At 34.8% G+C, this 69,464-nt stretch overlaps 7 protein-coding genes across 10 annotated transcripts; 3 read left to right on the top strand and 4 right to left on the bottom strand.

The window, feature by feature from the left end:
• LOC109707566 lies at positions 11,446 to 14,094 on the bottom strand. Its single transcript, XM_020228929.1, has 2 exons — positions 13,886 to 14,094; positions 11,446 to 13,554 (listed from the first exon to the last, which is right to left on the bottom strand). Exon 2 carries the CDS (start codon positions 13,435 to 13,437, stop codon positions 11,656 to 11,658), a length of 1,782 nt encoding a protein of 593 aa, XP_020084518.1. The 5' UTR covers positions 13,438 to 13,554; positions 13,886 to 14,094; the 3' UTR covers positions 11,446 to 11,655.
• On the top strand, positions 17,954 to 22,586 carry LOC109707294 (uncharacterized protein At4g13200, chloroplastic). Its single transcript, XM_020228458.1, has 3 exons — positions 17,954 to 18,184; positions 19,553 to 19,707; positions 21,647 to 22,586. The coding sequence occupies exons 1-3, from the start codon at positions 17,986 to 17,988 to the stop codon at positions 21,824 to 21,826; spliced, it is 534 nt and encodes a 177-aa protein (XP_020084047.1). The 5' UTR covers positions 17,954 to 17,985; the 3' UTR covers positions 21,827 to 22,586.
• On the top strand, positions 23,241 to 27,575 carry LOC109707293. The gene is made up of 6 exons (XM_020228457.1): positions 23,241 to 23,546; positions 23,682 to 23,784; positions 23,881 to 24,121; positions 24,657 to 24,779; positions 24,894 to 24,998; positions 27,391 to 27,575. Exons 1-6 carry the CDS (start codon positions 23,470 to 23,472, stop codon positions 27,456 to 27,458), a joined length of 717 nt encoding a protein of 238 aa, XP_020084046.1. The 5' UTR covers positions 23,241 to 23,469; the 3' UTR covers positions 27,459 to 27,575.
• LOC109707291 (subtilisin-like protease SBT1.6) lies at positions 29,485 to 32,110 on the top strand. The gene has a single exon (XM_020228456.1). It carries the CDS (start codon positions 29,558 to 29,560, stop codon positions 31,841 to 31,843), a length of 2,286 nt encoding a protein of 761 aa, XP_020084045.1. The 5' UTR covers positions 29,485 to 29,557; the 3' UTR covers positions 31,844 to 32,110.
• LOC109707290 (probable inactive beta-glucosidase 14) lies at positions 34,750 to 39,566 on the bottom strand. Its single transcript, XM_020228455.1, has 12 exons — positions 39,123 to 39,566; positions 38,278 to 38,344; positions 37,982 to 38,040; positions 37,772 to 37,847; positions 37,613 to 37,687; positions 37,422 to 37,509; positions 37,062 to 37,314; positions 36,825 to 36,940; positions 36,300 to 36,549; positions 36,057 to 36,159; positions 35,745 to 35,853; positions 34,750 to 35,158 (listed from the first exon to the last, which is right to left on the bottom strand). The coding sequence occupies exons 1-12, from the start codon at positions 39,243 to 39,245 to the stop codon at positions 34,939 to 34,941; spliced, it is 1,539 nt and encodes a 512-aa protein (XP_020084044.1). The 5' UTR covers positions 39,246 to 39,566; the 3' UTR covers positions 34,750 to 34,938.
• On the bottom strand, positions 42,879 to 49,319 carry LOC109708003 (beta-glucosidase 16-like). 4 transcript variants are annotated; one of them, XM_020229555.1, is made up of 12 exons: positions 49,066 to 49,319; positions 47,754 to 47,820; positions 45,971 to 46,029; positions 45,522 to 45,597; positions 45,353 to 45,427; positions 45,005 to 45,092; positions 44,660 to 44,912; positions 44,456 to 44,571; positions 44,118 to 44,367; positions 43,628 to 43,730; positions 43,418 to 43,526; positions 42,879 to 43,247 (listed from the first exon to the last, which is right to left on the bottom strand). In XM_020229555.1, the coding sequence occupies exons 1-12, from the start codon at positions 49,210 to 49,212 to the stop codon at positions 43,028 to 43,030; spliced, it is 1,563 nt and encodes a 520-aa protein (XP_020085144.1). In that variant the 5' UTR covers positions 49,213 to 49,319; the 3' UTR covers positions 42,879 to 43,027. The 4 variants fall into 4 exon arrangements, with proteins under 4 accessions (XP_020085144.1, XP_020085145.1, XP_020085148.1 ...); XM_020229556.1 differs by lacking the exon at positions 47,754 to 47,820 and adding an exon at positions 48,657 to 48,913 and having other exon boundaries at positions 49,066 to 49,206; XM_020229559.1 differs by lacking the exon at positions 47,754 to 47,820 and adding an exon at positions 48,657 to 48,913 and having other exon boundaries at positions 45,522 to 45,553; positions 49,066 to 49,206.
• On the bottom strand, positions 53,949 to 59,416 carry LOC109707003 (beta-glucosidase 18-like). Its single transcript, XM_020228033.1, has 12 exons — positions 59,219 to 59,416; positions 57,236 to 57,302; positions 56,197 to 56,255; positions 56,012 to 56,087; positions 55,845 to 55,919; positions 55,654 to 55,741; positions 55,323 to 55,575; positions 55,133 to 55,248; positions 54,801 to 55,050; positions 54,621 to 54,723; positions 54,422 to 54,530; positions 53,949 to 54,343 (listed from the first exon to the last, which is right to left on the bottom strand). The coding sequence occupies exons 1-12, from the start codon at positions 59,342 to 59,344 to the stop codon at positions 54,121 to 54,123; spliced, it is 1,545 nt and encodes a 514-aa protein (XP_020083622.1). The 5' UTR covers positions 59,345 to 59,416; the 3' UTR covers positions 53,949 to 54,120.

Here is a 69,464-nt window from a genome sequence, read left to right as displayed (position 1 = left end):
AAAAAAAAAAAAAGGAACAAAAAGAAGAAAAAAACAAGGAGATGAACACCATCTTCCTCTCAGACGACAAATTGGACAGCAAAATTTTGCCTCCTTTGTCACCGTGGGACCGTATGATCCCCAATCGTCGTCTTGTTGATTTTGGCCCATCAATGAATCTGACGGTTACAATGGAATAGGGCTTTTTTTGCATTTAGATCCCTGACAAATTTTTATTTTAAAAATAGCCCTGTCAAAATTTAATTTGCAAAAATGGCCCTGCACTTGCCACGCAGCGCCACACGGGCAGGGCTTGGCCCGTGTGTTAAGTTGAACACGGTGAACCATTCACCATGTTCAAACACGGTGAATGGTTCACCATGTTTAATACGTATTTTTTGTTGCGTATTTTTTGTATATTGAAAAGTGGAATAAGAAGTAGGGATGTCAATAGGTATGGATATTCGAAATATTATCTGAATTTAAACCCGAATAAATTTTATATATANTCTATACCGTTGGATGAAGATCTAAGGAATATAAATTATTAAATATTTTATATATTGTATAAATAAACAAAAATAAATTACGTATATATATAATTTATTCGGGTTTGGATTCGGATAATATTTCGAATATCCATACCTATTGACATCCCTACTCCTTATTCCACTTTTCAATATACAAAAAATACGTAAGAAACACGGTGAACCATTCACCGTGTTTAGACACCGCGAATTATTCACTGTGTTCAACTTAATACCCTGCCCCAGCGGGCTTAATACCCTGGCCCTAGCTTTGCCCGCGTGGCGCTGACGTAGCGCCTGCGTAGCAGAAACAGGGTCATTTTTGTAATTTTAATTTTGATAGGGCTATATTGAAAATAAAAATTGATCAGGGAGCTATTTGCAAAAAAAACCCTGGTTTTGAGCATGCTTAACTAAGTTTTTATTTTCTTGTTCTGTTTTTTTGAATAAACTTCAAATACCACCCCTATCGTTTCTCACTTTCTCACTTTAATACCATATAATTTAAAGTGTATCAATTTAATACCCTCTGATTTTATTTTATACAAAAACCTTTTGAAACCCTACCTAGGTTTATCAAATATTCACTTTTGTACTTTTTAGTTTAACTTTATTATTAACTCAACAAAAAAAAAGTGAAAAAAATAATAAAAATAGAAAAATAAAATTATAGGGTACTAAATTGATACACTTTAAATGATGGTATTTGAAGCTTTATCTTTTTTTCTTGGTNAAAAAAAAAAGCCCAAATCTCTTGTTCCGGCTTGTTCTCCCTTTTAGGGAGAACAAGCTTACCGGGTTGTTCCCGGCTTAACGGGTTGTTCCGGGAACAACCCGGTTGTTCCAAATTGCATTGTGTTTGGAGGGATATCCCTCATTGTTCTGGGATATCCCTCCAACCAAACGCAGCCTATATATATATATATAGAGAGAGAGAGAGAGAGAGAGAGAGAGAGAGCTAGTCTCCTATACTATCTACAGTACCGGGTCTCCAGTACTATAGTCTCATTTTCGATTTTAGGGTGTTCAAATCAACGATCCGCACTGTTAAAACTGATCTAGGATATTTAAAGTTTTTAGAAATAAGTAGGGAAAACTTCAAAAACCCTCCGTAGTTTCGCACTTTTTTATTTTAGTACCATGTTGTTTCAAGTGTATCAAGTTAGTACCCTGTAGTTTCGCACTTTCTCACTTTAGTACCCTGTGGTTTAAAATGTACCAAGTTAGTACTCTATGGTTTATTTTTGTATCAAATTAGTACCCTATGGTTTTATTTTTGCATCAAGTTAGTATCCTGTGGTTTTATTTTTCTCTTAATAAAATATTAAACCACAGGATACTAAAGTGAGAAAGTGCGAAACAACAAGGTACTAACTTGATACACTTTAAACCACAGGGTACTAAAATAAGAAAATACGAAATCACAGGGTACGAGCTTGATACACTTTAAACCACAGGATACTAAAGTGAGAAAGAGTGAAACCACAAAAGGATATTTGAAATTTTCCCAAATAAGTATGAAATTTTATAATTTCAATGTTTTATTTTTGAACACGTTAAAAAATACTATAAATCAAATATGTCCTATGATTAACCTGTTAGCTATTCAATATTACAATGGCCACAAAAGGGGAAAAAAAAAAATCTTGTAGAGATGAGAGGTGTGTGGTCAAATAAATAAATGCCACATATATAAAGTCACACTTTTGTGGCACCCGCAAACGTGTGGGCTATAGCTAAATAAAGGGAGGCAAGAGGACAGACATGCATTAACTTTGCCTTGAGAGATCCACAGTTACTAAGGCAACTGATAAAAATTTTAATAGTTGATATTTAAAATTTGGCTAAATTATAAAAAAATTTTATGTCAAAATTTAATTTTTTAATTTTTTGTTATTTAAAAATCTATATTTTGTCCCTTTGTAAAATAAAAAATATTCGCAGGAAAGTACGGTGTGAACTGTGATGACAAAATGATTATTTTGCCTCTCACTATTTTGCCTCTTATCATGTTCACAGAAGAGAAGACTGAGGATATTTTTGACATAAAAAAATATATAATAATATTTTATAAACGGAACCTTAACTGTTTACTAACGGCATGAAGTGAAGTGAACATTTTTTATTTTACAANACTCATTATCTAATTCTGTTTGGTTCGTTATCTAAATATCATTCCTATTGTCGATGTTTGGTTCAGATAGAAATAAAAAACGTAATCAAATTAATATATATTTTTTATTAAAATAAAATTTTAATTTAAATTGATATTATAATTCAAAATATAAAAATATATTTCAACTTATTCGAATTCAAACTTAAAATTACAATTTAATTGAATCCATAAATTTAATTTAAATTTTTAATAAAATTTGAATAAAACTTTATATAAATTAAAATTTAATTTAAATTTAAATTTATAAGTTAGATTCAAAATACTTGATTAAATTTTAATTTTTAATTCAAATTCAAATTAAAATTATAAATTATAAATTTAAACTCATATTTTAATTAAAAAAGTTGAAAAAGTAAATTTAATCCGAATAAATATCTATTCCGTCCGGATTCAACTTCCAATCCGGCCTCCTAGACCGGATTGGAAAAAAAGGTGATTAAAAAATTTCCATTCAACTCGAAGATCGAAATCGAAATTAGACTACCGCATACCAAACACCTACAAACGGATTCAACCATTCTGATTCCGATTTTTTAGTGAAAGAAAAGCGAACCTAACACGCCCTAAAGGAAAGTTGGGGAACCTTAGAGTAAGGCATGTTCTTCCAACTCTCTACTTATATGGCATGTATATAATTACACAAGAATACTCTTAATAATTTTCTTAAGATTATATATAAAAGTGCCTCTTCTATTTCACCCAATTAAAATGGTACATACGAAGTGATCCAAGAAATAACAGACAATGAATTGAATGTGAGAATTTTCAATAAATAAGAGGTAGAACAGTAACAGAAAGAATTTTCTTGAAAGAAATGTAACACACTACCCACTTCATTCATATAGAAAATGAATTCAGCTACAGAAGTTGAGGCAACTCAACCTCGAATAAGATACAGGCCACCATACTGAAAAATAAAAATAAATGATAAAAAAAAAACTTAGAAAAATAAAATAAAATAAAATAAGTAAATAAAATTAAAAGACTAAAAAAGAGTTCACTTACTACTGCAAGACTCAGTCCACTCCCTTTCCAAGTCTCGAGCTCGTCTAACCATGATTAGGGGATCAGAAGAATGGTTTCTAAAAATCACGTTATTTCTTTCCCACCAGATTTTCCACCAACAAATTGCGACCTTGGTCAAATCTTTCGCTGACGCCCTTTGTGAGCGGCAGAAGAGACTTGGAAAGGGAGTGGACTGAGTCTTGCAGCTCAAAAGAAAGAAAACTAGTAGCCAACGAAGAGAAAGAATAGCAACACAAAAGAGTAGCAGAAGAGCAAGAAAACTAGTAGCCAACGAAGAAGAAACAGCGGCTGCCGTAGTAACAATAGCAGTAATAAAAGTGGCAGCAGATAAAGGTAGGTCATAAATAACAGCACCATAGAAAAATCAGGAGGAAAAAGTATAAGAAAATTAAGGAGGAAATCCCCTACCAACTTAGTAGTAGGTCTTCTGCAAAAGAAAAGTAGAAGAGTGAAAACCAAAGAAAGAACTAAAGAAAACGCCGAACAAAAGGGCGAGAACAAATAGCAATAATCGAACACAAAGGTAAGAAAACCGAAAAGAAAAGAAAGAGAGTGCAAACTTTAGCACAAATAGAATACCAAGTAGCCAACCAAATTGGAAAAAATGTGAGTCGGACACAAGCAAGCAAGCATCCATCGCAGCTGTGCAGGAAAATTAACAAACTCCACACGTCGCTCGTTCTTTAGAACATTTTCTTCATATAATTTAGAAAATAAAGTATTCGTAAACATTATTTATTGCATAAATTATGCTCAAATTCTGGCCAACAATCATTTGCGCGTAATAACAACGTGAAGAAAAGCGCAGTGTGAACATCTCGCGCCGCAATATAAGTATTCAGCTACAAATCAAAGTCTTTCCTTGCTTTTCACCAACAGCACCAAAAGCAGAAAAATAATAGGAGAAAGTGAAGAAGAACTATAGGAACTAACAGCAGAAATAGCAGACGCAACAAACTACGAAGTGGACTACAAAATCACAAGTTAGGTAGGCAGTTTTGGTTTTCACTACTGTCATTTGCCCAAACTGTAATATTCTTGGTCTCTTTCCCTCCCTTCTAATCCTCCTCCTTCCGTTGCCTTGTTTTAATTCATCATCACATTTTTTTTTTTCATAAAAGCTAGCAGCACTTTCATTTCTTCCCTATCCTAAATTTCCACTTCCGCTGCTGACATCTGCTGCTATTGCTGGTGTTGCCATATGCAACTCTCTTATAAACTGAATATCAAAACGATTTTTTTAAAGTAAATGATAAGTAGAATGATCAGAAGTTTTCAATGATATAACACTATATGCAGTCCCTACGTCATTTATTTAAATCGCATGATAATCATAGAAAATCACAGAACCTTATATAACCTAAAACCATAACTCCTATATTACAATGACACAAGAAAGTTTTCATAATACAAAGTTATTATTATTAGACAACTTATTCAGACATCCAAATATGCCCAATTTGTTTGGAACTTGTTTTCCTGCATAATAAAACAATATAATCTTGTTCTCCGACCCTCTCTGTAAATTGCAGCAACATAACATATGTAAGGAACAGTGGAACTAAATGCAGTCATCACCACTTTTGGAATAAATTAGCGAGAAGTATTGTTAATTTCTAAGAATGAAAGTGACATCGAATAGAAATGAAGCTAATTTGATAAAAAACCAACTACTTACATGAACTGCCATCAGAAATTTTAGAAATTCAACCTTGGAAAAACAAAGTTAGTTGTCACATTTATTGCACTCCTTTCCACCAAAAAAAAGGAAGACACACCTTCAAAAGTTCAAATGCTGAGCTGATAAAAGCATTGAAGCACATGGGTGGAAAATGTCAAAAGTTTAGATCACATATGGTCTAATCTAAATTATATAAAAAATGTAAAATATAAATAAAAAATTATTTTTAAAATATTTTTACATTTGCAGTATAGGACGGATTGTCCACTAGCGCCCATGATTTAGCAGCTAGTGTATTCAGATTGCTGCAGTAAATGATGAGGACCAAAGAGAGTTGTTTCTTTATCATAAATTATGAAGATTTGAATCCTACCATGCGAAACAAGAGTTTACTCGTCTCTGAAGGCTTAAACAGTTAGAGAACAATATTTAAGTATTTTATATTTCGTGCTGTGTGAAAAAAATGGTTTATAGCCAAAAGCCTAAACCAGCAAAAAACAATGTTTTGATATTTCTATTCAAATGTCCACCAGTCTAGATTCAAGATTGTTTGATAGATTCAAGGCATGTGACGCACCACTTCCCAGAAGATCACCCATCCTAGGACTACTCTAACTCTAGCACGCTTAACTCTTTTAACCTTATGAGCCTAACACCACCACCCAAAATGCTATAGCTAGGATTAAGAGGTTTTTAACCCTATTATATCTCATATATAGTATTATTCCAAATTCTAGGGATGTCACAAGATATGGACTTGAATTAAATAGAAATGGTAGTGAGAAAAAACTAGGGAGGCAGATGGAATTCAAACATAGGACCTCCTACTCCATATGAAATAGTTGTTTGTCTCAGAATGCTTGAGCTGTTGTATCATAATGTTTTAACATTTCTTTTAACAGCAGAAATATTGATTAGAGTTGCTGTTGAGGAACCATTGCCATGTGCTTAGTTCAAAATGTCTATAGTTTATCAACACATGGTCACTTTCTGATGATTTTGGAATTTTAGAACAACAGGTTCATACAAATTCAAACATGTTCAAGAGTTGATGAAAAGACTCCGTTGAATAAGATTTGTCGAACTTAGAAAAACGAAATCATTGCTACAATTCATTTCATGCCATTGAAAAGTCCCCCCNAATTCTAGACAAAACTAAAATGCAGAAAAAATATTGTTTAAATTTTTAATACAGAAAAATATTTAAAGCACGGAGTTATAATTAAACCTAAAAATTTACTTAACTATTCAATCTTCATGCCCCGTAGATAAATTAGAAGCGTGTAGTTTAAATTTAGTTTGTAAGATAAAAAGAAATAAATGATTTATCATTTATTGCTTTAATGCTAAAAAATTGGTGAATAAATAGTAGCTGCATTTAAAGTGCATTTACCTTACCCGTGAGATTTACTTCATCATGCCAAATGCGACCCCAGCATTGTTGATTTTAAACATGGTTAAATCTCAAGAAAAATAAAAAAACTAGAGAAAATTACTTTAAAAAGAGGGTAAAAAGGCGTGGAACTTATATTTCAGTTTGTTTGAGTAACTTAGCGACACTTTGATTGCAAAATTTAAAAGCGTTATGTATCTTTACATATTTAGTTGATATACTTCATACAATATTTATAACTATAAATTTATTGAATAAACAGTTAACTTAAATTTTAAAGTCAAAGTGCTGTTAACCAGCTCATATCAAACAAATTGAAAGATTAGATTGGATCGCCAACTTAAAGTAATTCGTAATTCAGATAAGTTCTGTATATATATATATATATTTTTAACCNTATAGCGACACTCTTTAACTGTCACTATATACCTAGCGACCCCACATATAGCAACACTTTTTAAAAGTGTCGGTAATTTTAGCGAGCAGCACTTTTTTAACATGTACCTATATTTAAAAGTGTCGCTATAGACCGTTTTCGTTGTAGTGACAAGAGGGGTTTTTGAAGTTTTCCCTAAATCTAAAGGTACAGTGGACCAATTCTGTTTTTTCTACAAAAGGAAAGTTTTTGGCTGACCTTATAGTGACACATGTTCTTCCAACTTTCCCCTTATATACAAGTGTATAGTTCGACTAAAATACTCTTAATAGGTCACATTTGATTCGGGGTATAAGCGGGAATAACAAAAAGTTATCCCCGCTATTCCGCCAAATAGAATGATTTTTAGGCAAGATATTTTATTCCGATCAAACCTTGTTATTTACGACTATTCCGAAATAGCTTGGAATTTACTATTCTACCATTTTGATAGAATAGTGTTATTCCAATATTTAATTTCAAACTTTATTAAAATTATAAATTGAATTAAAACTAAATTATATAAATATAATATGTTATATNTCAACCTTGGAAAAACAAAGTTAGTTGTCACATTTATTGCACTCCTTTCCACCAAAAAAAAGGAAGACACACCTTCAAAAGTTCAAATGCTGAGCTGATAAAAGCATTGAAGCACATGGGTGGAAAATGTCAAAAGTTTAGATCACATATGGTCTAATCTAAATTATATAAAAAATGTAAAATATAAATAAAAAATTATTTTTAAAATATTTTTACATTTGCAGTATAGGACGGATTGTCCACTAGCGCCCATGATTTAGCAGCTAGTGTATTCAGATTGCTGCAGTAAATGATGAGGACCAAAGAGAGTTGTTTCTTTATCATAAATTATGAAGATTTGAATCCTACCATGCGAAACAAGAGTTTACTCGTCTCTGAAGGCTTAAACAGTTAGAGAACAATATTTAAGTATTTTATATTTCGTGCTGTGTGAAAAAAATGGTTTATAGCCAAAAGCCTAAACCAGCAAAAAACAATGTTTTGATATTTCTATTCAAATGTCCACCAGTCTAGATTCAAGATTGTTTGATAGATTCAAGGCATGTGACGCACCACTTCCCAGAAGATCACCCATCCTAGGACTACTCTAACTCTAGCACGCTTAACTCTTTTAACCTTATGAGCCTAACACCACCACCCAAAATGCTATAGCTAGGATTAAGAGGTTTTTAACCCTATTATATCTCATATATAGAATTATTCCAAATTCTAGGGATGTCACAAGATATGGACTTGAATTAAATAGAAATGGTAGTGAGAAAAAACTAGGGAGGTAGATGGAATTCAAACATAGGACCTCCTACTCCATATGAAATAGTTGTTTGTCTCAGAATGCTTGAGCTGTTGTATCATAATGTTTTAACATTTCTTTTAACAGCAGAAATATTGATTAGAGTTGCTGTTGAGGAACCATTGCCATGTGCTTAGTTCAAAATGTCTATAGTTTATCAACACATGGTCACTTTCTGATGATTTTGGAATTTTAGAACAACAGGTTCATACAAATTCAAACATGTTCAAGAGTTGATGAAAAGACTCCGTTGAATAAGATTTGTCGAACTTAGAAAAACGAAATCATTGCTACAATTCATTTCATGCCATTGAAAAGTCCCCCCCCCCTCTATGTTCCAAATCAGAACTTGATACAAAGAATTTAAGGAAACACTGCCCTCAGATATAGACTCTTAGATTGAAGGCCCTCACCTCGACTATTCTATAGATGAAAAAACCAAAATTGGTATGTATAAAGTTGTAAATGAACAATTCAAGAAAAATAAAGCATACCTCCATATGGAAACTTCTGACGTGGCTGAGATTGAGAGCTAGAAGGTTGGAGACCGAGTCCTCCCTAGTTTGTGAAATCTGATACACGAGGTAACAACATGCTATATTGTAGATGTACAATTTAATTCATGATCGACTTACAGTTAATAATGTCTTATAATATTATAGTGGAAACACTAAACAAGAATAATAGTTTTTCTTTTTTTCAAAAGAAGAACAATTATAGCTGAAAGAAACAATGTCAGAGCATTTCGAGAGCAATGGTATACCATTAGGCAAGATTCTGAATAGATAATTGGAAACATAAAGTCAAAAAGATGATAGGAGAAATTGAGAACAGGATCAGAACAACAGCAATAGGAACAGCGGCGGAAATAACATTTGTTTCCCAAGAGGATATGGTCATAAACGTATGAACATAGAGAATTACGAAGATACCGAGGCAAGTCTCGTCATAACATAAATATGGAGAAAGAAGATGAAGGATAAACGTTACAAAAATCTGATGAAAAGATGAAACTCTACCTCATCCAATAACAAACTAGACTATCCTCCTATATAACACACTCACTAGCATTCATAAATTGATTAGCAAGTGATTACAGGGAATTAACATTTGAATAAGAAATGTACACATCATGTATTGAGGCTTATTTGGTAAACACTCAACTGCACATTAAACAGTCAAATGATATACTAGCTACCTTTTTATAAACAAAAAGGCCATTTTAAATAAGTACTTAATTTTCCAAGCTACCCTGAAACTTCTGAGCGCATAACCAAGACTAATTGAAACTTTTAAAGGCTACATAATCAGATTAATATGGACTACAGTTCAGGAAAGTTCCACAGAATTTTACCAATATTAAGTGGAAGCCACACTATTGATCTAATTTTAACTTCAGTTGCCATAGTCAAAGACAACGCCAAAGAAATAAATAAAGGAAATTACTATTACTTAACACAAATAAGATAGTTAAAGAAACGTGTCTCAATTATGTGAGATGCATTAGCCAAGTAACAACTAAAAGCCTTTGCTCCATCGCTAATGTTTTTCTTCTTTTCTCCAAGCAATAACTAGTGAGAGATTGCGGCCCAAAAGGTTATTAAATGGTGACAAAGAAGTTGCTTCCACAAGAATATGCTAGTAAAATCACTTATCATATTCGTGCTGTATGCTGCCACTTCATGTCAACTTGTCCCATGATGTTCCACATCTACAAGCTATATCAGAAATACGGTTTGAGGTGGAACGCATACCTAAACCAGCAAGTATTAGAGAAAATAACGTATCATATTTTCCCAACTTTTCTGTTCCGAAGACCAACATCAAATCATCACATGGACCCAAGATCTTCCAAAAAGAACTACTTAAAGATTTGGAAAAGCACTGACCAATCAATGGAACACCTCACTAATTCATATGCCCCCTGCATGTCAACATCTCCATCCACTGAATGCTGCTTGTGAAAAGTTCCTGAATTCCAGCAACACCTTGCAGCACCTTCAAGATTCCTAAAATGTATAACTTCGTCACCTCCTAGCTTCTTCCTGAAGATCTAACCACCATATCCATGGATAATTAGAAGCTAGCTGCCATAAACACCTTTACTCTCTGACTGCCCGGCAAAGGCCGCTTCTCCTAACTGAAAGCAGACCAAGTGCCAAACAGATATTTCTTCTGCCATGTTCAGAAATTTTCAGACTTTTCCAGATAAATCATTTTCTTCATACTATGAAATTTCCTAGTTAGCAACTAATCCACTATTTCAGAAACTTAAAAATTGAGACTGAAGTGCTGTTTAACATAAATAGCTCTCTTATTGAAAATTTTAAAATGAGAAAAATAAGCTTTCTAACAACTCCTCAGCACCACTTTTATGTTCCTTACAAAGACCGAATTGATTTTCATATTCATGAAACCACCTAAAAGCATAGAAACTTGTGCACTGAGGCACCATTAAAGCAGTAAATCTTTTCCGAGACTAGACCTACCAGTCATACTCAAAAATATTTATAATTCTCACCAGTGAATCTCTTGATCTGTCTCTGGCCCTAAATGCTGAACCTCTATCAGATGCAAACTCTGCCCACAAGAAATTCTTTGTAACTTGGTCGGGAAGTTATTATTGTAATACAAACACCGTTGAAAGTGACTTAAATACAATACAGAGTTATTTCAAAGACTGAAATTACACAAGAGTAATATCATTACTTCTATGCAAATAAAAAAGCCAAAACAGTAGGTACAGGAGAATATCCTAACCTCCATGAAGCTTGGGAAATCTCAGGTTACACCTTCAAGAGAACATAAGATCCGCTTCATTCAGATGCTCGATTTCCCTACTTCAGTTCTTTCTTCCTCATGTTCTTTCTTCCTGAAGGCTAAATTACACTGTCACACGGCACAGAAAATAGAAGTGCAATAAAACAGAAGCATGTAAGGAATTAGGTTAGTGGTCCATTTCTTCCAAGTGAAAATGCTGCTACAGTACATGTGCATACATAAAATGGACATGTATACAGTCTCAACCAAATGGAGAAGAGAATGTAGAAACACTTTTACAACATGCTTGAACTTTTTTAGCACACACAGAAAGAGATTTAGTAATGAACATGATTAAAAAAGTTTCAGATCCGTAATGTGCATTTCTTTTGAGAATGTCCTAACAGATGACAGCGGCCACATTGGACAACTTTCTTTGGCCGTTTTAAACTCTCTAACCGAAGAACCTTCTTTTTGGGGCGGCCAGGTGGCCTTCGAGTCTTAGGCGGGCGTATGATTATATCCGCTTTGCCACCTCCACCTTCCATTCCAGCTGTTGAATCCTTCCAAAGACTTCTATCAGGAATCGGATATATCACTTGTGAATAGGCCTCCCTATACTTCCTAATGCTAAAACACTCTTGGGCATATAGACGGACGTCCTCACCGCAAGACAGGAGTGCAGCAGCAGCATGCGCACATGGAATACCATATATTTGCCACCGGCGACACGAGCAACACCGCGTTTGTATATCAACAATATTTGTCCGCTCAGATGATACAATCTCAAACTCCACCTTATTTGCCCGAAGAACTTGATAGCAACGTGAATCAGCAATAGCCTCGGAAATGAGCTTCTCAGCAGAAGGGACAAGAATCGAGGTCCATGACATCCCCATATTATGACGATCAGTGAACCAACATGTTAGCTGGTACCTTATATGTTCCATCATCTGCATTATAGGGAGCTCATGGCATTCAAGGGCCCAGTTATACAATAACTCCGTGATACCCAGACTGAAATGGCCATACCGCACCCCCTCAAAATATGCGATTGCCCAAAGGTTTGGGGGAAAGAGATGAAACCATGGCATGACATCTTGAACTTCCATCATCTCACTTACCTTTGCATCAAATTCAGCCGGCGTCAGAGCATAAACAGCGTTCCAAAAGAGGTTGACTAGCTTAGAATTTTTAAACTCGTCACGGAAGCTCTCACTCACGTATCGCAAGCAGAACCCATGATAAGCAGTAGGAAAATGCGTCTCAACTGCTTCGACAACCCCTTTATGCCTCTCCGACAAGATTGTCAATATGGGCATCTTGTCCGTATTAACTCCAAGAAGCTTCCGCAATTCCGACAGAAACCACATCCAATTCTCGTCACTCTCCACATCAACGATGGCAAATGCTAGTGGGAACAGGGTGTGATCGGCATCGACAGCCGAGGCACAAAGCAAAGTGCCAAGATACTTCCCCTTAAGCTGTGCCCTATCAAGTTCCAGCAGCGGCCTACAAGCATGCAAAAAACCATAGATCGACGCATAATAGGAAATAAACAGGCGGTGGAAGCAGTTCTCAGGACCCGTGGGGTAAACTAAAGCAATACTTCCGATATTTGTTTTCCTGATTTGCTCGCAATAAGCAGGAAGTAGGCGGTACCCATCTTCAAGAGTGCCGTGTACCACCGCCATACTCCGCTCCTTCCCGCGCCACGCTTGCATATACGAAACGGCGACCCCGTGCTCCTCACGGATATCTTGCAGTATCTCCTTCGGCTTGTACTGGGGATTGTCTCGTAGCCGCGCCTCCACGGACCGGGCGACCCATCCCACGGTGGCCTGCTGGTGATGGAGATTGTGGACCCCCTCGCAGGTGTGCTCGCCGTGCAACGTCCGGATAGAGAAGGTGGGGACGCCGGGGCACTTCGCCACGTGGATCCGCCATGGGCAGCCTTCCTTGGAGCACCTGGCAATGAACCGGCTGCGGTCGGACTTCACAATTCGAAGTTCAAAATGTAAGGCAATCGCCATGTCCTTAAGGGCCCGCCGGCACGTCTCCACATCAGGGAACTCTTGGCCGATAACTAGGGAGTGGTCCGAGATAGCAAGGCCCTGTTCTTGCGGGACTAATGCGTGGGTAGCCATGTCGAAATCTCTCTCATAAGGCGAATTAAAATATTCATACACCCACTGCTCCTGAACAACAAATTTGAGTACTAATTTGCAACAATAGAAGCTACTTTTCACCTCCAAGTATATTATCTGCGCGTAAATCACATCCAAAACATAAAAAGTTAGCTAAAACGAAGAACACTTGGATAATCTACTACTGCTTAAACCCTAAGATTTCAATATGTTTGAGTTTGCACCAGAAATTTAATCAGAAAAATATTAAAAATATGAGAACATAAAAATCTGACTAAAAGATTCAAATTTTGGCTTAAAAATCAGCTAAAATCGCCATAAAAAGACAATTTTAAACTGAAGTAGAAAAATATGAGAATGAGCCCTAAATTACAACCATAAAACTTAAGTTAAAAAAAGAATATAAAGATTATAGTTTCTTAGTAAAAGGAAAAAATAATGAGAAAACCTAGAAGGGATACGCGCCGATCGAAGGGGAGAGCAATCGAATACGGCGAAGTCGACGGCGAAATCGGGTTCTAGGGTTAATTCGACGCGGGATCGTTCGATTTGGGCGCGTTGAGACGAGGGTTTTGTTCGCGCTCGCGCGCGATCGCGGAGAGAGAGAGAGAGAGAGAGAGAGAGGAGCGAAAAAGAGGGGCAGCGTAGAGAGAGAAAGAGAGAAAGGGGAAAAGGGGTTGAGAAGGGGATGGGTTTCGTCCGAAATTACGCGAATACCCTCGCGTCGAGAATTTTATTTAGTTTATATTTGAGGGGTATTTACGTTAATATATTCGGATCCGGGTTGGCATCGAAAATGAGGATCGGATCCGACCCGACCCGACCCGACCCTTCAACGGTCGAAAATTACAAAATAATAATAATAATAACAATAATAATAATAATAATAATAATATTGATATTTTGGTTCGTTATAAATGCAAAACTAAATAGCAAAAACCCTTAACAAGTTTTGATGTTAAAACTAAATAGCCAAAACTAAATAGCAAAATCCCTCTTTCTTTCTTTTTTTTTTTCGGTTGGATGTAGTGTTTCTTTTCCAGAGGTCCAGGCTGCCTCACTCCTGTAGCCTAATTCATCATTTCTATAAATAAAACTGGTAGCGTACTACCTATTCTCAAAAAAAAAAAAGAAAAAAAGAGTTTTGATGTTAAAGGTGGGGATGTACCTGTAGTTGCTCAAAACAATTTTTACTTACAAAAATATTTATTGTGGTTTAAAAAATGTCAATCATCGACACTGCTTGTGCAAAAATTTTATATATATGAAATATAAAAAATTTACATATCATGCTATTGATTAAAATATGCTCTTTTAGTACTAGTTTAGTGAAAATTAAACTTTTTCCCGTTCTTTTTTTCCAAAAAAAAAGAACCAAAATGCAAATGCAAAAAGGTTTGGGGAACAAAAAAAGAAAAAAGCAATACAATAGCACAGTAGGCAGTAGCACATAGTTTCTTAGTTTTGGATCCTAACTCTGCTTGCATCCAACACGTTATCATGCCAAAAAAAAACTAGGCCAATTTGCATAAAAAAGTGTCCCTAGTTTTGCGTTTTTGTAAAATTGGACCACATTTTTTGATTTTATAGATTCGACCTGAATTTTAAAAAACTGACCAAAATATTTTGTATTTTTCTCTCTCTCCTTTTTTTTTTCTCACGTCCTTTTTTTTTTCCTCTCTCCCAAGGAGCGCGTCCGCCTCCCCCCCGCGGGCATGGCCGCCTACACCAACCTCGCTGAGATGTACGTTGGCGACGACGTGTCCTATGCCTGGGTCTTCCCCAACTGCGACCACGTCGCCGTTGGCACCTGCATCGCCGCCGCCAAGCCCGGGTCACGCCCAAGCTCGCCGGCGGCATTGTCGTCTGCGTCGAGGCCCACACCATCCCCGAGAGGAGGTGTTGTTGGCCCCGTCGGCACCAACAACGATGTCAACAGAGAGGGTAGAAGAGACCAGACCGACGCCCCCGCCGGAGGAGCCAGAGGGGATGTAGTGGAGGAAGTAGGGGTGGAGCGATTGATTGGGTTTTTTTTTTTTTACTTTTTCTTTTTTTTCCTTTTTTTTTCTAGGTGCAGTGCTGGTTTGAGGGTTTGTTAGGGATTTCCTCCTCAAATTTGCACTATTTTTTGTGCAATTTTGGATGAAATTGTGCAATTTTGGGCGAAATTTGTATCATTTCTCCTCCTCCTCTTCCTTCTTCCCCTCCACTTTGCATGCCCGCGGCGCACCTGAGCCGGCTCAACTACGACCAATCACGGTGGTCACCAAGAACGACAACCGCGTGGCCGCCGCGGGCTTTTCGGACGTCGGCTTCACGCTCAGCTTCCACCGGATTAACGTCACACTGCTGCGCGCCGCCCCATTCGCGGTCCCGCGCAACGGCACATGGCCACTGCAATACGACGTGCAGGCGGCGCCGATCCCGCTCGACGCCGACGCCATGCATGCCATGGACACCGACGCCATGTAGGCTATGGATGCCATGAAGGAGGAAGGGGAGGAAGAAAAAAAGAAACGGTGTATTTTTTTGAAAAAATAGTGTAATATTTGTCAAAAGAGTGCAACATTTGCTTCAAAAAATATAATTTTTATTTCAAGAGTGCAACGTTCATCTTAAACAATGCAATTTTTTTGTGAAACAGTGCAACTTAATTTTAATAGTGCAACATTCGTCTTGTTCTTTCTTTTTTTTTGATTTTTTGCCTCTCGTGGCCGCGGTCCGCGACGGCACAGAGGGTCGGGCAGAGCCCGATGTGGCGGGACACAGTGGCGGTTGGGAACGCTGTGCCTCCGCCGCCGTCGAGGGGCCCGTCGGTAGACAGCCCAAGGCCAAACATGTCGGGGAAGGTTGTGTTCGAGAGGTTGGAGCGGAGCTTGAGCAGCCCCAGCACCTTCAACGAGGTGCTGCGGGTGAATTTGAGGAGGGGCTTCTTTTTCTCTCAGTATGAGGTAAAAAAATCTTAAAAAAAAAATCTTTTGAGAAGGGGGGCAGCGACGCGAGGGGCGCTTGACAACGGAGAGGGAAAAAAAAAAAAAGTCGTGGTGTTACATCAGCGGGGTTGGAGGCGAGGAGGACGGGGCGTACGGGGGCGAGGGCGAGTGCATGAGGGGCAGAGGCGAAGGGGCCGTTTCCGCCTCCGCCTTCGCCGACTTCTTTGGCAAGAAAACAAAAGAGAACGCGAGAAAAAAAAGAAGAGAGCGAAAAAGGTATCAGGGTATTTTGGTTTGTTTTTTTAAAATTCGGTCCGAATCTACAAAATCGAAAAATGTGGTTTAGTTTTGCAAAAGCGCAAAGCTAGTGAATTTTTTATGCAAATTGGCCAAAAACTAATTTAAAATGGCATACAATATAATAAATTTAAGGAAAAACTTCATATACCTCCAATAATTTTTTTTTTTTTACTTTAGTATTATGTAATTTTAATTGTATTACTTAAATATATTTATAATTATTATTTTTTATTTTTTTCTACATTCAATTATCATTTTTATTAAAATGTTATGTAGTGCATAGGTGATTGAAAGACCAATAAAAATAACATGAAACCTCTTAGAACTTAATACTGATTATTTTTGAAGGACTCTATATTATTTTTATTGATATTTGTAAAATATTTTTGACTGTCGTGAGCGATGTATGATACTTTAATAAAAAAAATAACAATAAGTTTTTAATAAAACATAAAAATAAAAACTAAATTATATTGCAAAGAGAAAAATCACAAGATATCTGAAGTTTCTTCTAGATTTAAATGAAAAAACAGAGAATAAAAAAAAAGTTAATTTTATACCGGTGTCTTTAAATATAGTAAATTACAAATATATTTCTAGAAAATTCAACTTTCATATATTATTCATTCAAAAATTCTAATATTTTCAAATAGGGTTAATTGCATACAGGTCCCCACAAACATAATAAATTACAAATTTGTTCTTATAAAGTTTAATTTTCATAAGTTATTTCTGCAAACTTCCTAATATTTTCAGATATGTCCCCGCCGTTAGAAAAGTTTAGTTAAACATAGGTTAAATACTTCATTTTGGTTAATATTTGATATTTTTACCCCTTTTATATTATTATATTATAAATTTTGAAGGGATATATTTATGATGACAAAATTAGAAATATAAACAGTTTTTTAACGGTAACAAACTAGAGGGACATATCTGAAAATATTAAAACTTTTGCAAAAATAAATTATAAAAATTAAACTTTATAAGAATATATTTATAATTCGCTATACTTGCGGGGACCTGCATGCAATTAATCCTTTCAAATATATCAAATATATTCCTCCAAAAGTCCAAATTATTAATTAAAATAAGTAAAAATATCAATTCACCTCATAAATTAATTAGGATTAAGTATAATATCTATAGTTAACTATTATTTTTTTACTAACGATTGTATTGAACTTTATAGAAATATATTTATAATTTATTATATTTGTAGAGAACTCTTTGAAATTAACCCAAAAAATATATATTTAATATAAATATTAAGCACAAAAATGTAAAAGGCCAAACACGAGAGTAGTGCGCGAGAATGATAGGTCTCTCCGCCCCTCCTCCTCCTCCTCCTCCCGCTTTCTCCAGAAGCGCTCCTCCCACCGCAGCTCTCCTCCGCCGCGCTTCTCCGGCCCTCGTCCTCGTCCCCGGAACCCTCGCGAGATTCCATCCATGGAATCGCGTCCGATGCCGCAGCAGCGGCGGCGGCGGCGGCGCAGCTCCTGGACCCGGTTCAAGTAAAGAGACTCGCTCTTTCCATTTCCCACTTTTTTTTTTTTCAATCTTTTTTAGTCCCTTAATGCGTTTCTTCTTCGCGAATTTAAGGTGCGATGGTGGAAATTTTAACTGATAATGTTTTTTAATCGCGATTTTGGCTTTTTTTAGGGCACTCTAAATCATCGAAACGGAGAATCTTTAGGAGAATTATCCTTTTTCTAATCATTGGTGATAGTGTATTAAGGAGTACTCGGACCTTTTGTGCTGTGGATTTTAAGTGTCGCGGCGCGGGATCGTGCCGAGAAGTTGTTAGCACGGTACTCGGCCGTACGTGGCGTGCTGTGCCGATGTGTACTGTTGGCAAATTTATTTGCGCGTGCCGCTCTTGTTGGCTTAAATGGGCAAGCATCTTGGCATGTGACGGGAGGCTAAGTAGGTCTGAGTCATATTCGAAATGGCGTGAGGCGGGATTATGGTGAGCCATGTTCGAAGTGGCATAAGGCTGACTGGGCCGAGTCACGATCGAGATCCGTGGGTGCTGTATCTGTACGCTTTAAGTGAATTGATTGCGTATTTCTAATAGCACGCTTTTGAGATAGTTGGTTAGCACTTATGGTTCATGGGTCTAGCGCACTAATAACTCGTTAGGTCTAAACCACCTGTCCAAAATATTAAGTCCAGATATTAATATCAAAGTTTTTGATCCTTATATTTTCAATCATAATTTCTTTCTCTTCTGATGTGGGACATGGGACTGTTGCGGCGTCACACACTTCCGTATGAAATATTTATTTTGTCTAGCATCAATGTATTCTAATTGCTTGCTAAGTTTGGAAAAAAAGAGGATTTTGAGTTGTGCCATCTGTATGGGGTCTGTATTATGTCGATATCTTGTCAGCATAGTAAGGTACGGTGGGCTCAATTTTTGCTAATGGGCGCATAAATACTTGTTAGTAAGGTTTAAACGAGGCTTTCTTACCGCCCTGAAACCACAGTAGTTCTTGTTAGGGTTCACCAGTCGCATATTAGCGGTTGCGGAGGATGAACTTATGGTTTTTAAGTTATATATTGAAACAGCGTTATTCTGGATATACACATCTAACTCATTTCTTAAGCTGCTGCTGACACAAGATAAGGGATGTCGTGTGAAAGAATTAGTTTGCTCTCGCTAACTTAGTAGCAGTAAGAACTAGTTTGGACAGATACTGAGTTAAGCTGTCGAGGGTGTGCATTCAATTTTCTGCTAAATTTCCTGCGAACGACACCTCGAAATTCAGCTAGTGATTTCTGATTTCGCAAACTATTTATTATTTTAAATAGTTCTTTATGCTATTCTAAGTTTACGTGTAATAGTTTCCTCTAGTCACTCAGTTGTGGCTGTTCCTTAGGTGAAAATGAGAGCAAAGCTGTTCTGGATGCATTCTTTTTGGGAAAAGCTTTTGCAGAAGCACTGAACGAGCGGATAGAATCTACTGTTGGAGAACTTCTTAGTGTGGTCGGTCGGTGGCAAGCTGAGCAACAGAAACAAGTTCAAGATTTCCAGGTTAGAAAATGAAACATGTCCGCTAATTGTCTTTTCCTTCTTCTATTCTTACGCTATGGTTTTGATGATAAATTCTACTTTCATCTTGTATAAAACTTATGTAAAACTTTTCAGTTATCCAAATCAAGTAGGAAATAGATAAAGTGGCTGTTATGCATTACAATAGAATCGACAGAAGAATCACTTTTTTTATGTGGTCGTAGTGTAGTATTTTCTTCTTATTTAGAACTCATCCTGGAGGAGAGATATATCATAGTCAAATTAATGATCTGTTAGATACATTGTCTCTACACAACTAGCGCTGTTATTCCGCTTGAATTCGTGTGTATATAAATATATATACATACATACATACATGTATGTATATACACACACATACATACATACATGTATATATATATACACACACACACACACACACACACACACACACACACACATATATATATATAGGCCATGGCTACTATACTATTATGAGTATTGGAGCCCCGTACTCATACTCATAAGTTGTTTTCAATGATGGAGCTTCCGAATCGACGATCCACTCCGTTAAATATGATCTAGAGTATTTGAAACTTTTAAAAAATAAATTTCGTAAATTTTCGAAATCATAATAAAGTCCATCAAGTGGGCATAAAATGAACGGTCAAAATCGAACGACGTCCTAAAAAAGGATGATCAGATCCTTCAATTCAAGATCGGAGTTATTGATCTTTATCTATGTAGTGAATAGAATTTTCTATCAAAAATTCAACAAATTCCGATTCTTTTACACCGTTAAACTAGCAAGTATCCCATACCGGCCGTTAAAAATTGTCAAATTTGTGACCTCTTGATCGTACGGTAAATGATGTCGAAAATTTATAAAATTTGATTTCTAGAAGTTTTAAATGCTGTAAATAACGTTTAACGATGTGGATCGTCGATTCGGAAGCTCTATCATTGAAAACAACTTATGAGTACGAGGGCGATCGTACTCATAATAGTATAGTAGCCGGACCCTATATATATATATATATATATATATATGAAGGAATTACACTTTCCATGGTTCATGGTTCATGGTTCATGGTTCTTCGAGAGTCATTATATGGAAAGGGATATATTGGACCTTTTGATTTACAAAAGGGAATAATTGCCAGATAGCTAGGAAGGAATTACACTTTCAGTTTTACCTGTAGCATGTCATTTTTGGTCATCAATACCATGAGCGCTACAAAATTTTTGTTTTGCGTAGAACGCAATTCGCAAGAATCTGCTATCCGCCAGCACATTCAGTCACATAAAATTTGCAAAAACTAAAAAAAAAAAAAAAACAAAAACTTCAGCAGAATTAAATGAGATCTGAACAAAAGATGTGTCCTTATGCTAATTCAGACATAGTATCATAGCTGTAATAGAACTTCAATGACATTCCATACTAAGACATTATTTCCACTTAACTTGCTCGTAAGCTGTCAGGAAAATCTCTATTTTGAGATAAATTCTCGAGAAATCGTGCCAAAATACTTACCAGAGCAACTTCAAATTAGTGTGGGCCTTACATAGTAGTTACATGAAAATGCAGTAAGAGCACTTCATGGGGTAACTCACCTACTTTATATGCTTTGTGGTCATGAAATCTCGAGGGAGCCTGCAATTTACTCAAAGATGATATTTCTTTGTCCTGGAGTTCTATTTTTATTTATTTATTTATTTATTTTTTGTGAGAACACCATCCAGAATGGATGGGGAGTTTGGCAGATTTTGACCTGCATATTACAATTAAGTTGGGCATCACCAAAGAGTTAAGAAATTTGTATCAACTTCTGAAACTATGTTTGAGCTGAAGTGCCAATTAGAACACAATCCCGCTAGCTACTAGCTTTAACTTAGTAAATGTTATATCCTGATTTTGTTTATCATTCTCTTTCTAGTGTAACAAGTTTGACAAATGCAGGAAGAAGTAATAAAGAGGGCCCAAAAAGCCAAGGAGAGAGCTGCCCTGGAGGTCGTGGACGAAAAAGGTGCCATCTCAAAGTCGTTAGGCGACTCTTCCAAGAGTGCTACAAGAACTGTTTCACCCCCGTCTTCCGGTCCTACTGCAGAGGAGCCTCTCCAGCAGGCACTTAAAGACTAGCATCCTTTTCCACTCAATTAAACACATTGCAGTATGATAAATTCGAGGGTAAATTGCACTATCGGTCCCCATACCTACTACTCAAGCTTCACTTTGGTCCTGAAACTATTGAGTTCAACATTTGATATCCTGAACTTCCGAAATTGTTTCACTCTATTCCTGATTCCTATCTTTTATTCGATAGAAAAACTATTGCCTGCAGGCCCTGCACCAGGCAGATCTGTACATCTTTGCGCCGCCCATCAATGAGCCCTCGATCTCATTCGACCATTTTCACCAGTAAGTTGTCGGATGGCTGTGATATAAAGTACGAGTTGTACTGAGGGCTGATTGATTCGCAGTGCACAAATGTACAGATGCATCTATGAATGAATGAAGTTCTAGGTGTCGAATGTGTAATTCAGAAGTGGCAGGACCAAAGTGAAACTTGAGTGGAAGTCTAGGAACTGGTGGTGCAGTTGGCCCTAAATTCGACACACAATTTTATTCTGATGTTGTAGTGTTGTACTTAGAACTAGTGTTTCGCTGAGCCGTCAAGCATCAGCTAGGTTATTTATTTATTATTAACAGCATTGTATTGTACCGAATAAACTTATTATATTTTCTCGAGAAAAGAGCGTAATCTCGGCATCTCGAATGCTTTCTCCCATTAGCAAGTTTTATGTAAAACGAAGGGAATTGTTGGCACTCTTACCGAATGTTTATCTGATGCTATGTCTTCTATATTATGTGGCTATGGAAGGGTTTGGTGTTGGTACTATTTAATTATATCAAGGCCTGTGTTATTGAGCTGTAAGTGATTTACAGGTTGAAAATAACTTTCAGATAAATACAAATTTTAGCGTAATTTTGCCACTTTTTTATTTATTTCGGTAGAAGAATTTTGTACTAACACGTAAGCCTCCGTTTGGTTCGGGGTTAAGGAAAAAGTAGCTATTCCAAAGATAGAGTTAAGTTCAGGGTTAAAGTGGGGTTAAAGTTTTTTTGTGTTTGGTTGGGGGTTGGAGTTAGTCTAGAATAATGAAAAATAATGTTTGGTTGGAGTAGGTGGGATAAGAAGATAATGATTGATAAAGAAGGATAATGATTAGTTCGAGTAGGTGTGATAAGAAAGATAGTGAGTTATTATGAATAGAAAATAATGTTTGGTTGGAGTTTGGTGGGGTTAGGTGGTGTTAGTTAATCCGGAATAATTTATTTGAGGTGGGGTTAGCTAACCCCACCCATTTTTTGGAGGGCTAAGAAATCCAGTTATAACAGAAACTTTTTTTCTCTCTATCTCTCTCGTAATTGACTTTAGCAACATTTAGGACAAAGTCAATTACCATATTTTTAGAAAATAAAATTATAGTTAAATTTAATTTATAATAAATTAAATAATAAAGATAAATATTTAGGGCCCAAATAACTTTCCCACTTACACCCTCGTTTTCAAATGACATAGCAAAACGAGCCAACCGGAGTGTTTCCTTCCGGTCCATTTCGGTCCGGTCCGGTTCGGTTCAACCCGTCCACCCTGGTGTGAAAATTTGGCGCCAAACGTATCGGGAACTCGACACAAATTTAAAAATCCCGCGCCAAAAAGGATTGAAACCCCACGGTAAACGCATTTTCGTAGCCCAAACGGAGATCTCCTCCCCAAAATGAAGCTCAAAATTCCCACAAGCATTAGGCCATTTGGCCAATCCTCTCTCCGATCTCGCTTCCTCTCCAAACCCAGGTGCTCAAAATCTCCTCTAATCAATCCCTGTCTCGTTCTAATTCCGTTTTCACGCCCATCACCTGTTTGTTAAAATGCCTAAAAGAAGAGAACATGTATGTATTTGTATGTGTGTGTTTGTGTTCGTATTTTAAGCGGTGACGATGTGGGTGGAGTGCCGAAGCCTCCGAAGCAACCAGTCTCGCTCGCCGAGTTTTTGGATCGGAAGTTGGTCAAAACGGCCGCGAAAACGATTAAGGTAGCAGCTTGCTTCTGCTTTGTGCGGAATCATAATTCTTGCAATGAGGCGAAGATTTGTTCTTTTTGGTTGATGAATTGGTTGCTTCCTTTGTAGGAGAAGCAGAGTTCGTTTTCGTCGATTGGATTCGGGGGCAAGGGCTCGGAAGGTAAAACGGATGACGCGGGTGTTGGTTTGATCCTCAATGAAGCTGCTTTTAAGCGATTCAATTGCCCGGTGAAAGAAGAGGCCGATGTTAGGATGGAAAAAGATGGAGATTGTGATGAGTTTCTATCAAAATTTGGTGGAACCGGCAGGGTTTTGCGGAAAAGGAAAAACCCTTTTGGTCATTCTTTAGGTATGTGCTAGGGATGAAAATAAACTATTTGATTTCCTTATTAGTCGCCGTACATTATCACTAATTGAACCTAAGCATCTCTATTAGGGGAAAGTTGTTTTGATCTGATTTTATTTTTTCCTGCATTACTATTGCTCATTACTTTCACTTTCTGCTTATCTTGTTGTATGATGTAGTGCCGTTTAACGTTGAGTAGTGTTATTAGAAGTAGTGCCGTTTAACGTTGAGTAGTGTTATTAGAAGAAGCACTGTATTAACATCAAAACTTCATACTTTTTCTTTCTCCAATAAAATCGTAAGCTCCAAATAGGGGTCTTTGAATCATATTAGGATTTGGGCTTTTCTGTTTGTCCAAATGCTTTAATGTTGAGTAGTGTTATTAGAAGAAGCATTGTATTAATATTTCCTTAATACTTTTTTTTTTGTCTAGTAAAATTTGTTAGAGGTGATTGTAGCTGAAAGTAGAAGTAGAAAGAAGGCCAAACAATTAGTAGTGAGGACATGAAATTACATTAGTTTGTTCTGTAATTCTTAGGATATGGTGAGAAAGATGCTGCTCCGAATTCCTTGGTTGTTCTAGGTGATGACCCAAAGCCTCGCCCAAAGAGAAGAGGCTTCAAATCCAACACTGAAAGATACAAACCCCTTTACAACCACTGTAAGCTGTCGCAATTATGCTTCTCAGATCTATTGGAAGTGTGATTGATCTCTTAGCACTGCAATTCCAAAAAAGTTATGATCTTTGATTACAATGTGGAAAACTTGCTTGCAGATGCAAATGGACATGGATGGTGGGACTGTGACCGGGAAGGCGTTGATAGTGAAGAAGTTGGTCACAAGGAAGTATGGGAAGGAGTGGGCTCCACCACCGTGGGAGGTTTGGAATGGCACTGACTCAGTTTTAAGCTGTGCATAGAATGAATCTGTCAGTTTTAAGCTTCTTAATAGGGAGCATGTTTCTCTTATTTAGTACTCTTCCAAACGAACTTGATGCATGGTGTATCATCAGCCTTTTGCTAATGAATTCGTTGCACGAATGCTGTTCATCAACATCATTTAAGTGGTTCTGCTATGTATGATTGAGTAAGCATGATTAAAAGATGAGCATTACCCTCAATGAGTTTGTTCTGAATGACTGTATTTTACATCTCACTTCAAATTGTGTCCGTATTCTGATCACTCAAATGATGTTTCCAGCCTCTCAATGCACCAGTTTAGTTACTTAAAAAGTAATTTAAGGTGAAAATATAATGCACCAATAACTATACACATGCTTCTATCATCTAGACAGGTCTATACATATTTGAGCAATCTACATAGGGAATCCAAGGTTGTTTACGACACATCTGTATGCGGCTTGACTATCGACGTGCTATGCCGACTGCATGTTAGCTAATACATTCTTTTCAGACCATGTTAGTAGGGTCGGGACAGCTTTGATTGTGATAGAGAAATTCTCTATTTAGCGCAAGCGATTATCTTACACTAGAATACCAGCAATTCATCAAATAATGAGGATTAGGGATAAGAGCATTTGTGGGTGTGATTTTTGGCATTATCCTTCTCTCATATAAGCCGATTTCATTTCCATAGGAAGCAATATGTGAAAATTTGCTTTTCTAGTCTTATTTACACCAAAGTTGCAACGCTTCGATACAATTATTTCTTTATTTATCTTTCTAGGGACAAAAGGAGGTTGTCATTAGTCCCAGGTGGTAAACAGAGTGGCATCTCTTACATCACATTTTTCTCACAATAGTTTTCATTTTCTATTTAATCAGTAATGTACCTTTCAAATGCCTTGGCATCCTATGTGTTGTGGCCAAACATATTAGATTGGCATAATAAGTGATTTAGGTCCTGATATGAACTGAAACTCCCACCACAGAGAATGTGTTCCACTCTGTCATGATGTCTGTGTATTGTTTCCCCTTGTTTTCAAATTCTCTCCATAGTTTAATACAGAGGACAAGCTCATTCGCCTCGGATTCGATAACAATCATTTTCTTTTCGCACCATTTTAAATGTCTTCATCATTGAGCCCTGTCCTCCATAACTGAGTCCCAATTTGAGATATCGAGAAAGATTTTCTCAGTTTCTTTATAGAAATTATGTTCCAGATATATTCAATTATATATATTTTTTGTACGAGAATTGAGCCCTCTGGCTATTGATTCAGTAGTGTTCAAAAATATCCAACTACATTAAATTATTTAGTGCTCTGTAAAAGATGGTTTCAGTAACAAACCTGGGTCCTCAAGGAGCTTCATCAACTAATGCATTTATAGACTTTTTCTGTACTGTTGTATTCTGATATAGGGTATGTTATCTTTTGGAGTGTGCATAATAATCAGATTGTTAAACATAGTAATCAGATTCTACCAATTTGCATTTGACTAGCCATTGCTTACATGCAGTATATTACATTGACATTTACTATATTGAAGTCATGTAAGATAAAAAAACCTTTGGATGTTTAATTTTGACATAGGACTCTCTTTCATACTCTGTCATGATTTAAGAAATAAAAACACTAAGCTATAACTAAAAACCACTTGATAATCTTAATGGACTTAACAATAAAAAAAACTCTGCTTCATGGTCTTTACTGCAACTAGTCACTTATTCTGTATTTTTTTTGCTTTGATATTCACTCACTATGCTAACATACCATATGTCAAATGTTTCACATGATTAACCTTTTTGAATGATAGTGATAACTAACTCCTCTTATTTGATTGATTTATAAAAACAAAGTAACATAGAAACAGTCATGTATTTACAAAAGCTTAGAACTTGTATTTGGATTAAGCACATTTTGTAAGCTAAAGATGTAGGCCTAAGTTAAATGGGAGGATATTAAATGAGACTAAGAGCTTGACAGAATTTGAATTAAAAATCCCTTGCTTTAATAGCAGGTTAATATAATGTGAAACAATCTTTTTTTTGGTTTCAAAAACTTGAGAAAACTATAACCAATATTCTTTTCTGATTAGTACTCAATATTATTTAACTTTAAATTGCTCATTGTCTCATTTTCTTAAGTGTGTATCATGATTCCTTAGTAATTTTTTCATGTGAAATTTATTTTGTAATGCACACTTTATATTTCTCATATAAAATAGCTTATTCTGAGGAATGATTGGTGCAAGGAATATTTTATTGCTTCTAAAATGAAATACATGTGGAAAGCTTATCTCGAGGTCCTTTAATTCACTTAAAAAGGAAAAGAAAAAAAAAATTCTCTAATTATTGCACAATATTATCAGGTAGAGGACAATTGAAGCAGGTTCCCATGTACAGTGGCGAAGAGGATTCAGTGAACCTGGTCTATTAGATTGGCCAATAAGGTGTGATTGTATTACTCATATGTCACTCATATGTATTCTGATATGAATGAGCAGCGTAATCATTCTGTGTGTATGAGTGGGCTCGTATGCTTATGGAAGCACGGAGCCCTCCGTGCTTCCAAGTTATTTTTGATGTTCGGACTTTCGAATTGACGATCGGCTCCGTTAGAGTTGATCTAGAGTATTTGAAGTACCTAGAAAATAAATTTTGTGATTTTTCGATATCATTTGTCTAGTGATCGAAGGGGCTCAAAATCAATAATTTTAAAGGCCGTGGTAAGCCGGTTGCAAGTTTAATGGTGTAGAAATATTCAAATCACATGAAATTTTGATAGAAAATTTTTTATATCATATAAAACAAGATCAATAACTTTGATCTAAAATTTTAATGTCATATCATCATATTTTGTAAGATTTTTATTTTCAGCCGTTGATTTTGAGCCACTTCGATCACTAGGCAAATGATATCGAAAAATCGCAAAATTTATTTTCTAGATACTTCAAATACTCTAGATCAAGTCTAACGGAGCCGGTCGTCGATTTGAAAGTCCGAACATCGAAAACAAAGTGGAAGTACGGAGCGCTCCGTACTTCCATAAGCATACCAGACGCACTCCTGTGTGTATAGGGATTTTGTTGAATTTTAATATGCTTGCTAATTTAGTAAATAACTAGTAATTGGCTAATAAGGTGGGATCTAATTATTGCAGAATATTATTACAAATGAGCGGCGCTCAGAAACATTTTGTGCGGTATAGAGATTAAGTTGAATCCAATATGCTTGCTAATCTCGTAGATAATTAGTGATGTAGATGCGTGGTTGTCCACATAAAGTTTCTTTTTTTTGGGAGGTGTTGGTGGGGGATAGTAGGAATTAGAGTTGAGAAGCCTATTTTGGTAATTTTATGATAAATATAAAAATTTTAAATAATAATTAGGAATAAATAAACAAAAGCTTTTTTTTTTCCTTTTACTTGGTCAACTTAGAGTCATATACTCTAGTAATTAGCTTTAAATAAAGAAAGGGAAAATTTGAAATACTATCCATGTGGTTTTGCACTTTCCTATTTAGTATTTTGTGGTTTAAACTGTATTAATTTAGTATCTTGTGATTTTATTTTATTTTTATTATACATTCTATTATTTTTTTTCGTTAAATCGATGATAAAGTATAAATTAAAAAGTAGTAAAGTGAATATTTGATAAACCTAGGTAGGGTAGCTGAAGTTTTTTATATATAATTTAACGAAATATTCACAGAGAAGTTGACGAAAAGACAAAAATGAAACTATAGAATACTAATTTGATACACTTTAAACTACAGAATATTAAAGTGAAAAAGTGCAAAACTATAGGATGGTATTTAAAGTTTACCTAAAAAAAAAAAAGCTATATAACCCTACAAATTTTATGAAACTTACAAACTATTCTTTCACTAATCAAAGTTTTTCATACTTTAATTTGATACATTTATGCTATAGTGTGGTATTATTATTTACAATAGTAACAAGAGTCATGATGCGATATAATAGTGATATATAATAGGAATGCGATGATAAGGATAATGTGATACATGCTAGTATATAATTTAAATAAATTTTATATATTTTTATTTTAAAAATAAATTAATAGGTCAAACCATATCTTTTCCAAAAGGTTATAAAAGTATGTAGAAATCATTTGCAATGACTTATGTGCGTGCACACCACCAATTTTTTTTTTTCCCCCCTCCTTTTATTAGATTGGGAGCACGTGTCAGAATTTCATTAGTCCGGCTCACTGATGATGTGGTAGACCATTTTCACGTAATTTCCCCCGTCCATAGGGTGCCCCCGAGTTTGCGTTATTTATTTTCTTTTCCATTTTTATTTTATGAAACGAGTTGTTAAATCTCTATTTGCAATGATGTGTGCATGGGACCTTCGTTCCCTCATGTCCCATGCACGTATTGTATAAGTACGTCCAAGCACCACCCTTCTCCCACACCTCAAAACCCTAACCCTAATTCCCTTCCCAACCACCTCTCCCTCCCCTCCCCCATCTCTCTCTCTCTCTCTCTCTCTCTCTCTCTCTCTCTCTCTCCCTAATGGAGAACCCTAATCACAAGCACCTACTCTTACTCACCTCCCTCTTGCTCATCTCACACTCTGATCTCATCCTCACCCACACCCAGCTCCTCCCCATCGTCCGATGCTCCGGCCATGGCGCCGATCGCGACGTCTACATCGTCCACGTTAAACACCCTAACACCACCCACCTCCTTGCCGCCGCCGACCGTGAGACCTACTACAAGACCTTCCTCCCTCCGACCGCTGCTGCCGGAGGTGAGCAGCGCCTTATGTACTCGTACACACATGCGATAAGCGGCTTCGCAGCCCGGCTCTCCGAAGCTGAGGTGGAGGCGATGGCGTCGAGGGAGGGGTTCGTCCGCGCGCACCGCGACAAGCAGTACCAGCTCCACACGACGCACTCGCCGGGCTTCCTCGACCTTCAACCGGACCACTGCTTCTGGAAGGAGTCCAATTTCGGCGCAGGGGTCATCATCGGCGTGCTTGACACGGGCGTCACGCCGTTCCACCCGTCCTTCTCGGATGCAGGGATGGCGCTCCCGCCGTCGAAATGGAAGGGCGCCTGCGACTTCGATACGAGGTTCTGCAACAACAAGCTCATCGGAGCGAGGGGGTTCAGCCGAGGGTGCCGCGACGCGCCGCTGGACCTTGACGGCCACGGCACCCACACTGCTAGCACAGCTGCTGGGGGCTTTGTCAACGGCGCTTCGGTGCTCGGCCAGGCGAAGGGCAGTGCGGCGGGGCTTGCGCCGAGGGCGCAGCTCGCGGTGTACAAGGTGTGCGACAAGGCATGCTTCGGGAGCGATGTTTTGGCAGGCATCGACCAGGCCATCGCCGACGGCGTCGACGTGCTCTCGATCTCCTTCGGCGCGCGCTCCGCGCCGTTCTACGATGATGCCGTGGCAATCGGCACGATGGCGGCGGCAGCGTGGGGGATCTTCGTGAGCACCTCGGCGGGCAACGAGGGCCCGCGGGAGGGCTCGGTGGAGAACGACGCGCCGTGGGTGCTCACCGTCGGCGCGAGCACCATCGACCGGACGGTCCGGTCCACCGTGAAGCTCGGCAACGGCCAGCAGATTTACGGGGAATCTGCATACCAACCAGGCAATTTCCCGGCGACCCAGCTGCCGATTGCATATCCCGGTGCGCGGGGGATATCGCGCGCGAAGACGTGCAGCGACGGCTCGCTGGACGGCGTCAACGTCCGGGGGAAAATTGTCCTCTGCGAGACCGGCGGCGCCAACACGAGCGTCGAGAAGGGGGCGATCGTCAGAAGGGCCGGCGGCGTCGGGATGATCGTCATGAACGGGCCGACGGAGATGTACACTCCGGAGGCGCGCGCCCACGTCCTCCCGGCGGCGCACGTCAGCTACGCAGACGCCGTCAAGCTCAAGGCCTACATGAAGATGGCGCCGACGCCGACCGCGGCAATCTCTTTCGCAGGGACGCTCTACGGGACCCCGCAAGCTGCCCCCGCCGTCGCGGCGTTCTCGGGGCGGGGGCCGAGCGCGGCCAACAACGGCGTGCTGAAGCCCGACATCATCGGCCCCGGCGTGAACATCGTCGCGGCGTGGCCGAAAAGCGTCGGCGCAAGTAGCAACCCGACGAACGACGAATCAATCGCGACATTTAACATGATCTCTGGGACGTCGCCGGCGGCGGCCCACCTCGCCGGGATCGCCGCGCTGCTGAAGGCGTCGCACCCCGACTGGTCCCCCGCGGCGATCAAATCGGCGATGATGACGTCGGCCGACACCCTTGACCGCAGCGGCAATCTCATCTCCGACGAGGGGCTGCAACCCGCCCAGTACCTCGCCACGGGGGCCGGGCACGTGAATCCGACGAAGGCCGACGACCCGGGGCTCGTCTACGACCTATGGTTCTCCGACTACATCGCCTACCTCTGCGGCCTCGGCTACACCGACCGACAAGTGACATCGATCGCCCGAACCGGCGTCGAGTGCGCGAGCGTCGCCGCGATCGCCGCGGAGGAGCTGAACTACCCGACGATCGTGGTTGCGATCGGGGCGAACGCTCAGAAGACGGTGACGCGGACGGTGAGGAACGTCGGGGAGCCCGGGGAGGCATACGCCGCCGCGGTCGACGCTCCGGAGGGGGTGGCGGTGAGCGTGTTCCCGGACAGGCTCGAGTTCTCGGGGGCGAACGAGACGGCGGTGTTCGACGTCTACTTCACGACGGGCGACGACGTCGAGGGCCGGACCGGGGCCGTGGCCGAGGGGCAGCTCAGGTGGGTCTCCAACAAGCACACAGTGAGGAGCTCCATATCCATCACCTTCATTTGAGATGGTATATATATATAACATATAAATATATATATCTTAATTTTGTTTGAGCTTGTTCTTATGTACGTATTTGGTTATTGAGGAGGAACACTGTGTTGATGCTATAGGTTCTTCTCATGGTGAATAAGAGAGGAGGCGTGTGTATGCATGCATGTGTGCTCCTTTTTTTTTTTTTTTATTACTTATTATTTTGTTAAATATATCTTGTTCGTATTTGTATCGAATCAAATCGGTCTAATTTAGCCAATAAGATTCGGTTTTAATGTATTTCGATCAGCTTAAATGATTTGATTTGATCTAAGATTCTGAATTTTTTTGTGTTCAGTTCGAGTGTCTAATTAACTTTTCAAATTCAAATCGATCGTTCGAATCGATCGAATTAACCGATTAAATGAGTTAAAATAATTTTTTTGGCTGAAAAATAAACTATACATTATCTTTTAAAATATTTTAAAAAGTAAAATAATATTTTTTATTTATTTTTTATAAAATTTTTATTGTTAATTCCTCTTGATTCTTGTAATATAAATTAACTTTGTTTCTAGGCAAGGTACAATAATTTTAGTGAGGCCCTATCTCAGTATATATCTACGCCATAAATGGTGACTTTCGATATTTGGTTGGTCGTAAAAAAAATTATGATCAAAATTTGAGTTAACCTGAGACGACTAATGGATTTTGGCCCATCGTGTCCCAAAATCAATTACGGTGAGAAGAGATAGAGAAACTAGGTAAAAATAGTTATATTTAAATATATTTAATTACAGTATTAATTACTCTTTTATTTAGTTAGCATATTTAAAATATGATAAAAATTGATTAGTTAAGTTTTAATATTTTTTTTATTTAGTTTGTACAATTAAAATATGATAAAACTTGATTAATTAAGTATTAATATTTTTTTACATTATAATTTTATTGTTGTATTTATTACTATAATTTATGTATAAAAAATAATATAGTTATTTTAAATTAAATTTTAATTATATAAAAATATAATTATATTATTTTTATTTATTAAATTATTTATTATTTATACATAAATTATAGTTTTACATCATACACTAATAAAACTTTACTTTCATAACTACGAAACAAACAGCGAAAAAGAAATAGTTTTCACCGAACTCCACTTCAACCCAAAATATTCAGTTTCAATGAAACAATTAAACATGCCCTAATTGGATTTAACAAGAAAAATAATATTGCATAAAACATATTTATTATTGTCAAAGCACATATACTGTATCTAATAGTGTTTTGAATAATTTTGCTCCAACAATTGTAAATATTATTTTGACAATCCCAGTTTCCTTTCAACAGTACAAGATTAGGTACATAAAACTGTTATATTAGCTAGATATAATGTATGATTAGTGAGATGAGAAATAAATTATATATGGAAATATAAATATTATAAATTTTAATAAGAATAACTGGACTTAAATATTTTGTATCAGTGTGTGGTTTAAGTAAATAAATTATTAGTGCTAATAGTGTAGGTCACTACATTTATTAGTATTAGAGCCGCTTTACTTCTCCGAAATGTGAGATGGTTGAATATAAGGACCATAAATTTCAATATTAAGAACTGGACTAAGAACTAAGTTTAAGCATTTTCGGTCAGTGATGTGCGCTCAACGAGTTATTAGTGTTAATCGGCTGAATCGTTACAACCTTCACCATCCGCCTCAAGTGTAATGGGCCTAGTTATATTATGATCCAACATGTAATGGGCTTATGATCCTAAGTACTTGCTTATGTACCAACAACATTTCCGTCTTTTCATTACTTCTATTTTGAATTTTGTTTAGGGTGTGTTTGGATCCCCGTAAAATCCCTCTGAAAAACAATTTTCGATTGAAATTTTTTTTTTCCTTTGTTTGATTGTCTGTAAGAATTTTTTTGGAAAAGTTATTTTACAGATTTTTCGGAAAAATTTAGCTTTTCGTTTTCCGCTCGCCGTCCGTGGAAAATGAAAAGCTATAGGAAAATATCGCGGCGTTTGGTGCGAAGGGGAGCAACGGGATGGCGCGGTCCACGAGGCCACTTCGGCCTCGTGGACCGCGTGAGAGGGAGGTCCACGGTAGACCTCCCTCCCATTAGAGATATATATATGTGCTTGTAAAAGTACCACGCACTCAATATTGATCAATCTGAACCAGCCATCCTCTATGGGGCATCATCCGTAATCAATTACATCCCTTAATCAAGGTGTCGATAAAACTTTACATAGTACAATATTGTACTTTTAAAAGATTAGGAAGCTCGTAGATTTATTATATATATATATATTATATATATATATATCTATTATATAATATATATATATTGTTATAATTTGTTGTATATTATATATTCATTTAGTTTTTTATATAAAAATATTATTAGCTAGTAATTATTTATTTATTAAATTTATAATTATTCTATTCATATTTTTAAATATATAACTCTTATATATTATGTAATATATTTATTATAATTTTAAATATATTTAATTTATATATAAAAATTATAATAATAATATATATAGTGTATTAATTATTATATAATAATAATATATATAAAAAAATATATTAAATAACTTTTCGTCAATTTTTCTTTTCTTTTCAACCAAACATAAATCATAAAAAACTATTTTTCTTTTCCTACAAACCAAACACTAGACTACGTAAAACTTTTTTTTCACCGAAAATTTTTTTCCACTGAAAATTTTTTTTCTCAGTTTTACGTCAAACCAAACAGCCCCTAAATGTAAAGTAATATGAAATAATTATTTTCTTCGAAAGCTAAAACTATTAAAGAACGGTGTTTTAACATTTATGTTCAACAAATTTTCATTCAACAGAAAAAAAAAAAAAAAAAACTACTGACACAAGTAAATCCATTAACTTCCCTTTGCAATATGTCATGAAAAGTACTATCTAAGTTTTAATAAGCCCAAAAAAAGGGAGAAAATTTGATCCAAATAGAAAAGTGTTAAAGGTTTGGGTATTTTCAAACCATAATCAAATTCAACAATATACCACACACACTTATATATATATATATATATATCTATATTAAAATGCATTAACCTAGTGTACAAAATTTGACTAATAAGTACTTGAATCTTCTTGTAAATTGAAGTCCCAGTTAGTCCTTAAATTGGAACCTTCCAGAAAATTCTTGTACCATCTAGCAGATAACTTGGGTATCCTCTCTTGTGTCTTAAAATCCACATAGTGGAGTCCGAATCTTAAAGTGTAACCAAATAACCATTCAAAATTGTCCATCAGAGACCACACAAAATAGCCCCTAACATCAGCTCCTTCCCTGCATCAGAGATTACAAATACATACAATTTTTAGAAGTATACATTGAACATTACTGATAAACTAGATGCTCATGCACATTTATGTACTAAATCTGCATCTGATCCAAATTTAATTTGAAGGCGAAAAATGCAAGGCCAAACTATCCTCAAATTATGAGGCGCTCGACACTTTCGGTCTCGAACGTTCATTCGTTGTTTTCTAGTTCAAACTTTTTAAATTATAATAAGTTAAGTCCCACAAACCAATTGGGGTGACTGAATGGTGATGTGGTGTTAATGTGGTAGTGACGTGATAATGCAATAGTAAGTGATGCGGCAATTACTACAACATTAGAATTGTATCAGCGTTTAGTCAATTAAATTGGACTATAACACTTATTTGCAGTGATTTGCAGTGATCTACAAGGTTCGAACCACAAATTAAAACAAATTAAAGCTTGAGAACTAAAGTGTCATGCATGCAGAAACACTCGTGTATTTCAGAAACACTCATGCTGTGAAATTGTACAGATACGAGCCAATGCATATCTTAACTGCGCTGCAGTAATAGTTTAAACACAGGGCATTTCTCGGCCTAAGGATTACCTGATGGCCGACGACAGAGAAGCAAGATAGTCATGTATATATTTCGCTCTTTCGACGTCATCGATTAACTTGTTTACCGTGATGCTGCTATTGATCTGCTGAGCATAACCTGACAGAAGAACACAAAACGTCAGTATGTATTGCTGCTTCGTATGATCCAGGGAATCTGTTCAAATTAACTACAATAAGACGAAATTGGTTCTGGGAACTCGATCATGTACATATGTGCAACTAAATCCGAGCGAACAACTAGTTTTGATTGCTTTGTTATCAGACGACGTAAAGCATGCACGCTTGTTCTACTGTATTTACCATTTTCAGTAATATACATTGGCGTGTTGTTATATCTTTGCTTCATGTACGTGACCGCCTTCTCGATGCCGTCAGGAACGACGTAGGCGCGCGGCATCCCAGTCTGCGACATTTTGTATTTCTTTAGAAAAGTTAATGTCATCAATTGTGCAGCTGACGCTGCTTCGCAGGTACATACTTGTAGGGATGAATCGCGCGTAAAATTGCAAAAAAGTTTCGAGATTGCAGTGTCAGAACTCGTGCCTGTTCCCCGATTGGTATGCCATTTCTCTCTCCAGTAGCGAACACTAAAGCGTTTCCGTTGTAGCCGTCCAATGCGCATGAAGAGAACATGCAATCCTTGACATACAGAGCCATGTAGTGGTTAATGCCGATGAAGTCTAATTTGTTCTGCAGCAGTTTTTTCTCTTCTGAAGTGAATGTTGGTAAACTCGAAGCCAATATTTCGCGCATTTCAGAAGGATAATCACCAAAGAATAAAGGATCCAGAAACCTCCAACAAGAACAATATTACTACTTAAGTTATATATAATAACATATAGCGCGAAAAGTAGATATATTTCTTAGGTTCAACAAATGAAAAAAAAAAAAATAAAAACCACTAAACTAGCAACTTAAGTGGCTTCAATTTCTTAATTCATCGCATAAAGAGGAATAAGCTTATTACTGTATTAATTAGGAACTGTATACATAACTGAAGTCACAAACATTTCTTAACTCATGCCCTTCATATCATCATAAAATTTCAGGAGAGAGAGAGATTATTACCATGCATTTTCGAATGATCGAGCCCTTTGAGCAGCTAAATGATCCGCTGTCGTATTTGTCAGTGGTTCATACCATATTGTGCTAATCACAATTCCAATAGAACCACCTTGTTTGGCCTTTAAAGAGGACACAAATTAGAAATCATATACAACTTACGAGAACTGTATACAACACGAAAGGGCAAAAAGCATGTAAACCAGTGTGCATATTGTAATGAAAATCATATATAGTAAGTACCTGGTATTTTGATCTGTATATACCGACCGTGATAGCATGAGACAGTAAAATATTATGTGCTACAATGTACGGTTCCAATGACGAATTTCCAAGACCACAATTCCCGAAAGGTTTGGAACATCGACCGGGAGGATACCTTCCAATGATATAACCAAATTTAATCATAAGGTTTGGCTCATTAAACGTAGTCCAAAACTTAACTCGATCGCCAAATTCCCTGAAACATACTTCTGCAAAGTAGGCAAAATCTTTCCTGGAAATTTCAGAAAACAAGAAAGGTGAATTTTACTCAAATGACGAATCGTTAGTGTCGCTTAAAAGTTAAAATTGGAAGATCAATGCTTATTGTATATTGTATACTTTATCTCTGGACTCAACCATGCACCATATCGAACTTCGAGTTCATGCGGGACATCGAAATGGTTTAATGTAACAAATGGTTGTATTCCTGCTTGAAGAAATTAGCGACTGACGGTCAGAGACAGAAAAAAGATATTTGATTTTGTTGTAGCTATGTACTAGCTAGCTTATTCGTCGTATCACATAATTACCTTTACTGACGAGGGCGTCAATAAGACTATTGTAAAAGGCTACTCCCACTGGATTAACATCTCCAAACCGACCTCCTGCAAAAAAAAAAGAACGAAATTTTTAAGTCAAAATTAATGTCTCCACATTTCAATAGATTTCTATGGCTCGACGAAACTCACTTGGAAGGATTCGCGACCATGATATTGAGAATCTGTAAGCGTTGACGCCGAGTGAATGCATCAACTCAATATCTTCCTGTTCAGAGCAGGTCTTATAAGCCTTACATAAATGGATACAAAATGGTGTGGTGATACATTAAGTGTTTAGTAAACAAGTAATAGTGCATGGTCATTTAACAAATTTATGTTTTCTTTTTGAATGTGTAGTACCAAGTAGCGATGATAGTGATCGTCGGCAATATCAGCGTTGCTTCCGTCGTTAATATGCCCTGATACAGAGGAAATAAAGTTAAGAATACATCCCTTAGTTGATTTGAAAAAAATTGACTCCAAAATATATTGAGATTTGTACGATTCGATCGTGAACTCCTATTTGGATTCAAAATTGAGTCTAACAAAGAGTTCATTTGAATAAGTTTCATGCTCAATATATATACAGAAAATTGGAGATTTCTAATGCGAGTCGAGGACTTCGATGCTGATTAGAAGATGTATGCAACACTTACCGTAAATGTGACTGAAAACATCCCAATTGCTCAGGCCTTTATTACCTTCTAAGTATGCACCTTCAATCTGAAAAAAAAGGGGAACAAAAGCACAAGATACGCGATGGAGTTGTTATTTCATACTTGATGTCTAATAGATCGATGATTTTATTGAAAACTTGCTGATCCACTGACATACATATCCTTAATTGATGCAATTTTTCGTTTAATTCTATGTATCTATCTTGAAATAAGAAAGTAAAATATGTTCAGAGCTGTTACAACTCAGAATCAGAAATACTTCTGCTTCGTATAATCAATAAAATTATTCAGCAAATCAAGTGCCAAATGAAAGAATCTTCTTTTTTTTTTTTTTTATATGCATTTGATAGTTGCCTATCTTTTACTAGTCGATTACAAAGGAAATCAATCTTGTATCAATTAATTGAAGAGAATTTCTTCGAGCTTTCGCCGCCAAAAGCTCCACTGTAATAGCTATGAATTCTGATTATTTCTTAGTAATTTACAACCAGGGACAATAAATGGGAGATTGGAATTTTGAGAAACCTTTGATCATCTGATATATTTACATTTAAGCACCTCACCCTTTTTCGCCCAAAAGATCGATCTAGAAAGAAGAATAGAAGAAGTACAAGGACTAAGTAACTACGCAAGAGTGAACAGAAGGTGAACCATGGCACGTGCACTGACAAAAGAGGTAATAGTCTATAACTGACTCCGATATCATATTTATCGAAAAAATCTTGCTAAAATCTCTCATCCACAAACATGAAATTGCATGGTAAAATCTTAAGAATCACATCTCACATTAAATTTTTTTGGGTCCTGGAGATTGAAGTACATACCTGAAAAGAGGAAGTTGCAGTCCCAAATAGAAAGTGTGGTGGGAATTGGCTCCTATCAAGAGAGGAGACCAAGGAGAGAATCTGCAGAGAAAAAGCTACTGCAAAAGCCTTTTTGCTCTCCATTTCTCCCAACTCTTAATTTGTGCCCAATCACTCAAAACTCCATTATGGTTTTAGTTGTTAATAGAGGATGGTAGGTAGGAAAACAGTTGAAGAGATGAAGCAATTGATTTGATTGGAGTAATGAGAGATTTTTCTTCTTTTTTTTCCCTAATTTGTGCCCATGTTGGTGTAATTGTCACCACAGATCTGAATGGATTATTGTAACAAGTAATAGCAACATGCATGCATTGATTAATGTAAGATCTTATCTAGTGTAGTACAATCCACACACGTATCTAAAATATACTTCGAAATATAATTGATGAGTCTGCTTCGTGTATATGACATTTGGTAATTAGTGTATGCTTCGCTATCATTTTTATAGTCTCTTTTGAACATAAATTTTTGGGTTAATTTCATTTGTACCCTCACAAAGTTATGAAATATCATAAATATCCTTTTACTTTTTAAAATTTCACAAATACCCCTCTAAATACAATATTTCTTTCATAAATACCCTCACCGTTATTTTTTGCTAACTTCCGTCAACATAGCATTTTTTTATTTTATTTCAAAATATGAAATTACCATTTTAAACTTAATTTGTTCACTTTTTGTTTAAAAATCAAACTTTTTTCACTTATTTTTTGATATTTATACTAAAACTATCAACTATAGGTCATTTAAGTAAATCCTTGAAGTTTTTATTAATTTTATTTTTTTGAACAGAAACTTATTTAATTTTATATACTACGAAGTTATTAAAATTATTAAATTTGTTTGAATCATTAATGGATTAGATAAAATCTCTAATTTAATAATAAAAAATCATTCAATTTAAGAAAATAAAATTTAAGAAGACTTTAATTAAAAAGTTAAATTTAGGAGGCTATTTCACAATGGGTTGTAATTGAGGGGGTCTCCATATATTCAAAAAAAAAATTGTGAGAGTGGTGATTAAATTAAAATAAAGGGTAAAATTGGTATTTTGAAGCTAATATAACAGATCGCTAGCAGTGAGGGTATTTTTGAAACTTTTCCATACTTTTGGAGGGCAAAATATGAAATTTTGAAATTTTGAAGGGTATTTATGAAATTAGAACTACTTGGAAGGGTATTGAAGAAATTTTCCCTAAGTTTTATGTAATGGAGTGTATGGATGGACTCTGAAATATTTAAACTTAGTAGCAAGATTATGCTCTTTTGTTCGCCGGCATTATTTAAATAAAATGAAACGATATAGAAATAAAAAAGTCCTCAAAAGAGGACTACACAGTATATATATATATTTTTTTGCTAGACAGACCTAATTGGCTAGTTGATCAGCTTGCATAACATTTCTGGAGAAGTGAGAATCCCATCCAAAAGAGAAGGCGTGACATGCGTCGACGAAGGACTGAAGCGTTTTGAGCTTCATTCTAGCAAATGACTCGGATTCGTCAGAACTGAAGTGGATCGTTTAAATAATCAATGCTAAGTCCGAAAATATCTGAATTCGTTCTCTTGGGAACATATCCAAGAAAAATTTGGCTGCTTTCGACACTACTTCAATTTTAGTTGACAGCACATCATAAACATTTTCAACAAAATTTGAAACACACAGGCAAACACTTTACTGGTTAGTAACGAGAACACCAATCATACAAACCACGCTAGAAATTAATATTAAGTGTGAGAAAAATTTATACTGTGGTACACTCTTGGGTACACAAAGCATTGCTCATATTTTATAGCTATTCCTCGGAACGCATCACTAAAAAGGAAAAAAAAAAAAAATCCTCCAACGTGGGAGATAAATTATTATCTTGCAACAAATCAGAATACTCTATTAAATTATTAGGCCTTTTATTACGTCACTTAATTATTTTTACTCAAACTTATATAAAACTGGCTAATCAACTACATATTATTTTGACTCAAGCTAATATAAAGCTCGCTAATCAACTACATACTAGGTAGGTAAATTTGAATTATAAACTCATCATTTTTTCACAATAATAATTATAATAATAACTAATAATATTTATTTTACTAAATGAATTTAATCAATTTATAAATAATTTAGATAATTATATGAAGCCCCATAATTAAACCCGTAAAGATAAACAGCACATTTTAATTTTACTATCGAATCTTTTAATTTATTTGATTTGAGTTAATCAATAATAAAATTTTGAATTTAAAAATTTAAATGTGCTGTTTATCTTTACGGGTTTAATTATGGGGCTTCATATAATTATCATAGCTATAAATTGATTAAAGTAAAAAAAAAAAAAAAAGCTTACAAATAAATTCTACAATATTTTATAAACTATACAACTCAATGAATAAACTTCAAATACCATCCATGTGGTTTCTCATTTTCTCACTTTAGTACTATGTAGTTTACAATTGATCAATTTAGTACCTTGTGATTTTTTTCTATTTTCAACAGTCCTTCTGTTTACATTTTGTTAAATCATATAAAAAAAATTTTAGATATCCCACTAGATTTATTGAATATTCACTTTAGTATCCTTTAGTTTTAATTTATCATTGATTTAACAAAAAAAAATTAATGGAAGGAATAATAAAAAGAGAAAAACAAAACTACAGGGTACGAAAGTGATACATTTTAAACCACAGAGTACTAAAATGAGAAAGTGTGAAACCATAGGGGTGATTTTTGAAGTTTTTCCTTTCAATATTTTAAAATATATTACATCAAATCTAAAATTTTAAAATATAAATTCAAATATAGCATTAAATTTTTATATACATATTATGTATAATGTAAAATAAATTTGGGTTCAAGTTAGATACAGGCCAAATCCATATTCGAATTCATATTCATCGGGTTTTTATTTTTGATATCCATATCGAATAAATCTGTTCTGTTCATATTCGGATTCAGATGAAATTTCAGATTTACGTAGCCATTAACATCTCTATTTTGAATCTTGTTCCCAAATACGAAAATGCGTAAGATGTACGCAAAAATATATTTCACGCACTAAACGTCAGAGAAATCGTTCTCAAAATTAATAAAGTACCAAAGATTATTCAGTGCTATGTCAAATCGCAATTAGATACGTGTTAGATCATTTTTGTTAATATAAGTAAAAGCGTGGAAATAATGCTTAGATTAATATAGGCCTAGGTGTTTTTGCCTTAAAAAAAATCATTAATTTTGCATTTATGTAAAAATATGTCATTTATTTGGATTTTATAGATTTGATTTAAATTTAAGTTTAATTTATATATACTTTTCCTCCAACCTTGAATTAATTACATAAACATTTTTTTTAAACGTGTCACTATTAAAAATACTCCTCTAATTTAGGGAGATGATCACTAATACCCAAATTGATAATCATTCATTAAAAAAGTAAATAAAATTTCTCATTTTGTCCATCATCTATTTTTATATCTTTAATTAACTTAAACATAATTTTATTTGAAGCATTATAATTGAAAGTGTAGCTAGCGAATTAAAACTAATTAATTACAACAGACTACAGTATACAAATAGTGACAAAAAAATATATATTAATATAAACAAAGAAGAAAATAGGTTCACAAAAAAGTATAATATATTTTTAGTTTTAGCTAATTTTTTATTGTGATTAAGAGGAGACACCATATGATCTCGAAAAAAAAAAAAGAGAGGCTAAATTACATAAAAATTAAGAAATAATAATTAATGCATAACTAAGTAACTTACAAGATATATCATTACTGAGAAATAGATATGCTCTCAAATATGTAGCACTATTATACAACTTTTTATTTTCTTTTCAAAGACCATAGCAACTACACCTTGACTATGAACTGGAACACACTAATTTTGCATCATCTTCTTTAACTTTTGGTAAATTTGAACCATTGAGAAATTTTTTGTACCACTCAGCAGATAACTTTGGAGCTCTCCTTTGTGAATCAAAGTCCACATAATAAAGTCCAAACTTTATAGTGTAACCAAATGCCCATTCAAAATTGTCCAAAAGAGACCATATAAAATAACCTCTCACATCAGCTCCTTGCCTACATCAATTTAATTCAATTTAATCAGAAAAATATATGTATATATTTCAAAAATGATTTAATGTATTTTACTTTCACATGTAAATTCATAGGGCCAGTAGTATCAATAATTAAATTAAAATATAAGAGAGATAGGGCCACTTAATTACTACATTAGCAACTTTAATTACCTTATGGCATTGGACAAGTAACTTAGGTAATCATGTATAAATTCAACTCTTTCAATATCATTTACCATTTCCTCCATTGATGTGCTACTATCACCTTTTTGGCTATAACCTGAAAAGGAAACAAAAAAAACATATATAGGTCAATAAGAATTTTATGTACCAATTTCGATCCGAAAACTTCATCTGCGACGATATATTTCGACGACTCACCGTTCTCCGTGATGTACATTGGCGTGTTGTTGTATCTTTGCTTCATGTACATGACCACCTTCTCGATACCGTATGGAACCACAAAAATCCCCGAGAGTGCGGTCTGCGAGATTAGAAGTTATTGGTAATGCGAAAGGAAATCGTTTCTTCTGATTCGAATACGCGTATCTTCACTACAAATGTACATATTCGATCACATATCGCTACCCGATACGGTTGAAACATAATTTTAGGTAAGGAATTAATCGACTTAGCAGTTGTACGCAGAATCATCGAGCTTAATATACATGCATACAGACAGACAGATAGACAGATAGACAGATAGACGACCAGTAGACAACTACTGTCCAATTCATTACAGACATTGATTTTCATTCAAAAACGATTGGATTGTATATGAAAAGAAACTAAGTTTTCTCGGTTACTAGAGAACAAAATCAAAAAGCATAAATAATGCTAAGCATGTGCCCTTTTAATCTGTGATTTATACCGGTTTTCCGATTGGTACTCCATCTCTTTCGTCAGTCGCGAAGACAAGCGCGTTTCCTTCGTAGAAATCCAACTGGCACGACGAATACTTGCAGTCCCGAACATAAGTACTCGAATACTGATTGATTCCGATGAAGTCTAATTTGCTCTCCAGTAGCCTCTGCTCTGCAGGTGTGAATTCGGGTAAATTTGAGCCTACGATGTCGCGCATTTCCGCAGGGTAATCGCCGTTGATTATAGGATCCAGAAACCTTCGATTTGTTACAGTACCAAAACCGTAGCGTCAAACTTAGTGCAGTAACTATTTACACCGATAAATAGTAACACAGTAGACCCTACCATGCAGCTTCGAAAGATAAAGCTCGTTGCGCCGCTGCATAATCCTCTGTGATATTCCTCAGTGGTTCATACCATTTTGTCGCAATAACTATCCCGATTGAACCGCCTTGTTTCGCCTAAATAATCAAACTATATGTCAGAAACATTTATGCTTCACATTATCAGGTTTCATCGCGCAATTTTGTCGAATCTTAACATATAAACCTGATATTTTCTTCTGTAAACATCAACTGCGGTTGCGTGCGACAGTATAACATTATGAGCCACAACATAAGGCTCCACTGCAGAATCCCCAGAAGTGCAATTACCAAATGGTTTAGAGCATCGGCACGGCGGAAACACTCCAATCATGTAACTGAACTTGATCAGTAGGTTTGGCTCATTAAATGTGGTCCAAAATTTCACGCGATCGCCGAATGCGTTGAAGCAAACTTCCGCAAAGTAGGCGAAATCTTTCCTGAAGCAGGAAGAATAAAAAGGGTGAGTTCACTGGCGACACGAATTCGTGGAGCTCGAAGCAAATGGAGTTGGATCAAAAGGAGAACATACTGGATTTCGGAGCTCAACCATGCGCCGTATCGATGTTCCAATTCGTAAGGGAAATCGAAGTGATTGAGGGTTACAAATGGTTGTATTCCTATTCAATTCAAACAGCAAGAAAATTAGCTTGTATACATGAGAAGCAAAAGTCAGATGCTTAGCAAATAGAAAGTTTAGCGAGTATATTATCGCCAGAAGATAAAATGAACTTATTAGAGTTTCACAGCAGGAGCTTCAATTCGAAACTTTTATCTTCTGTTGTGTGGAAAGTTGTTGCGAGGACTATTAACAATACTTTTACAGAAACTCCAGTAAGTTTAGACATGTGCAAAATGTCACCAACTAATTATTATGTACCTTTGAGTAGAAGGGCATCAATAATGTTACTGTAAAATGCTATGCCTTCGAGATTAATCTCTCCAAATCGACCTCCTAATTATGAGAGAGAGAGAAATTATTTAGCAAAACTTAATTAATATGAAAGAAAAAATAGAGATAAAACATTAATCAATCACTTAAAACTCACTTGGGAGTATTCTTGCCCAGGATATGGAGAATCTGTAAGAGTTAACACCCAAGTAATCAAGCAACTCAACATCTTCCTGTTTTTGAGGAATCATTAATTGATGTTAAAGAGCTCCAATCAATTTGAAAGCTTAATCTAATAAGTGGAGATATGTATCTGACTCTGAAATTGTAAAACAACCGTTGTACTCTAAAAGTTTAAGCGTATCAGAATCTCCTGCTCTTAAGTTATTAGAGAATAATGTTTATATATTTTTATATTTAGCAGATACAATGTTAAAGGACTCTCGAATCAACCCAAAAGCTTAAATTGATAGTTAAAATACTCTCGATATTACGTGCAGGTTAAGATTTTAATTTATATCTAATATCAAAAAAGAAAAACTAGGGAAAACCAAAATATAAAAATTAAGTAAAAATTGCGCATTTAAAGCATCATAATTTGTGTACCGTGTAGAGATGGTAATGATCGTCCGCGACATCTCCATTGCTCCCATCTAAGATTTTTCCTGAGAATAAAATAAATACCATATTATTATTACAAAATAAATATCATATTAAAATAAATTTTGACGAAAATATAAATTTTTACTGCGATGGTTGAATAAAATATTAAAAATTTTTGGCAGAATCGGGTGGATAAAAGAAACAAAATGATCCTCATCTCTCACTCCATTTCTTAGCAAATTCGGGACAAATTCGAGTCTGATTATTTTTTTTTCCTATTTTTTACTCCTACTTACTGTCCCCTTCGGGACAAATCGGGGCAGGATTTTTACCAACCCGAATCCATTTGCATCAATTTGCTTTTGTAATAATAATAATATAATAATGGAATTATTTAGTACCAACTTTAATTACATGATAAGTTTGATTTTGGGTAGGTCCCAATAGTACTCAATCCATATCCATATCAATAATTTTATGTGGGATCCGAATACAAATTCGATAGTGGCCATGCATGCTAAGAGGGGCCCTATAAATATTCTTCGTAATCATAATTTAATAGAATAATATATTTCACTTATAAAGTTATTTATTTTGTTTTAAGAAAAATGATTTGAAATCTGAAATGCTATTCAGTTCAAAATTTTTTAAAACTCTGCTAAGTCCCAATCACATTTTTTTTTTTTTTACAAAAATTTCATACTGAATAGGATGTTGAAAACATATCAAAATCAGCTTCGAATTCAAAAAGAACGAATTCGAAGAAAAAATAGTAAAATTTTCTAACTTGAATTCCGAATCCGAATCAAATCCAGTAATTTTTTCAGAGTCGGGTCGGATGGGATAATGTGTGATCCATTTTTCATCCCTATGTGATCCAATAATTTTTGTTAAAATTTTTTTTTCTGTATCGTGGACCAAAACAATATTTTGTTTTTATTATTTTGAGCATGATCGAACACGTCAAAATGAACCTAGCATGATATAGAGATAATTTTAAACGTAAATTACAATGAACCAATACGAAAACGATATTTTTAATAATAAATATTATATAAAATATAGAAATAATTTTAACCATATTTTACAATGCACGGATACCAAATTACGCTATATCACATGTTTTTGTTTTGAAGTTCACTAAAAAAGGAAAAAAGATAAAAACGTATAAAATTTATCCTTACAAAATTTAATTTTACAATCTAATTTTTTTTAATTTATTTGATTTGAGTCGGTCAACGATATTTTAACTTTAATTACATCTGTAAAAATAAATGATATATTCAAAATTTAAAGTCAAAGTGTTGTTAACTGATTCATATTAAATAAATTGAAAAGTTCAATAATAAACTCAAAATTCAAAAAACTGAGTAGCAAAATCAAAATGGTCCACAATTCAGATAAGTTTTACACGATTTTTTCCAAAAAAAAAAAAAAGCCATTCATTTCCCTTNTTTTTTTTTTTTTTTTTTTTTTTTTTTTTTTCTGACGAGGAGATTGAACCAAATCTTTGTGCATCCAAAATGAAGATGTGCTTTGACTCTTTTTTTATATAATAAGAAAGTATATATAGTGGAGATTTTATTAGAGAGCTTTTATTTTTAATAGAACTTAAATAACACTTTTGCAACTACTTCAAAAATATGATTAAATACATGTCTAATCCTCTACTCACTTATATATTCCCCTTTAATTTAACATGTCATTTTCATCAACTTAAAGAAATAAAAAAAAAACCAAATACAAAAACTCAGGGTTTTTTTTTTTTTGAAAGGATAAATTTTACCTGGCATGTGAGTGAAAACATCCCAATTGCTTAGACTTTTATTGCCCTCTAAGTATCCACCCTCAATCTAAAAAATAAAAGAGTTACTATCTAAAAAAAAAAATCTGATAAAAAATATTACAATGAAAAAAAAAGTAAAAATGTTTAAAATTTACTTACCTCAACAATTACTCATTTTGATGTGACTTCCTAACCTTTACAAATTTTGACTTTACTATCTAATCTTTTAAAACTTTATTTGAGCTAGTTTGCTTTAACGTCAAATTCTGAACGCATCGTTTATTTTAATTTATGAGTTCAGTTAATATACTTTATGAAATTCATGTAACTATATTAAAATAATTAAGTACCCCACAGAAAAAGAAAAGTTGCATTAGTAATTTCTCATAATAACTAAGTAATATAATGAAACCAAATTAATCCTCCATTTTATTGAAGATCGCATTACTTAACATCTTCTTAGGCTTTGTATGGAAAGTCTTATTCAATACTTTTTTTTATTTAATCAAGATGTTTTTACCATTTAGTAAATGCCTCAAAAAGTATAATATACTAACAAATTATAACACATAAATTATTATTGAATAACTTATTCTGATATTTTGGTTTGGAGACTCCAAATCCCACTCAAGATCAAAGTGTTCTGTTGGCTTGTTCTTAAGAAAAGAACTCCTACGGCGGTCAACCTCAGTCTGATAGGGTGGTCTGGAAGTACGACTTGTGCGCTGTGTACGGTTCATGACGAGTCAGTGGATCATCTATTCACTCAATGTGTCTTTACCAAGTATATCATGGTCGCGGGACTCGAAGAAGTTCAGTCCGGGGAATTGGGTGATGATGTACTTGAAGTCTGGGATAGGTGGAGGCGTAGGGATGGTGGACTAAATAGAAGGAACGGATTACCCGAGTTAGCAGCGTGCTGGTGGACCATTTGGAAAGCTAGGAACGACGCTATCTTTCGCGGCATACAGTTTGACCCAGTAACTGTGGTGCGCAGGCTCAAGTTCCTGATTGACTCTTGGATAGACCTTCCTTAATTGCCCTCTTTATATATATATATCTACATTTTTTTTTTTTTTTTTCGTGTTCACGAGGCCCTCGATGCCTCACCCCTGTAGCCTAATTCACCTTTTCAATGAATGAAGCAGGTAGCGTGCTACCTATTCTCAAAAAAAAAAAAAAACTTATTCTGATATCCAAATAAATTCTTAAAAGTAATATACTACAAGTAAGCAACTCTTATTACTATCATTTGAAGGTTATGGTTATGTGTTAAGTAAATTAATGATCTATGAATTGTGGCTACCATTACCTGATAAGAAGAAGTAGCAGCTCCAAAGAGGAATGTTGATGGGAATTGGGTTCTGTGGAGAGATGAGACATGGGAGAAGAGCATTTGGAGAACCATAATAGCCATTAACATGCACTTCATCTTATTCTTCTTCTTCTTCTCCCCCATTCTCTCTCTCTCTCTCTCTCTCTCTATAGATCTCTTTGATCCCTTTGGACTCAAGAGAATGGTTCTCCTCACTAATTTAGGGGCATCTATATGTCATCTCACTAATTTAGGGGCATCTATATGTCATCTTATAGGAGAATTTAACTATTGTATGACAGTGTTCTATGGACCACAAGCTTTTCTATCTTTCCCCTTGTGATTTTTGGATTGAAAATGACTTTCGAAATAATTGAATTCAGGTTAAAAAAAAAAATTTACATCGTCGCTTGTGTAACGCTCTAATAGTTCTACATCGGATGTAAAGAGATTATGATTAGAAATATAAATGTAAGGAACCTTAATATTGATAATTGGGCTTATTATGCTGATAGTTTGGACCCAACGAATTTATTTGTACTAATATGCATGTCAGGTTGTTACATTTGGTACCACTGAGTCCCATGCAGGATGCTCACATGAGATAAAAAAAGAATTTTTGTAATGCTCCAATAATCTCATATCTTTAACGTTTCAATAATCTCACATAAAAGGGTTTCTGTAATGCTTCCATAAGGATTTCGTAGAAAAAAGAATTATAATTAAAAATATTCTTGGGATAGAAAAAAGGATTATTATAATTAAAAATATAAAATATTCTTGTATAACAATGTTTGTAACGCTCCAATAATCTCACACATTCGGTAGAAAAAAAACTGTAATTAAAAATATTCATGGGTGATCGAGGGAAAAGTCTGTACCGCTGCAATTAATCTTACATAAAAAGGACTTGAAATTGTAGCAAGTCCACTTCTCTATTGTTTTAGTGAAAATTATTATAGTTTATTTGACAAAAAGTTAATGGTTTAAAATTGTAGCTGGTCACTTCTTTATTGTTTTAGTGAAAATTTTTAAGAAGTTATAGTTATTAATTTTTACTTTTTCCTACATGTTTCTCTCTCTTAATTGACTTTGGTATTCCCCGTATAAGGATGGAAACGGATCCGGATTGGTGGAGCTTTCGTTCTGATCCGTTCCGAATAGAATAGTAAATGAAAGAAAATAAACAGATTCGGGACGAAAAAGGAATAATTTTTATGACCTGAGGCGGATTCAGGATAGGAAATAGGAGAAATTTTGACCCACTTCGAATCTGCCCCGAATTCGGCCCGCCATGATCCAGCCCGAATCCACCCCGAATTCGCCTGAAAATTATTTATGTTTTAAAAAATATCCCTAAAAAATAATGTATTTACAAAAAAGTCCAAAATACAAATAAGTTAGTGCTCTCATTTTTCATGCATTTGAAATTTTAAATTTTGTTTCGAATTGTGATTGATATTTTTAATTTTTATAATTAATATTGTTAATTATATATATAATATTATTAAAAAATATTAATTTATATTTTATAAAATGTTAATAATATTATAATTTTATAAAAAAATATTAGTTAGCAGGACAGATTCAAGGCGCCGGCGGAAAATGGGTTACAAAGCGGGGAGGATTATAGAATATATTTTTTAACCCGTCACGAATTCGGACGAAAGGCATGACGAAATTTTGATAGTCGGGGCAGAAGGCGAGGCGGGGCTCTCGCCTCCAAATCCACAACGTTTGCATCCCTACTCCCATAGCGAAGTCAATTACGATATTACGAGAGAGTGGAGTTACATATGAATTTACTTTACGGTGGTCTAAACGGCAGAAATGAATATTTATAATCGGAAATAATTTTACCCACCTATCCTTTCAGTGAAACAAACATGTCACCCGTATATAAGTAACTTCCGCACGCTCTTAGGAGTTTTTATGGAAAAGTATAATTTTTAACATATAAATTAGATTTTAAAGTCTCTTATTTTAATTTTTTTTTTTTTTTTTTTTTTTTTGTAAATGTCGAGTTTAACTCACAATTATTACACTAAATTTGGGGATATGGTCTCTCAAGACGAGGGACAAATAAAAAAAATAAAAATATATTGAAAAAAAAAAAAGAAAGCAAAGGACAGAGGGAAGAGACGTATGGTTGGTTTGTGAAAAGTCAAAAAAAGGGCAAATTTTTAAAAATAAAAAATAAAAAATTATGAAGGACATTATCTAACAACAGATGCCTTTATCACGATTAAGCAATGATTACACCATGTCACCAATGAGGCCATCTAAGTTAAAAAATTTTAAATTTTAAATTTATAAAATTTAAAATTACAATTTTGCATGTGATACTTCTTTTCTTATTAAGACTCAGTTTAGTGTTTTCTTTTTTTTTTGAACTTATATTGTATTAGAATAAGAATTCAAGTTCCCGTGCGTCATGCGCGAGGTTACGGGTTTGATTTTTTATTTTTATTATTTTGTGTGTTTCGATGAAAAAAACATCACATTATGTAGATCACAATGACTTAACTATAATATAATTTTATATTTTAAAAATTTTATAAGATTATATATAATTAATGAGATTAAAAAGGTTATATAATCAACTACGATTGAGAGGAAATATTTATTAAACTATTTGATAAAATTTAAACAATTTAATTATCAAAATTAAAAGTACAGAAGAGCTAAACTCAAAAGAGGCATCTTAATAGTTAATGTACTAAAATATATATTTTTTTGTTGATACTCTCTCTCAAGTTTTACTTATTTTCTTTAAATTATTTTTAAAAATTGAGTTTGGAGATTCTCTATTAGACATAGTTAATGTTTAACGAAATTTACAATTCTATCAACCGAAAAAATCATTGAAAACAGTTGAAATATATATAATAGAATCATAATTATATTTAACAAAATTTCTAATTTAATTGGCAAAAATAGTGTAAATAAATAAGAAAAATAGTTGAGGGATCCATGAATAATTTACATTTTTGCCCATTTCAATGTCACATCACACACATAGCAAAAAGTAGTTGCTTTACTTAGACAAATACGTTACATGTGAAAAAGACAAATGAGGTAGAGAGTCAACGTCGCCTCACAAACCTAAGCAAGCTAGTACAAAAAAAAAAAAAAAAAAAAAAAAAAAAAAAAAAAAAAAAAAAAACTCCTGGTGTTTCGTACTTTTTTAATCTAGTCTTATTTAAAGTGTATCAAGTTTATTGTCATTTAGTTTCGTACTTTTATTACTGCTATGTAACTATAATTTATGTATCAAGTTATTGTCATGTGGTTTCATTTGTATGACTTTCGTCAGCTTTTTTTGCTAATATTTTATTAATTAATTATTATAAAAATTTTCAGATTATCTATCTCGGTTCTCGCATATTTACTTAGTACGCATTTGAGTTTATTAACTTTGTCACTGATTTAACAGAAATAAAATTAGTGGTTGATAATAAAAAAAAATAAAAATAAAATTTTATCAGGACACTGAATTGATTCACTTTGAACCACATGATAATAAAGTGAGAAAGTGTGAAACATAAGGATGGTATTTGAAATTTTTCTGAAAAAAATGATAATTTTAATTAGGTGGGATAATATTGACACACTCAGGATGTGATTTGTTCGCATGTATCTTCACGTATTAAACGCGAACATCGTCTTTGGTCATATTTTTTAAAAAACATCTTATACAATAGAAAATAACTTTGTGATGATCACTCAAAGTGCAAGATAAACTCTTCCTATATCAAGTTTTATTTTATTTTATTGAAAATTATTCGTATGATAATAGGTAGCATATAGAAAATGTAGTCGCTCTCAATGTTGGCTTAAATAAGTTAACATCCTATCATGTAACGGAAGGTCAAGTGGGCCGAATCATGTTCGAAATGGCGTGAAGCTGGATTGGACTAAGTCGTGTTTGAAATGGCATAAGACTCAGTGGGCTGAGTCACAATCGAGAACCGTAGGCATTATATCTTATGCTTTAAGTTAATTGATTATGAATTTCTAACGACTCGAGTTTTTTGGAATTAATGGTTAGCGTTAACGATCCGACACTCAAACCCTAGGCACTAGGGAATTCGATGGGTCGAATTCAGGATGGATTTCTAAAAATCCGAACACCCGAACTCGACATCCGAACCCGAAGCCCGAAACCGAACTTGAACTCAATCGGTTTTCAAAATCCATGTCCAAAACTGAACCCGACCAAAGATTTAAAATCTAAATTTTCAAAGTATTTATATATAACATCAAATATTCATATATTTTTTATATAATGATATAAAATCTATTCGGATTCGAGTCGGGTTCGGGTTGGATGCAAACAAAAATTCATACATGAATCGAATTCGTCGGATTTTCCTTTTTAATTATATTTGTATCCGAAATCATATCTGTTTAGCATCAGATATACCCATTCAGTTGGGGCACTGGTTCGAGTAACATTTTGCGTATCCATACCGATTGACATCCCTACCAGCCTGGGCCGAACCAAACTGATTACTTGGTCTTGGCATGGGCCTGATTGTTAGAACCTTAATTTAGATCAAGCTGTTACGGGCTCGTCGTGGGCTCGTCTTCAAAATGGACAGAATTTATGACATGAGGAAGGGGAATCTTCAACTGAGGAAGTTGGTTTCAGATAGGGCTGTCAACGAGCTGAACACGAGCAACCTAGGGCTAGCTCGTGTCCCGCTTGTTGAACTTTCGAGTTAAAATATTCAGCTCATGTTCGGCTCTTTTATTAAACGAGTGATCGATCTCGAGCTGGCTCGTGAACAGCGAGCTGAATTGCCGGCCCTAGTTTCAGGTGCCCTGCTGCAGCAACATGCAATTTGAAAGGTGTATCATGTTCTCTTCTCATCTTATTTTTGAAGAGCTCAAATACTACTCTGTGTTTTTTACTCAATATAGAAGCATTACTAAACTTACTTATAAGTTCCACAACTAGTATTTACATATGATTCCATAATCAACAAACAAAGCCAACTTAAGAAATACATTATCCTTGCTCCCTATAATCCATCTGAGCCATCATAGCTACTGCACAAATCGCCGCGCTTTCGCAAAATTATCTGTCTTCTGTAGCTGCATGTCAGAACCTGCCAGAAATTCTTTGTACCATTTTGCAGACAGCTTTGGAGTCCTCTCTTGAGTCTTGTAGTCCACATGATAAATTCCAAATCTCAGAGTATAACCGTAAAGCCACTCGAAATTGTCGATGAGAGACCATATGAAGTAGCCCCTTACATCCGCGCCGCGCCTGCGAACACAATACTCAACAAGAGTTCACGAATGATACACGAAGGTTAATCGTACCGAATTTAAACTAGTACTCTACCTCATCGCGATCGCCACGGAATTGAGGTAGCTTTGAAGGTAGTGTACTCTATCCTTGTCACTAAGCCAATCATTCAATGAAGTGTAGCTCGCGCCGCCTTGCGCATAACCTGAATTTTGTTGAAATAAAAGTAAACTATGCGAAGAAAGGGAGACGCGACGTAAAAGGGATTGAACATATGTGATGCTTTATTACTTACCATTCTCAGTGATGAACATGGTCATGTTGTTATATCTCTTCATTATGTACATGATCATGTTTTCAATGCCCTTAGGAACAACATAGAAGGTCGGCATCGCAGTCTACGAAAGCAGAAACAAAGATTAAAAACAAAAAAATATGGTGTTTAATGTAGAAGAAAAAATTAGTTTTCTCTTACAGGAGTTCCAATTGGGAGCCTGTTTCTTTCTCCAGTGGTGAAGGTAAAAGCATGCCCTTCGGAACCTGCGACTTTGCACGGAGAAAACAAGCAATCTTTTGCATAAAGAGTGGTGTAGTGGTTTACGCCGATGAAGTCCAACTTGTACTGCAACTTCTTCTGATCCTCGAAAGTGAATTCCGGTAACTTCGAGCCTAACACCTGTCGCATTTCCGGAGGATAATCGCCGTAAACTATCGGATCAAGAAACCTGCAATTGAAACAAACATATCAAATATTTTGAAGTGAATGAAATACTTGTCGCATTTATCGTTCATCTTGTAACTACATACCATGGAGCATCGAATGATAAAGCTCGTTGAACCGCCAACCGATCCTCGGGGATTTCTCTCAGTGGCTCATACCAGGTTGTGGACATTACAATGCCAATAAAACCTCCCTGTTTTTTCTGCGAAAACCAACAAAATAGTTTAAAAAAAAAAAAAGAGTAACATGGTTTAGTATCAACATATATGAATGTACCTGGTACTTTGTTTTATAAATTTCTGCAGCAGTGGCATGTGACAGTATCACATTATGTGCAGCAATGTATGGCTCTGTAGTTGAATCACCACTGAGGCAATTGCCGAACGGCTCGGAACATCGGTTCGGAGGGTATTTTCCATTCATATATCCTTTTTTGACCATAACATTCGGCTCGTTAAATGTGCTCCAATACTTCACTCTGTCGCCGAATGCCTCGAAACATACTTCGGCGAAATATCCAAAATCCTCCCTGAATTCGATCAGTGCACGAAACTCGGCTTAAATTCGGAGGAAATCAACAGCTAATGAAGAAGGATAGAGATTGTACCGAATCTCCGCGTTGAGCCAGGCGCCGTATCGATCTTCGAGTTCTTGCGGAATGTCGTAGTGACTTAATGTGACAAATGGTTGTATTCCTAGTCGAAATTTTAAAAAATGTGACACAAATTTGTTCAGTAACTTGATTTAAAAGTATGAACATTTTCGTTTTTCCAAGCATAACTAGGGGTTAATTTGTACCTTTGAGCAATAACGAGTTGATAAGTTTGTCGTAAAATTCAATTCCTAGTTGATTCACCTCCCCAAATCTCCCTCCTGTTGCATTTAAATTCAAAATTTTGTTACAAATTTACAATTGTTAACTAATTAAGGGACAAAAAAAACAGTTTGAGATTCATGAAACTCACTTGGAAGAACTCTAGACCACGCAATGGAGAATCTATACGAATTAATTCCAAGGGATTGCATCAACTCAATATCTTCCTAAAAAAGAAAATTTTGAAAACTAAAAGTAAGTATGGTCCAAACCGTTAGATTCGAGTTCTCTTTCAACTTAAACACAAATATGAGGGTTTAATGATTTATTACAAACCATGTAGCGATGATAATGGTCGTCGGCGACGTCTCCGGTGCTACCGTCCTGGATATTCCCTGTGTTAGAAAAACAAATGGTTAAGATTGATCTTCAATTTTTATTTGTTAGTGCGCTCTTCATCTGAACCGAACTCAGAAAGAGATATATGTTTGATTCGGCTCGAGTTAAAGCTCGAGCTCGAGTTTTGCTCAAATTTGCTAATAGCAGGTTGAGCTGAGTACTAGAGCTCCAGTAATTAGATCCACTAATAGCTCTTCTCATTTGCAGTTACATGTCCAAGGTTCCATTAGTACCATCTAAGTAGTACTTCCAAAGAAAAAAAGCATCATATAGAAGCTTTTTTTTGACAACTCATTTTGCTGCAATATGACACCCCAATAGTCTTACGCCGGATGGAAATAGGGTTGTGACTGAAAATATAAGAGACTATGGACCCTAATAATAATAACTGAGGTTAAACATTTCTGGCCGGTGGTTTGGATCCAACGAGTTATTATTGTTAGTGCGTTTGGTTGTTATATTTGGTATCAGCGCTAGTTCACGAGTTGAAAATATAAGATGAGTCTCACATTATTTAATGATCTCAGGTTGTGTTTTTAAGATTGGGCTGATGAGGACGTTAGGGGCTAAACGGAAAGAGCCTGTGATGCTCAATAGTCCCACACCGGATAAAAACAGTGTTGTGATTGAAAACATAAGAAATCATAGACTCTAATAATAACAATCCGGCTTAAGTATTTTGGACGTGTGGTTTAGCTTCAAAGAATTATTATTGCTAGTATGTCGGATCGTTACATGTAGAGGAGAAGCGAAAGCTTCAATCTATTTTATTTGTCAAATATTTAATATAAGATCTGCCTATAGCTGAAAGTAGAAACAGAAGTAGAGTTGAACAGGCATTAAGTTGGGGCAATATCATATTAGAGCATTATTTGTTGTCCTAAAAATAGTTAATTCTACCTACTAATTGATGAGAAAATGACATATATATAAAAAAGAAAATGAAAATGACATATATTGAAAGTTAACAAAATACCTGGTGTGTGAGTGAACACATCCCAATTGCTTAAGCTTTTGTTCCCTTCAATGTAGGCACCCTCAATCTGAAAAGGAAAGATAAAGTTAAAAACTTAGTTGAGTCACATGACAAAGCAGTGAAAGCAACCTTACACCTAACTTAAACAAATGTGTGGAAAATGTTGGAGCTTTAATTATCAAAGGGCTACTATCAAAAGAACAATAATAGCTCTGTTAAAAACTGGCTAAATTTTAAAAAACCTTCATTGCACTTTAGTCCCTACCTCAGAAAACTCTTGCATTAAAAATTACGACAATTACCATCCTGCACTTTGCTACCATATCGAATAGATCTAAAAATTTTAAAAATTGGTACATTAATTAAGTTGTAAAACTTTACTAAGACAGAATTGATATATCAAATTATAATATCGACAAAAAAAATTAGATGAAAGAGATTTCATATTTTGCTAATACTATCAAAATCGATAGTTTGTTAAGGAATTTTATTCAATTCGTATGATTCTATTGCTTTGCTTTTATCTGTAAACTTATTTTTACAAAGCTTTATATATATATATATATATATATATGAATTCCACAATCATTTTAAATAATTAGACCTATTTAAGATAATAATGAAGTATAAAAAATACAGCTTTTAACGTAGTAGCGTTATTGAGATAAGGGCTAAATTATAATTTATTCTTTGTTTTGTAATTTAGCCTTTTTTCTTTATAGCTTATGAGAGGCCGTGAATAGATGTGTTGAATATAAATATTAAAAGAATATTTTCCAAGTTAGTAAGGAATAACAGTTGTTTTATATAATTTAATAAATTATCATATTAATACATGTTGCATGCTTAAAAACTAACAATATTTTTAATAAATTAAATAATCCTAGGTTCATTTTCATGATTTTATTATGAAAAGGAAGGGTATCACTGTGATAGGTACACATAGGCTAGGATCAACAGGGGGACCTTTTGTTTACTGTAGGTTAGGTTTTTGTCTTTTAAATCAAGCCACAGTGATTTGACATTGGATTTTGACATAAAAATTTACTCCCTCCATTTTTAAAACGAAAGTAAAATTAACATAATTAAGTTTTTATAAGAAAAAAAAATAGAATCTACTAAATACAGTTAAATTAAGACAGTAAAAAGTTAACTAAATTTTGATAAATATGATATGATTATATGTTAATATTAAAATTAGCTCTTCTAATTAACTATATCTTTTTTTTTTCTTATTCCTTTTTTTTTGAGTATTTTGAAATTAATTTTGAACCACTTATTCATGCTAATGCATGGATGGATTAGGTTAAGCCAACGAGGGCTCGTACACCTACGTGCAGGTGCTTGATAGCGAGTTTTAACTGCATGACAATTATAACATGTCAAAAATATTATTCTTTAACAATATAAGTATGTGGAGATAAATAATTGGTTTATATGATATCGGAGAACGAGATTTGAATTTTAAATATTCAATTTAAAGAAACAAACGTTTATTTCATACACACTCTTTAGATTGCCCATAGTTTAGCTTTATATTTAATTAGTGCAATGAGTGAATGATGTATATTAAAAGTATGAGATAGGATGAACAGCGCATAACCAAATATATAATGCAGATACACCGGATTGCCTATACTTTCGCATTAGATTGCACCAGATTCATACGCATACATACTCTTTTGAGTTTCCTAGTACTAACGAATATATACAAAGACTAGCTAAATGCTCACACGAACACTGAAAAGAAGAAGAAGAAGAAGAAGAAGAAGAAGAAGATGCACACGAAAGGCTAAAAGTCAATAAATACTAAAGTTAAAGTCGCGACAATGTGATTTACTCAAACATTCTAAAGATAACCGTAGTTTTCGTCGCACTATTCGTTGATCTATTAACTCCATAACTCAGTTTTATCTAAGCATAATAATTAAGTGACTAGCTATATAGAGAAGTGCTTAGTTGAAAAGTGAGCGTAAAAGTTACCTGGTATGAAGAGGTGGACGCGCCGAAGAGGAAATGCATGGGGAAGTTGCTCCTTTGTAACCCCACAACCAACGAGAACAATTGAAGAAGCAATAAAGCAAACACAAAAGCTTTTCTCCTCTCCATCTCCTATATATTAATTAACTTCTAATTAAGCTTAAGTATAATGCACAGCACTAATTTTGATGCAAGCACTTTGTGATTNGGGGGGGGGAGGATATATAGAGAGAGTTTAAGGAGAATATAAGTGAGGTTTTGAATAATAGTACATTAGATGACAATTCCCACACGCAACATCAATTATGTGCATGTTAAAGTTGAAGATGGTGAAGTTAACAAAATAAAAAAGAAAAACAGTCCACGTACATAGTTTTTCATTGTTTTGGTCCAAGTAACATATTGCTTTTCAATTAAGCAAACCTAGTGTCCAACTAAGGGCTTGGAAATTTTGCACAAAGTGTTTCGCGAAGAAATTAAGAACTAGAATTGCATTTCAAAGAGACTCGGAGCCTGTTTCGCCCTACTGCTGCATGCTTTCAACGGCACGATGATAGAATATTTGGTGAAAAGAAAATTCAAAAATTACGCTATATAATATATATAGCAGTGTGTAGAGAATCGAGATGAGATCTCTATCATTTCAGATTCAAAACCAAAAACTATAATTAATTTGGTGTTTCTAAGTTAATTTGTTGCAGTAGGATTCCGCGTGAGGAAAATATTAATGTTGTGCTTCTCTTTATAGAATTATTCAAACAATACTTAATAAAATAAAAACTACCATTTAGTTATATATATATATTAGTTAAATTCCCATATTAGTCAAATTCTCATATTTAATTCTAGTTATTGAAAGTACCAAGGAAAAAAAAAATAATGAAAGCCCAAAGTCCAACCTAGACCCCCTTGGACTTGAGGCATTTAATGTGTATGTTACCCAACTACTTTGTACTTCTGCTTTCGATCGTAATCATTTTTAATATGGTACGCAATAAACTAAATAGTTTTAAAATTACGCTGTGATCGATAGAATGCTCAAAAAGATTTTGAACTCGAAAAGAAACAGCTATACCATCGAGCTTCCACTTTTGCTGTTAAGAAAGGCGGTTGGAGGTATAGGACCGGTATGGCCTTTTAGTACGACGCCTATTTGCACAAAAATGGGCCAGCATAGGTTGTTCAAGACTACTTTGACTAATCGTTGAGCGCAAAAGCAGAACTCTTGTTGCCGTGATCCAAATTGTGGATATGCATGCGAAACAATAACTCCTATCGAAGCAATGGCCCATCTCAAGCCAAACTAGACACGCGCGTAACATTTTTAGTAAGAATAATACTTAAACAGAACTTTATCGAGCAGTAACCTGGTCAAAGATTAGATTCGAGTCAGAGTTGAATCTAATGTACGAATTCAGGCTCAAAAATGGGTTTTAGTACCTTAACCCGATTAGGGTATTTGGGCTTAGTCCACTCATTTGATACACACCACAAAAAAAAAAAAAAAAAAACCCAACAACCACAAGGACAACAACAAATACTCCTAAACTACGTCGGTGTCGCTTTTTTTTTTTCTTTCTTTAAATAAAATTTCTATATAAAATAATACAGTAGAAAATGAGAGGTACCGAGAAAAATAAATATTTGAAAGTCAATTTTGTTACCATGTCTTAATAATGATAATTAAAAAAAAAAAATTTATGGTATATCAAATGATATAAAATTAGTATTTTAAAAAGCAAAGATAACAACGATAGAGAACTATTAAATATTTAATATCCATTTATAATTACAAATCTCAATTATTTTTGTAAAAACATAAATCCTAAAATATTTTTTAGAGATAGATAGTACGCTACCCGCTTTGTTTATTTCATTTAAAAATAAATTTAACTGAAAATATGAATCAACTATGATTCCAACTTGGATTTCAGATACTAACCATCAACACGGTTGGTGCAAATCCCAAAATATTGAACGTGAAAAGTATTCGAGAACGCTCCACGTCATCCTACAAAATGTGATTGAGATTTGGGTAGGGTGGGGCCCACGCAATTCGTCGGTGGAATAGGCCACAATTGAAATAGACCCCTCTACTTTTCTTTTTTGTTTTTGATTGAGATTCCCCAATTTTTTATTTTTCATTTGTGCTTTTACACTTAGTTATAATATAATTATAATTACCAAAAGTTTTTATAAAAAATATTTTATTTGGTTGAATATAGTTGCAACTCTGCAATCATATTACAGTTATAAATAGGGCTATCAACGAGCCAAGCTAGGGTCGGCTTGTGTTCTCTCGTTTGTTAAACGCGCCGAACAGAAATTGATCCATTAAAATATCGAGTTAAAAAATTCAGTTTGTATTTGTCTTGTTTATTAAAGAGCTGAACTCGAACTCATTCGGGAACAGTAAATTAAATTATTAGTCTATTATTAGATGAAAGATTTTAAAAAATAAAAAATTAGAATCTTAATACGATAATTAAATTTTTTTTAAAAATAAATTCCTTTATATTTAGTTTGACCTAATATATATATATATATATATAGAGAGAGAGAGAGAGAGGGGGAGAGAGAGTTCGGCTACTATACTCTCATGAGTATAGACCTCTTTATATTCATAAGTTTTCGATCATTAAATTTATCACTTTGACCATTTTCATCCGTTAAATCATACTATTCAACCAACCATCCACTCAACTCTAGAGAACCACTATAATCCTAACCAACGACTATTATTATCCTAACTGCACATTCCTTCATCCAACAGTTGAAAATTTATGAACACAAAGTATTCTATACTTATAAAAGTGTAGTTGCCCTATATATATATATATATATATATATATATATATATATATATATCGAGTGCGGCTAGGATGCTTATGGAAGCACGGAGGGCTCCGTGCTCCTGAGCCGTTTCGCATGATGGTAGTTTTCGAAATACGACGAATCGGCCTCCGTTAAAACTTGATCTAGCCGTATTTTAAAGTTTCTAGAAAATAAATTTTTTGCGAATTATTCGATTATCATTTACCTAGCAATCGACAATGGATTCCAAAATCAATAATTTTAAGCTGAAAATAAAAATCTTATAAAAAGTGGCTGATATAGCACTAAATTTTCGATTCATGAAATATAGATTTTGTTTAAATAGATAAAAGAATTTCTATCAAAATTCATCTGCAATTTGAATACTTCTACACCGTTAAACTTGAAAACGAGATATCAATCCATTATAAAAATTATAAGATTTTGAAATCCTTTCGACCAAGCTAGGTAAATGATCATTCGAACGAATCGCAAAAATTATTTTCTAGAAATCTCAAATGCGCTAGATCAAAGTCTAACGGAACGGCGATCGTCGATTCGAAATATTTCATCATCGAAAACGGGCTCAGGAGCAACAGTAGGCCTCGTGCTCCTGAAAGCACAGCCAGGCCCTGCTCTATATACTATATTAATATATATATATATATATATATTATATATATATATAATATATATATATATATATCGAGTGCGGCTAGGCATGCTTCCAATGGAAGCACGAGGGACTCCGACTCCACACTATTGTTTTCGATGTTCGGGATCTTCGAATCCGACGATCGGCTCCGTTATACTTGATCCTCAGAGTATTGAAGTATCTAGAAATAAACTTTGGCGATTTTTTTTTTTTTTTTTTTTTGTTTTTCTTGATATCATTTGCCAAGTGACGAAGTGCTCAAATCAACGGCTGAAAATAATACTTACAAAATATGATGATATGAATTTAAAATTTAGATCAAGTTATTGATCTTGTTTATATCCGGGTATATAAGAATTTTCTATCAAATATTTCATATGATTGAAGATTCTAGCACGTTAAACTTGCAAACCCGGCTCATCACGGCCGTTAAAATTAATTGATAGAGCTCCTTCGATCACTAGCAAGATATATATCGAAAAATATCCACAAATTTATTTCTACAGATACTCAAAACTCTAATCACTCTAACGGCAGCGACGCTCAATCAAAAGTGGAACATCAGAAAACGACTGGAAAGCACGAAGGCCTCCGTGCTCTCATAATACATTACTCAGCACACTATATATATATATATATATTATAGTAATATATAATATAATATATATATATATAGTTGGACTGGGCTCATTCAGTAGCAAAAATCCCATTGTTGGCTTATCAGTTTTTTAGCCTTTTGGATCAACTCTTTTTATTTATTCCTAACCATTGATTAAATACTATAACTCCATTTAGGACCACTCAACCCTCGAGGAACACTCAACTCTAACTGACTAATATCATCCTATCCCTCAAATGTTATCCAAGGGTTAAAAACTGATAGCAAAAGCAGCGTTTTATATTAAAAGTATTTCCAGCTATTCCATATATAATCATATATAGAGTAGGGCTAGAATACTTGTAAAAGTATTCAATGGGGGTGATTACTTGTATGTTTTTAGCCCTTGGAATGAAGAGACGTGAGGTTGAGATGATGGTGATTAGCGTGTTGGTAGGTGGCAAGGTGTGAGAGATAGAGTTTAATCCAAGGGCTATTAATAATGCAAAGTAGATCGATGGCTTAAAACGTATGACCATGAATGTGATTACTTGTAAAATATAGTCATAAGCTCAACTTTAATAATATATATATATATATAGTATATAAATTATATATAGAGTCCGGCTAGGGTGCATGTATACAGCACCAAGCACTTGGTACTTAGTTGCTTTGAAAAATTTTTTTACGCATTATATCTCGTCTTAATCATTTTCAACCGTTAGATTATACTATTCAACCAACTACCCACTCAACCCCACGGGACCCACATCATCCTAACCGCACATCCCTTAATCAAAGGGCCGAAAACTTACAAGTACCAATAACTTGGTACTTTTAAAAGTATAGAAGCTCAATTCTATATATATATCGAGCCAAATACAAGCGAGCTGATTCCAGCTCGTATTTGGCTCGTTAAAATTGCGAGCTGAAAAATTCAACTCGTATTCAGCTCGTTTATTGACCGAGCTATCGACCTCAAACTTATTTTGAGTCAAACACCAGCTGACTCGTGAATAATGAGTTGGATTGCCAATCCTAGTTATAACTATATACAAATCTAAATAAGGTATTTGATTTGATATGTTTGAATCTAACTGCTGCAATTAGAAATGTATCACGAGGTCCGATTGTAGCAGTTAGAATGACGTCTAAATTGACGGTAATTCTAACTGAAGTAGTTAGAAAAAATAGTTTTAAATAAAAAATAAATTTATCTTCTTCATCACTTTTTAAATAAAAGATATTTCTTCTGCACTAAAGCTAATCTAACTACCCCTTATATAAAAAAAATTATTTATAGTTGTATCGCTTTTCATCAAATTCAACCAAACAAGATATTTTATCCTGTATTTTAATTGCATTCAATCAAACAGTCCCTAATATAAATAAATTGTTATGAATTTTTTTTTTTTTTTTGTGAAAACATATTAAGTGGGAAAATTATTTTTCTAATTTGTGTTGCAAGGGATTTTTTTTTTCTTTTGGTTGCTTCTTAGGAGTTAGAGAAATAGTTTGACACACAAAGTTACATGAGGGTCAAATCTTATGTGGCATCTATTTGTCCAATTATTACGGATAAATATGGGGTTTGACTAGCCTTATCCACCCATTTATTATCCTCATTTTTCAAAATTTAATTTATTATAATTATTAACTCAATTTTCATAATTACAAACAAGTTTCACAATATAATTTAAATAACTAAATAATTAATATAAAATAATATAGTGTGATATTGTAATTCATGGTGTACCTTTACATTATTAAAGTGTCAATATTTAGTCAACTGAATTTTTTTTTTTTTTTGAGAAAAATCATCCGAGAGAGAAAATTTATTTAAATAAAATAAGACGATACAAAAATAAAAAAAAGTTCTCAAAAGAGGACCACACAGTATATTTTTTGCTAGACAGACTCCAATTGGCTAGATTGAAGCGTTTTGAGCTTAATTCTAGAGTTTCATGTGAACGACCCGAATTGGTCGGCTCTGAAGTTGATTTAATAATCAATACTGAATCCGAAAATATCTGAATTAAGTTGTGAAATTTGATGACGAGAAGGATATGTACCATACAGTTGGAAGGCAAAAATTGTAACTTAGCATAATCCAAAAGAGCTAAACCATACTTATCTTAAAAGGGATAACTTCGTAGCGACGTACAAACCGTATACGTGTTGTATTCTTGCTAGAGAAAGCTCCATGGAAAGTTCAATTTTTAAGAACCCAATTTGATCTGAAATGTGCTCTGAGTCTTTCGTTTCGATTGATTTGAACATCACATCCATCATGTGATGTATCTTGCTTCAAATAAAATCTCTAATTCTTTATCTTTAAATTGGTTATAAGTAAAAATTTGAATGCACGGATATATTTTAATTACTTTTAATATATTATTTTTATTTTTATTTTTATTTTTTATACTCTGTTGATGTCATTGCTCGTAAAATTTTAAAAAAACTAAAGGTTTTGAGCGGTGCCATCAGAACGAAAGTCGTATTGTAGATATCTTGTTGATATGGTGATCACAATCTTAATTAGCCACCGTATAATTATTTTATTATCAAGTTATATGTTAAATAACAAATCAAATAAAATCAAATTCTGAGCAGTGATTATTTATGCCTTGTTCAGAACTAAATACATGATCATAATAAAAGACCACAAATCAAATAAAATCTAAAATTCTGAGCAGTGATTATTTATAGCTTGATTCAGAACTTAAAATTACGATGATCATAAAAAAGAAAAATATATATATATAAATATATATATAAGTTATAAATATATATAAATAATATATATATTAATATTATATTCCGGTTACTATCCTTTTATGGTATTAGATTCTACCTATACTTATAAGTTTCTAGTCTTTAGATTTATTTAATTGCATCATTTCCAATCCGTGTAATCATATCTATTAACCAAACACCACTCACTCTAGGGGACCACTACATATCCAATAGAGGAACGCATCATCCTAACCACACATCCGATCAATCAAAATCGATTAAAAATTTATTAGTACAGAGGGTCTATACTCATAAAATATAGTAGCCCAGCCATATATATATATATATTATATAGTATATTCTATATATATATATATATATATATATATATATATATATATATATAATATATATAATATAGCCAGTAAGGACGAACGAGGCCTCAGATGCTCTTGAGGTCGTTTTCTATGATGGAATTTTCGAATCGGACGCGATCGCGCTCCGTTAGAGTATTCTGATATATATACTATATACATAGACTGAGGCTACTATTTACCGGAAGCACGGAGCTTCCGTGCTTCAGCTCTGTTTTCGATGTTGCGACTTTCAAATCGTCGTCGGTCTCATTAAACGTGATCTAGAGTATTTGAAGTTACTAGAAAAAATTTTATGATTTTACGATATCATTTGCCTACTTGAACGAAGGGGCTGCAAAATCAACAGGCCTGAAAATAAAAGATCTCTATAAATGTAATAATTATGACAATTAAAATCTTTAAATCAAAGATATTGATCTGTTTAATATAGTTAGTAAAGAATTATTCTATCAAAATTTCACGTGATTTGGAATATTTCTACACCGTCTTAAACTTGTCAAAGCTCACTACGGCGATTGAAATTTGTTGATTTTGCAGCTCACTATCGATCACTAGTCAAATATATCGAAAAAATAAAATTTATTTGTCTAAGTACTCCAATACTCTAGATAAGTTTAACGGAGCCGATCGAAATTCGAAGTCGCACAACTGAATACGAGCTGGAAGCACGGAAGGCCTCCATGCCTCCGCGGAATGCATAGTAGCCCCTCAACATATATATATATATATATAATATATTATTATATACTATATATATATACCTCGTATAGCTATACTCACCTAGTATGTATGTATGATAATATCATATGTAGTCATACATATATCTAATATATATATATATTATATATACTATACTCATACATAATGATAATATATATTATTATATATATATATATATATATATAATATATATATACAGAGACTAGGCTGGTAATACTTCCGTAGAACGGAGGCCTCCGTGCTACCAGTTGTTTCTCATGATGCGGCCTTCCAATCAATGATCGACTCGCTGTTATATCTTGATCCACCGTATTGAAAAGTATTGAAAATTAATTCATAATTTTTCGTATCATTTATTATCAAATAATAGTTAAAAATAAACGGCTGAAAATAAAAATTTCATAAAAAAATAATGATAATTTGGATTGCTTTACACCCTTAAATTTACAAACACATTAAATCTACCATTAAAATTGTCAATTTTGAGATCTTTTGATCACTAGCCAAATGATGTCGAAAAATTGTGAAATTCAGTTTCCAAATACTTCTAATAGTGTAGATCAGGTCTAACGGAGCCGATCATCGATTTGGAAGCTACATCATTGAAAACAACTTGGTAGCACGGAGGCTTCCGTGCTACCGATAGTATACCAGCCTAGCTCTATATATATATACTAGTGTAGAGAGTAGAGACCCGCGCGATGCAGCGGGTAAATAATAAAAATAAATTTTTAAAATTTTAATAAAATTTATATTTACAGCTTATAGGAAGTTATACCATGTTAAGCATAGTCAATTTGTATGACTAAATTCAATTGTTAAAAAATAAAATTATAGCTAGAAGCATATGAAATACATAAATAATAACTTAACGTTTCTGGCTTAAGAAAATTTTTAGTGGGGTCTCAGACTCCAGTCTCCACATCATACTTTTTAATCTACGAAAGGAATTTTGCCCACAACAATGTTTACTCAAAAAAATGGTCATAAGATGAAAATAAAACAAAAAACATCAATCTTAAAAAAACTAATACTTTTTTGGAGCACTTCTCTTACTCATCCAAACCTTATACATCTTCTTAATTTTCAGCTGGTAATTGCTTCCCACGTCGAGTCACTTCTGAATTTCTATTGTAACCCATGAACAAACACCCCATCTGCATCACCAAACTGCGATATCTAAATCGATACAGTCTTGCCATCACATCAACCACAGAAATCCTAATACTTAAACAATTTGATTTACCAAGAAGTCCCTGCGATTCTTGAGAAGCGAGCTCCCGCACAACGTCCCCGCGAAGAAGAGGCTAGGACGCCGCTCCCCTCGGCCTAGTGTGGGCGTGCGCGAGCCGCGCGAGGAGACAACCGAGGTGGCGACGATTCACGGCGAGCGAGGGCTTCGGCGCAAACCGGTCTGCGCGAGCACTTATATGGGCCACGGCTGGACTTTACAGGACAATACTTTTTGAAGGAGACAATGTTCTTCGCATGCTTTTCTTCTTCATTATCCTCATAATTTTTGTTAACACAATGAGATAGAGAGAAGGAGATGAGTGTGAGGTGAGAGATTAGATGATAATCTTCTTTTTTGCATGGAAAATAACATGTTATGCAAAAAAAGAGGAGGTGGGGGGATTAATGTTGGAGGGGAGTGGATTGGAGTTACAAATTAAGCTCACTAATTGGTAGAATATGATGCATGTAATTAAATGTGGAGAGGTGAAGGGTTAGCAATTAGAAATGGAGATGAAACGTAAATTAAAAAAAATGAGAGCTTGCCAAGTCATTATTTTATATTGGGGATTCATAACATATCATGCAAAAGAGGGGGTGGGGGGATTAATGGTGGAGGGGAGTGGATTGGAGTTATAAATTAAGCTCACTAATTGATGGAATATGATGAATGTAATTAAATGTGGAGAGGTGAATGGTTGAGCATTTGGAAGTGGAGATGAAACATAAATTAAAAAAAATGAGAGTTTGCCACGTCATCGTTTCACATTGGGGATTCATATAAGAGTATAGATATATATATATATATATATAGAGTCCGGCTGCTATGCTATCGGTAGCACGGAGCGCTCCGTGCTACCAAGTTGTTTTCGATGATGCGGCTTCCAAATCGACGATCGGCTCCGTTAGACTTAATCTACACTATTGAAAGTATTTGAAATTAAATTTCAGATTTTTTCGACATCATTTGACTAGTGATCAAAAGATCTCAAAATTGACAATTTTAATAGCCGATGTGGTGTGTTTGTGAGTTTAACGGTGTAAAACAATCCAAATGCGATGAAAATTTTATAGAAAATTCTTTTCACTATTTAGAGTAAGATCAGTATATCTGAT

This window comes from Ananas comosus, linkage group 3 (assembly GCF_001540865.1).
Source record: "Ananas comosus cultivar F153 linkage group 3, ASM154086v1, whole genome shotgun sequence".
NCBI classification, from domain to species: Eukaryota; Viridiplantae; Streptophyta; class Magnoliopsida; order Poales; family Bromeliaceae; genus Ananas; species Ananas comosus.
Note: the sequence above shows the minus strand (reverse complement) of the source record. Positions and strands in the feature narration are given on the sequence as shown.

What these genes read in the sequence shown, in the direction of transcription:
- LOC109707566 (XM_020228929.1), bottom strand. Translation starts at nt 13,437, where the DNA reads ATGGCTACCCACGCATTAGTCCCGCAAGAACAGGGCCTTGCTATCTCG.
- LOC109707294 (XM_020228458.1), top strand. Translation starts at nt 17,986, where the DNA reads ATGATAGGTCTCTCCGCCCCTCCTCCTCCTCCTCCTCCCGCTTTCTCC. An exon ending in AGCTCCTGGACCCGGTTCAA is followed by an intron (nt 18,185 to 19,552) that starts GTAAAGAGACTC and finishes GCTGTTCCTTAG; the next exon opens with GTGAAAATGAGAGCAAAGCT. An exon ending in AACAAGTTCAAGATTTCCAG is followed by an intron (nt 19,708 to 21,646) that starts GTTAGAAAATGA and finishes TGACAAATGCAG; the next exon opens with GAAGAAGTAATAAAGAGGGC.
- LOC109707293 (XM_020228457.1), top strand. Translation starts at nt 23,470, where the DNA reads ATGAAGCTCAAAATTCCCACAAGCATTAGGCCATTTGGCCAATCCTCT. An exon ending in CGGCCGCGAAAACGATTAAG is followed by an intron (nt 23,785 to 23,880) that starts GTAGCAGCTTGC and finishes CTTCCTTTGTAG; the next exon opens with GAGAAGCAGAGTTCGTTTTC. An exon ending in CCCTTTTGGTCATTCTTTAG is followed by an intron (nt 24,122 to 24,656) that starts GTATGTGCTAGG and finishes TGTAATTCTTAG; the next exon opens with GATATGGTGAGAAAGATGCT.
- LOC109707291 (XM_020228456.1), top strand. Translation starts at nt 29,558, where the DNA reads ATGGAGAACCCTAATCACAAGCACCTACTCTTACTCACCTCCCTCTTG.
- LOC109707290 (XM_020228455.1), bottom strand. Translation starts at nt 39,245, where the DNA reads ATGGAGAGCAAAAAGGCTTTTGCAGTAGCTTTTTCTCTGCAGATTCTC. An exon ending in TATACAGATCAAAATACCAG is followed by an intron (nt 36,941 to 37,061) that starts GTACTTACTATA and finishes TCCTCTTTAAAG; the next exon opens with GCCAAACAAGGTGGTTCTAT. An exon ending in CGATCATTCGAAAATGCATG is followed by an intron (nt 36,550 to 36,824) that starts GTAATAATCTCT and finishes TTCTTGTTGGAG; the next exon opens with GTTTCTGGATCCTTTATTCT.
- LOC109708003 (XM_020229555.1), bottom strand. Translation starts at nt 49,212, where the DNA reads ATGGGGGAGAAGAAGAAGAAGAATAAGATGAAGTGCATGTTAATGGCT. An exon ending in TGGTTGAGCTCCGAAATCCA is followed by an intron (nt 44,913 to 45,004) that starts GTATGTTCTCCT and finishes TTCCTGCTTCAG; the next exon opens with GAAAGATTTCGCCTACTTTG. An exon ending in TACTTGTCCAATGCCATAAG is followed by an intron (nt 43,248 to 43,417) that starts GTAATTAAAGTT and finishes AAATTGATGTAG; the next exon opens with GCAAGGAGCTGATGTGAGAG.
- LOC109707003 (XM_020228033.1), bottom strand. Translation starts at nt 59,344, where the DNA reads ATGGAGAGGAGAAAAGCTTTTGTGTTTGCTTTATTGCTTCTTCAATTG. An exon ending in TTATCATTCGATGCTCCATG is followed by an intron (nt 55,051 to 55,132) that starts GTATGTAGTTAC and finishes TTTCAATTGCAG; the next exon opens with GTTTCTTGATCCGATAGTTT. An exon ending in GGCTCCCAATTGGAACTCCT is followed by an intron (nt 54,724 to 54,800) that starts GTAAGAGAAAAC and finishes CTGCTTTCGTAG; the next exon opens with ACTGCGATGCCGACCTTCTA.